Source organism: Myotis myotis, unplaced genomic scaffold (assembly GCF_014108235.1).
Source record: "Myotis myotis isolate mMyoMyo1 unplaced genomic scaffold, mMyoMyo1.p scaffold_m19_p_49, whole genome shotgun sequence".
In the NCBI taxonomy this organism is placed as follows: Eukaryota; Metazoa; Chordata; class Mammalia; order Chiroptera; family Vespertilionidae; genus Myotis; species Myotis myotis.
This window is the reverse complement of record NW_023416356.1, coordinates 143,080-200,860: the sequence shown is the minus strand read 5'-3', so window position 1 is coordinate 200,860 and position 57,781 is coordinate 143,080. Positions and strand designations below refer to the sequence as shown.

The following is a 57,781-nucleotide window of genomic DNA, read 5'->3' as shown; positions in this document are numbered from 1 at the left end:
GTGGCAGCCGGGGGCTTGCTGTGCAGGCTGGGTGGGGAGGCTGGACGTGACGGGAGGGCTGATGCAGCGGGCTCGGATGCCCAGGGGCTGTGGACGGCTCGTCGGGGCCCCGCCCGGCGCCAGGCGGGACGGACACCCGGTCAGCGACGGACAGGGTTTGCTGTGTGGCGGCATCTCCCACCGGCACCTGTGGGCGTCTCCATGATCTGGTGCAGCCTCCTCTCCCTGCCTAGGAAGTGTGTAGGATTTTAAAAAAATGAGAACGTTCTGGACTTTGCTGCTTTTACAAAAGAAGAGTCCCTCCCTCAGCCTCTCTCACTGCAGCTGCTGTTGGGAATTTTCCCAGGGACCTTGGTCAGAGCCTGGGCCAGCCGCCAGGCAGGAAGTGCCTGTACAGAGGGCGGTGCTGCCGGCCGGGTCCCAGGGTGGCCGGGAGTCTTCCTGGTCTTGGGCAGGTTTGCCAGCCCACACAGGCCCTGTGAAAAGCACACTCAGAGGGTCTGTGTTCTAGTTACAGCCTGTGCTGCGCAGACCCAGAGGCATTGGTGTTGTTTGCAAATGATTTTTGAAAATTGCATTTCTTCCAAGCTTCACACAGGATGTGGATTGAAAATATGGCTGAGTTGGGGTTAGCATTGAATTTTCATTGATAAAATCATAGTGTTCCATTATTATGACACTAGAGGCCTGGTGTACAAATGTGCACTCGGGTGGGGGGGGAGTGGGGGGTGTCCCTCAGCCCGGCCTACGCCCTCTCGCAGTCCAGGAGCCCTCGGGGGGTGTCTGACAGTGGGCTTAGGCCCACGGGGAGCGGGCCTAAGCCAGCAGTCGGACATCCTTCGTGCTGCTGCGGAGGCGGGAGAGGCCCCGCCACTGCTGCTCCGTTCACTAGCCTTGAGTCTGGCTTCTGGCCGAGCGGCGCTCCCACAGAGCACACTGACCACCGGGGGGCAGCTCCTGCATTGAGTGTCTGCCCCCTGGTGGTCGGTGCACGTCATAGCAACCAGTTGTTCTTGTCGATTTGCATATTAGCCTTTTATTATATAGGACTAGAGGCCCGGTGCACAAAAATCTGCACTCGGGTGGGTCTCTCAGTCCGGCCTGTGCCCTCTCGCAGTCTGGGGCCCCTCAGGGGCCCCTTCCCCTGGCTGCTGGCACCAGTTTTCCTCTGGCGCCCGGAACCCAGGCCTTCGCTCTTCGCCGGGAGGGGCCGGTGTGGCGGGCGAGGGGCTTAGCTCCTTGCTGCTGGCTGCACGCGGGCCCGGGGGGCGTGGCGGAGGCCGACGCGGCGGGCTTCCCTCTTTGCTCTTCTCTCGCCACGCTGGCCTTCGTTCGCTGCTCCTGCCCGGGGCCAGCCGGCTTCGCTCCATTGCTTGGCGCCTACGTATGCAATTAACCGCCATCTTTCTTGGCGATTAACCGCCATCTTTCTTGGTAGTTAATTTGCATATCGCCCTGATTAGCCAATGGGAAGCATAGTGAAGGTACGGTCAATTACCCTTTTTGTCTTTTATTAGATAGGACTAGAAGCCCGATGCACGAAAATTTGTGCAAGAGTAGGCCTTCCTTCCCCCAGCTGCCGGCACCGGCTTCCCTTCGGCAGGCACCCAAGACCCGGGCTGGCTTCCCTCTGGCCCCGACTTCATCAGGAAGGATGTCCGGAAGACGTCCAGTCTAATTAGCATATTACCCTTCTATTATCATAGATGTTTAAAATGAATGATGCCCTTAGTCATGTGGTAATGGTGCCACCTTCTGGTTGTGTCATCGCTAAATTTAAAGCAATTGGGCCATGCATCAACCTATGAGCCAGGAGGTCAGGGTTCGATTCCCAGCCAGGGCACATGCCCAGGTTCCGGGTCGATCCTGGCAGGGGTTGAGTGGGGGGAGTGTGTGCAGGAGGCAGCCTACCAATGATCTCATCATTGATGTTTCTATCTTTCCCTCTCCCTCTCTGAAATCAACAAAAATATTTTTAAAGAAATAAAAATTTAAAAAAAGCAATTGTGGAGTCTTTCACTTTATTTTGCTCATAGAAGATTGGAGAAGATATGCAAATGACTTCTTTAAGTTCTTTTTTGAGATAATTGTACTCAATTCAATAGTTATGAGGAAACCTCAGAGCTCGTGTTTGCCCTGTAGTCCGTTTTCCCAAGGATAACACTGAGAAACGAGTAAAATAGAACCAGCACATTGACACGGATCCGGTCAGGATCCCAGGCATCCGTCAGCACGAGGGTCCCCAGTGCTGCCCTCCTGTGGGCCCCCCACTGCCCGTTCCACAGCCTTGGAAATAAACGGAGTCACTTGCCCCAAGTCTCATGATGTTTAAAATCCTACCTGTTTTATACCAAAGCTGGGCGCTGGTTCCATCCTGGTATTACCACCTCAGCAGAAGTCCTGCAATCGACCCTTTGTTTACATGCATTTTCTCCAGATTACTAAACGAGCTGAATTTTCATTCAGTCTGCTTTCGTTTTCCAGAACAGTGTTTGTATTTCAAAGGGATAGATTTCTGTACATATATTAAATTTAACACATTGTTTGCAGGTAGTTTTTATCACGCGCTAACAGGTGGCGCGGGCCATTTTTGCTAATTTTTTGCGTAAATGGCAACGTTCAGTAAGATTACGATAACTTTAGTTTACGTATTTATACGTTACCCACATTCTACCGCTAGTCTATAAAAAACGTATTCATACGTGTCCCGCGCTCTACTACCAGTCAACGCTACCAGTCAACGTAAAACGTATAAATACGTTTCCTGCATACAATGTGTTAATATTTGAGGAGCAGTAATAGCCAGTGTGATCACAACCTCCCTGAGAGACTGTAGGCTCCGACATGTGACGTTATGTAAGCCAAGGCTGCCAGCCCAAGGACAGAATTAAAACAGCCTCATGGTGCCTGAGTCTTGCCCTGGAACTGACTGTGGAGACCGTTCTTGTTGCCTGGTGTCCGGGTCGAAATCTGCACCTTCAGATTACAGTGCGCAGCACACAGGAAACCTAAGATGATGAAGACCCGACCAGAATTTGCAGAGATGCAAAGTGCAACACGTTCCTGGCCAGTGTGATTCGATGGTTGAGTGTCAACCTATGAACCAGGAGATCACGGTTCGATTCCTGGTCAGGGCACATGCCTGGGTTGCGGGCTCGATCCCCAGTGTGGGTGTGCAGGAGGCAGCTGATCCATGATTCCATCATTGATGTTTCTATCTCTCCTTCTCCCTTCCTCTCTGAAAGCAATCTATATATATAAAAGCCTAAGTTACTGTTATGCCCGAACAACCGGTCACAATGACGCACACTGACCACCAGGGGGCTCAATGCAGGAGGTGCCCCCTGGTGGTCAGTGTGCTCCCATAGCCAACCTCCCACCCCCATTGGCCCCAATTGGGACTGGGCGAGACGGGCCCCCATCGACCCAGATCGCTGGCCAGGCCGAGGGACCCCACCTGTGCATGAATTCGTGCACTGGGCCTCTGATAAAAATACATTAAAAAAAAAAAGTGCAACACGTGATAAAATCAAGCCTGGGAAACTACAGTGGCCTGGAAATGACGTGGAGACGGCGAGGTCCGAGGGCCCAGGAGGGAGGGAGGGCGAGGCTGGGAAGCGCTGCCGGAGACTTGTGAGCAAACACCACGACATGACAATACGTTTGTAGAATGTTCCTTTAGAATTTGAAGGGTCCAAATTGTCCCAGGAATTTTTAAATTGTTCCCTTAAGGTGCATTGCTTCCCTCTCTTCCAAGCTGACTTTCACACGGTCACTGGTTTTCCTGCAGGTGTGGGGGGCGGGGACTCGCCAGGACTTCACAGTGCGTGGAGTCTGCTCCCCGAGGGCCTGATTTACGATTCTTTCTTTAAATCCTCCCCCGAGGATAGCTCCCCACTGGTTTTAGAGAGAGTGGAAGAGAGAGGGAAACACAGAAACACCATGTGAGAGAAACATCGATCGGTTGCCTCCTGCACGCACCCTGACCAGGGCCCGGGCGGGGAGGAGCCCGCAACCGAGGAACCGGGACCCTTTGTCCAGCGCTCTGTCTGCAGAGCCACACCGGCCAGGGCTACTGTTCTTTCCAAACGGGTCCTCTGGTCCAGGGGCGGCCATTCCTCTGTGACCTTCCCACGCACCCTGCTTGTGGCCTGGGTCCCCGTGGCACTCACCTGGTTCGCAGGGCGGGGAGAGAGTGGGATGTGGAGCCGCGTGAGGAGGGACGGACGAGGAGGAGGGTGAGGAGACGCCTCACCTGCAGCTCCTCCTCAAGGAGGCCGACGGAGAGGCGGCCGTGGTTTTGGGGATGAGGAGCCACTGGTGTCCTCGTAGGAGCAGGTGGGGTGGACTGGTGGGGCAAACAGCTGTCTCTAAAATATATATATTTGTATTGACTTCAAAGAGAGAGGAAAGGAGAGGGAGAGAGAAACATCCATGATGAGAGAGAATCATAGATCGGGCCCTCCTGCACGTCCCCTACTGGGGATGGAGCCTGCTACGCGGGCCTGTGTCCTGAACGGAATCCAACGGTGACCTGGTTCCTAGGTGGACGCTCACCACTGAGCCACCCGGGCCAGCACTCCAGGGGTCAGCAGCGGCGGTGGGAGCAGAGAAGGGGCAGTGGCCGCAGCAGAAGCAACATCTCCGAAGGCGGAAGGCGGGGCATTTGGTGCAGGGATGACCCACCCGTCCAGGACTGGGGATGCGGGAGGTGGGGGGGTGCTGGAACCACCAGCACCTGCAGAGGGCGTGGCCTTGGGCCTGAGTGGGGGTGTCTGCGTGGGTGCCCGTGGGGGGCCGTCGCGGAGGGTGCGGTGGGGTGGGGGTCACAGCAGTGGGGATGGCCCCCGCCTCGGTCCCAGCAGAGGACACGGCCCTGAGCCGTGCGTGGGGGGACGGTGCTGAGCCTGCTGGGAAGAGGGGGGTGCGGAGGAGCAAGGGATGCGGGTCAGCCCCGCAGCAGGAGGCCCCGGCGTCCCGGGAGGGGGACCTGGTCCCGGGGGGCGCTGCTGTGGGGAGCAGGGCAGGCGCGCAGGTGAGCCGCCCGGGCGCAGGTGCCGGTCCCGGGAACACGGCATCTGTGGGAACTGTCCCCGCCCCGGACGACTCATCCGGCGAATCGGGCTCATTTACTTTCTAATATTTAACTGTCGTGCGGTTTCTGGGAAAAATGACGGCTGCTTTTTACGTTGCTGCTGGGTGTTTGCTGTCATTTTATTGGGGTTCCTGCATCAAGGGGGCAGGCCTGTACTTTCGGTTCTGGGGGTTCGCGTCTTCGTCGCTCTTGTGGTTTCGTTCCAGCTTCGCCGAAGGAGGCTGGACGGTTTTCTTCAGCTTTTGGAAAGGAATCGGAATTATGCTCCCGCCTGGTCACGTGGCCACTCCTGCCCAGGCAGCCACAGCCTGTGTTCAGCTGATGGAGATAAAGTACAAACCATTCACACCTGTAAAGTGTGTGCGTTTATTTGAGCCAAACGGTGGGCCATGGCCGCCCCCGGGAAGCAGGATCCAGGGACGGGGACAGTGATTGCCCCGAGGATGCAGCTTTTCACACGTCACAGTCCGAGGAGGAGACAGAAGGGGGCACAGGAAACCCATCGCTGGTAGACGCGGAGGCGCAGAAAGCCCAGGGGCCGCTGGGATTGGGTGAGTGACATGCTGGGCACGTGCTTCCTTACACAGGTGGGCGCAGCACAGCTCACCGTCCAGGTAACACGACAAGAACAGGAGGGAACGAACGTGTGGGCTCCCTCCTGCCACTTGCTGTGCCCGAGGGGTCGGGAGAAGGGCCATTCCCCGTGACCCCGGCCCTCCGCAGGGCTTACCTTAGATGCAAAAGACAACACTCAGGACAGGTAGACGCCGATCGCTGTCCGGGACACCGGCCTGGGACGTGACTACCCCCCGAGCTCCTAGTTAATGAAGCTCTTATTCCGCACCATCCTCCGCGGCCCCCTGAGGGCTCTGGGTTGGCAGGGCTACGCAGGCCTCCCCTGAGCTCCCAGGTCAGCGTGTGGCCCCTTTTCGTCCACCGTCTTCCGAGTCTTTTAAGAACCGGAATTCGGGGCGCAGCGTGCGGTGTCTTAGCAAGAACCTGGGATCCAGCGCTGCCGTGACCGTGACTCCTGCTCCGTCCAGGGCCGCTCGGCGCTGGGTCAGGCTTCCCGCCGCCCTGCCCTCCTCCCCTGCGCCTCCTGCCCCAAGCCGGCCGGTCCCCTTCGCCTTCCCGCTCCGCCCCGTTCCGTTCCCTGAAGAAGCTGCTCTCTCCGAGGGGCTACCTTCCCCCCCCGCCCCCCCCCCGCTTCCCCCCAACACAGCCCGACGCCCCAGCTCTCTCCCTGCCCGGCCTCTCGCCAGCTCCGTGGACTGGAGCTCAGTGTGAGCTTCGGCTCCCTCGCCGGCCCTTTAAGGAGCAACACCTTCAAGATGCGGGAAAGGTTAGGCAGGGCAGCAGCCCAGTCTACTCTCCTGGATTCCGGAGGCGTAAACGAGCGGGAAGCCACGTGAGACCCGGGGGTGGGAGGGGGACGGCCACTCCTGCGTGGGGCACAGTGTGGCAGCCGCTGCTGTGGGCGGCCGAGGCCACGCTCTTGGCCTGCGTGGTCAGCGTGGACGGAACGGGGCCACACACCACGCCTGACCAGCCCCGAGGAGGCTGCCGGCCCTGGCGGCCTTGCAAACTCAGAGGCGGACACGTGGGGCGGTCGGTCCAGCATCGTTTGTGACGGGAAGTGCATCATGGTGGGGAGTTGTGGCCGAGGTCGGCATCTTTTTTGTTTTAGTTTTTGTTAAGTAGTTCTTTTTTAAAAAATATATTTTTATTGACTTTGGAGAGGAATGGAAAGGGAGAGGGAGAGGCATCAAAGATGAGAGAGAATCATGGATCGGCTGCCTCGTGCCCGCCCCGCGCTGGGAATCGAGCCCTCCACCTGGGCACGTACCCTGATGGGGAATCGAACCCGGGATCCTTCAGTCCACAGGCCGGCGCTCTATCTACTGAGCAACACCAGCCAGGGCTTGATAGTCTTCTAGGTCAGTGGTTCTCAACCTTCTGGCCCTTTAAAGACAGCTCCTCATGTTGTGACCCAACCATAGAATTAATTTCATTGCTACTTCATCACTGTCATGTGGCTACTGTGATGAATCGTCATGTAAATATCTGACATGCAGGATGGTCTTAGGCGACCCCTGTGAAAGGGTTGTTCGACCGCCAAAGGGTCGCGACCCACAGGTTGAGAACCGCTGTTCTCGATGGACAGGCACGTATGGGGGATGTGGGGGGTGGGGGGTGGGGGGGCCCGGAGAGGTTCCCACTCCGCATAAACAATTTCAGCTGAGGCCCGACCGTGCTGCAGGCCAGTGAGTCCTGTGGCCGCCGCTGTCTGGCCGGGAGGGCGTGTCCCCTTTTCCAGCAAGGGCCCTCCTGGCATTAATGGTCAGGTTTTGTCACGTGGCTGGTGCTGCAAGGGACACGGAGTGCCCGGGGCCTGTCCTGCAGCAGTGACTGCGGAGAAAGGAGAACTGCTGAGTGGCCTGTGTTCCCTTGGAAGCGAGAACGCGGCTCACTGTGGGGGCAGGGAGCCCCCCCACCCCCCCGCATCCTTTTGGGAATTCCTGGCCTCCGGGGACTCAGAGGTCACGGCCCAGCCCCGCCTCCGGGAAGCCCCCTGACTCCCCAGTGCCTGGTCTCTGGCTCCCGGGGAAAAGTTCTTTTTATCTCTTGTCGATATTGTCACAATTTCTGAGAACGTTTCTATTCCGCCCTGTTTCTCCGTCTCCCTGCAAATTATTTTCACATGAAAAGCATCAGGTAGTGAGCCCCTGAGTGGACTCTGTTCAGGGAGGAGGCATTCAAACCTGGGAAGAATTTTGTGAGTTTATTTGAGCCGAACGGTGGACAACTGCGGGAAGCAGGATCTCAGTGTAAGCAGTGGTCCGGGGAACGCGGGTTTTCCCCTTTTAACCTTTACATCTAAAGGGGAGACGCCAGGGGGTTAACGAAACCCACTGGTGACAGCTGAGGGAGGCGGGAGAAAGAGAAGGGGGGAAGCTCTGAGATGGGGGGAAAGGGAAAACGCGGACGCAGCTTCTTTACTCCGGTGGGTGCCGATGGCTAGCAGTCAGCAGTGAGCACGGGAACTGAACCACGAGGGCGTCTGTGCCTCCGCCCTGGCGCCATTTGTGCCCTGAGGGTCCAGAGAAGGAAGCACAGGTGACCGTTTCACAGGCGTTATCTCAGACGCAGACACAGGCTCAGTGCGGGCGACACTGACCTTGCCAGGGAGGACACCGGCCGCGGACGTGACTCTCCACCACAGACGGCCCTTTAATGAGAGGTTTTCCTGTCGGGCCCTCTTTGCAGCCACTTTAGGTCTCCGCTTTGCAAGGCCTCACGTAGGCCTCCCCTGAGTCAGTCCGGTGAGCACGTGGCCCCTTTGCCCTCAAGCCCTGAGGCAGTTTTCCAACCCCAGCTCCCTCCGTGGTTCCCTCCGTGGTCCCCCCGTGGCCTCAGGCCCTGGGACCGGGTCCTGGCGCTGCAGCTTCCCCGCCGTGGCCTTGGGTCCCCGAGCCCGGGGAGGGGCTGACTCGAACCCGCTCGGGCCCGGCTTCCCTTGTCCTGGGATTTGTGCTGACACCGCAGTTGGCCTGGGTCCATCTTGTCCTTAAGCTGCGGGTGGAACAGGCATTAGCTGCTGCCGCAGACGCGTCGCTGGGGCCCGGCCAGCGTTTCCCCAGCAGGAGCAAGGCCGCATCCAGTTCCCCACCGCGGCCAAGGGCTGCCCGCGGACCAGCGGCTCTGCAGTGCTCATCGCTGCTCACGTCTTGACCCTTGACCGTGACCTTTCCTCCTTTCTTGTGACTCAGCCTGGCCCCACCCGGCACCCTGACTCAGCCACCTCCCTCTCCCCTGCACTTAGGGGTCCAGACTCAGGGCCACAGTTCTAATCAGCACCCGGTCATCTGGGGAGGAGCTTGGGGCCTGTGGGTCACAGAGACAGTTTCAGTCTGAGATAACGCCCAGGCCTCCGGGGGTTCAGCCCCAGGCCCAGAACCACCTCGAAGCCAGCCAGCCCCGCCCAGCGTGACCCCTGCTGGTGCTGGCTCTGGACCGGAGGCCCCGTCAGCTACTGCAGCCCTGGCGCCCAGCCATCGCCCTGGGCGGCAGAGACCACACCCTACCCCTCTCCTCCGGGAGAGCGCCTGGCGCCCTGGACCAATTTCAGGGAAGAGAGGAAATAAAAATCAAGATAAACGTGGATGAACCTGAAAGCTGTGCCTGCTCCAGCTGCAAGGTCCTACCTGGACCAAGAGGCGGCCGGTGCCCGGTGCCCGCCGTGGGGCTGGGGGGGGGGGGCACAGAGGGCCAGTCAGGCTCCGGGCTCCAGGCCACACCCAGCCCCTGGGCCGGCAACCCGACCGGAGTTCATCGGAACAGACGGCTGGCTGAAGGGCTGGGAGTTGCAGATGGAATTCCCAGCAGCCGGGTCTGGGTCTCTGAGGAGTCACCCTGGCCGGGGAATCACAGGCGTGTAAACACATCCACATGACGTCACGGCAAGGCAGCGGCCGCCAGTGGGCTCAGCCTGGGCTCTGGGGTCCCTGGAACCCTGGCACCGCCTAGGGGTTTGTTCGTTTGTTTTGTTAATTGAGATGTAATTCAGACACCATGCAATTCACTGTGGAAATGCACACACCTGCGCCCACCACCACAACCAATTTCAGACATTTCATCACCTTAGAAAGAGCCCTACCCTGTAGCGACTGCCTCTGCCCTCACCCCCGCCCTAAGCAGCCACCAGTCTCCTCCCTCTCTCTCTCTCCCTCTCCATCTTTCTCTCTCTCTCTCTCCCTCCCCTTTCCCTCTCCATCTCTCCCTCTCCATCTCTCTCTACTACCAGATCTCTCCTCTCTCGCTCTCTACTATAGCCACCCTCCACTCTCTCCTCTCCCCTCTCCTATCTCTCCCCATCTCCCTCTCTTCTTCTCTCTCTCTCTCCTCCTTCTCCTTCCTCTCTCTCTCCCCCACTCCATCTCTCTCCCTCTCCATCTCTCTCTCTCTCCCCTCTCCATCTCTCTCTCTCCATCTCTCTCCATCTCTCTCTCTCTCTCTCTCTCTCTCTCTCTCTCTCTCTCTCCCTCCCCCCCCCCCCCTTTCCCTGGCCCAGACATTTCATGTGAATGGCGTCATGGGTCTGGGTCTTTGTGCCTGGCTTCTTCCTCTGAGGTTGATGTTTCCGAGGTCGCCACGCTGGGGCACTACCAGCACGTCACCCGTTTTCCCGGCTGAGTAACCGTCCGCTGCACAGATAGGGCACGGCCGCTGGACGTGGGGGCACTGCCGCCTGGCGGGGGGTGGGGGGGATACTGCTGTGAGCATCTGAGCACGGTTCTGTGTGGTCACGTGGTTTGGCATCTCGCGGGCATGTGCCGAGGCGCGGACTGCGGGGTCACATGGGGACTGTATTTGAGGACTGGCCAGACGGTTGTTCAAGTGGCCGCACCGTGTTCCGTCCTCCCCATCCTGTCGCCTCTGCTTCTCCCTGGTCTGCGGCTCCGGCCAGAGACCTGGTGTGAAGTGCTGTCTCCTTGTGGTCCTGCTTTGTTGACGACGGATCACGTGGCCCCGGGGGCCTCCTCCGCTCCTCTGAGTTTTTGATTCGTCGATAGGGTATTTTTTTCCTTTAAAAAATACTAATTATTAAAAATGTTTTAATTGATTATTTTTTAGAGAGAGAGGGAGTGAGGGAGCGAGAAACTGATCAGTTGCCTCCCGTACACGCCCCAACCGGGAATCGGACTGGCGACACTTTGGTGCAAGGACAGCGCTCAACCAATGAGCCACGCTGGCCAGGCCTAATTTTTCCTTTTAAAAAGTTTTTTGCTTTTAACTTTGAAATCAGTTTAGGTTTAGAGAAAAGTTGCGCAGCCAGTACCAAATTCTCATTACGCTTAACCCCGTTTCCCTACATCCGAACCACACCTGCTTCATCACTCGCAGCCTCGGGAACATTCAAGAATGAAAGGAAACGCGGAGGACGTGGACCTCTAAATTCTTCAGCATCTTCTTTAAACAACACCACCCGCCCACGCTCTCACGCAGCCGCAGTGAAGTGACCCAATCAGAACACCGGCGCCGACCGGGTTCTGTCATTTACGGAGCCGAGTCCAGTTCGCCCAACGTCTGGGTGTCAGCGGTTCACAGAGCTCACGGGCGGGCGAGGCTCATGGACAGCAGGGGAGGCAGTGACCGGGAGAGGATGCCCGTCCTGAGGCCATCGGCTTTGGGAGCAGAGCTCTCGGGTGTCCCAGCCCCGGGCACCTCGGTGGGACTTAGAAAAGACTCTTCCCCCCACCTGAGCCGATGGCAGCCGCTGGGCCAGGGGACAGCACCCGCATCACTGGTCACGCCCCTGCCCCAGCGCGGCACCGTCTCCATCCGGACGGCTGTGGCCGAGGAGGGACCGGCAGGGTCTGACCACGTCCCTGCCCTGATGAACACGGCGTCCCTCCATGCTCAGTGAGGCGAACAGTGGGGTCTCTGTCCCACCCACGGGCCCCAGCTCCCACCCGTCCCCAGACTTTGCCCTGGGGGTTTCTGCAGACGCCCGGGAGCCTGGCCTCTCCCCCAGGCACCACCCAGAGTGTGAGCAGAGAAGGGACAGGACCCGTCGGGACACGCTTAGTCCTTGTTACCAGAGGGGTGTCCAGGCCAGCGGTCAGCAGCACCTGAGCCGCGTGAGGGCTGTGAGCGCTCAGGCCTCACTCAGCCCAGCTGCACAGAAACAGGGTGGAGCCCAGCCGCGTGGCTCAGTGGTGAGCGCTGACCTATGAACCAGGAGGTCAGGGTTCATTCCAGGTCAGGGCACATGCCGGTTCCCGGCTGGATCCCCAGTAGGGGGTGTGCAGGAGGCAGCCGATCCCCGATTCTCTCTCATCATTGATGTTTCTCTCTCCCTCCCCCTTCCTCTCTGAAATCCATACAAATCTATTAAAACAAGCAGCACTATTTCTAGGTGCGGAGATGTTAGGGCAGAAAGATCGACCACAGGCCCCGGCCAGGTTCCGACCGATTTCCTGTTCTTCATGGGACTCCGGCGCCTGGAGCTTGGCCCACCTGTCCCATGCGGCCTGGGGGCGGCCCCGTTTGGGGACCCTCCTCCAAGGTCACCTCTGCCCCCCCAGTGACTCCCGTCTGTCCCCAAAGATGCACCAGATACTCAAGTAGAAGAGCAAAGGCGAGCCATTTTATTTAAAAACAACAGCGTTTATAAATCATCTCGAGGGTGAAGACTCACCAGCCCAGCCCTCTGCCCCCCTGTCCCCCCCGCCCCCCCAGCGTCTCCCACCTCCTTCCTGTCGATTCTGCTGGAGGAGGAATCGGACGCACGTGATGAAACTCTAATCGCTCCTCCAGGCTGTCACTCAGTTAACGGAGGGCCGGTGAGCTCCCTGCCAGGCCCGCGGCGCCGCCCTCCGTACGGTGCTCGGGCCGGTCGCTGGGCGCGCCGGGCAGCTCCAGAGGGTGCTCGCCCGCCTCCGAGCCGCCGGCCCAGCCCCGCGCCCCAGCCCCGGCCCCCGCGCCCAGCCCCGCGCCCCAGCCGCGCCGCCACCTCCCGCCCCGCCGCGCCCCGCCCCGCGGCAGGCGGTCCCGCTGGGCCTTTTGCGGGAACCTCCCGAGGCTCCGCGCGGGGCTCAGGGTGCGCTTTGCAGAGTCTCCTTCTAGTTTCCGGCGAGTCGCGGTGGGCGACCCGCAAAGGAGAGTAACTGGGGCCCGCAGACCCGGAGACGGGCCCCGGGAGCGGCCCGCCCCCCCGCATCCACCCCCCCCCCCCGGCGGGCGGTCCCGTCCAGCCCCCGCCCCCGGCCGGCCCCCCGCCCCCCCGCCCCGGGCGCCCTGCCCGTCCCCAGGCGGCTCCTCGCCGCGCACCAGTGGGCCGGGCCGCGCACTCGCACCGCCGTCCCTCGCGTCCGCAGGCGCCGCTCTCAGCCTCTCCCGCCGCCGTCGGAGCCGGAGCCGGAGCCGGAGCCGGAGCCGCCATGCAGCCCGCGCGCGCCCCGCTGCTCCCGCCGCTGCTGCTGCTGCTCGCGGCGCCCGTCTGGGCGCAGCTGCCCCGGGCCGCCCGCTCGCCGGCCGCCCCCGCCGGGTGCCCCGAGCGCTGCGAGCCCGCGCGCTGCCCGCGGCTGCCGGGACCCTGCGAGGCCGGCCGCGTCCGCGACGCCTGCGGCTGCTGCGAGGTGTGCGGCGCGCCCGAGGGCGCCGAGTGCGGCCCGCAGGAGGGCCCGTGCGGCGAGGGGCTGCAGTGCGTGGTGCCCTTCGGGGTGCCCGCCTCGGCCACGGTGCGGCGGCGCGCGCAGCCCGGCCTCTGCGTGTGCGCCAGCGCCGAGCCCGTGTGCGGCAGCGACGCCAACACCTACGCCAACCTGTGCCGCCTGCGCGCCGCCAGCCGCCGCGCCGAGAGCCTGCAGCGGCCGCCGGTCATCGTCCTGCAGCGCGGCGCCTGCGGCCCAGGTACCGCCGCCCGCCCGCCCCTCCCAGCCCCGCGGACCGACGGGCACCCCAGGGGCAGGGCGCGCGGCGGGCGAACAGGGCCCCCTCGCGGGGGGCAGGGCAGGGCGCCCCCCTCCGCCGAACCGGCTGTGGGTTCCGCGCTCGGTCGGAGTCCGGGTGCCAGGGTCCCGCCTGGAGGGCGGCTGTGGGTGCCCCGGGGGAGGCACGCAGCACCGGGCAGGAAGGGGGATCCGACAGGAGAGGGGCCTGGGGCGGGGAGGTGGGCTCGTTTCTGGCGCTTCTCCCTTCGACTTCTCTGCCCGCCCCCCCACCCCCCATGCGTTCCACGTTCACTTCATCGCGGCGCCCAGGTCTCCCCCGGTGCTGCCCGAGCTGCCTGCCCGCCGGCCTCCCGGCTTCTGGGCCAGGAAATGGGAAGGGGAGGCGAGGTGCGGGGTGGAGAGGAGAGTGTCCTGTTCACACATCTTTCTGTCAACAAGCAGCTCCTGGGGGTGGGGGGCCAAGGGCAGAGAATCTCCCTCTCTCCCTGTGTCTCTCTCTCTCTCTCTCTCTCTCTCTCTCTCTCTCTCTCTCTCTCTCTACCTTCCAGAGCGAGGCTTCCCTCCAGACAGAGACCATGTGGAAAACAATGGGAGTTCAGCTGTGCCAGTGCAGCCTGGTCAGGGCAGCCCTGTCCCGCTGCAGCCACAGGCTGCCTCCTCGCGGGCAGTGCAGGCCGGGGGCCAGGGGCCGCAGGGCTCGGCGGGAATGTAACTGACTGGGCAGCCCGCGGAGAGGAAGGTCCAGCTGTGCAGGAGGACCGGGAGGGCCTCTTCCCCTGAGGGCCGGTGCCCACCCTCAGCGCAGGGACCTGCAGGGACCGATGGCAGGAAACGCACGCCTGGGGTGCCCACCCCGTGCCCGTCCTTGTGCCGGGGTGTCGCGCGTGGGCCCTCAGGTGGCCCCCGGCCTCAGGAGGAGGCGTCTGTGAGGTGCCCCACGAGGACTGAGGTTGAACTCCTTGCCCGAGGCCACCAGCTGGATTGGAACCCAGACAGCCTTCCGCAGGGGGCGCCCGCCAGCGCTCAGCCCAGAGCTGGGAGGGCGTCGGGCCGGATGGAGGAAGTTTGCAGAAGGCTGGGAGTGCATCCCAGCTGGGCAGGCAGCAGCCCGAGCAGAACCCAGCTTAGGGTGGCGCAGGACCGGGGCATTGAGGAGGCGGCGGGAGGGACCCAGGCGGCGGGCGCAGAGCCCCGGGCGGAGAGGTCGGGCTGCGCTGTGTATGCGGATGTTCTGGAACCAGAGCCGCTCTCAGGAAGCCTGGCAGGGGACGCGCCTGGCAGGGGACGCGACGCACACCCGGGCGCGGGGTTGAGCTGCTGTGGCATCTGGGTGGGAGGCGGTGACTTAGAAAGCCCATGGCCTGTTTTTGTCAGCGCTGCCCAGCCGTGCCTGCTCGCGGTCTCGCTGCGCCCGGTCTGAGTAACTGGCCCTTCGGGCACCTGGCTGATGGCCAGGGAGGTGGAGTCCTTTAGCCGCTCAGGCCTGGCAGTGCCACAGTCGGCGTGTGGGGGAGGCAGGCCCTCTCCCGCTGGCCTGAGGCCGCAGCAGGCTCCCGGGGGCAGGCGAGTGGCCTGGAGGAGGGGGTGTGCCTGTGTTCACCCTCCCGCTTCCTGAGAATGTGTGGGGAGCTCTGCACGCAGTGTGCCCGGCACCCTGTGCGTCCGTCCGTCTGCCTGGCTCAGAGGAGGCACCTGTGCATGGATGACCAACGAAGGAAGGAAGGAATGAATGAGTGAAGGAAGGAATGAAGGAAGGAATGAATTGAATGAATGAGGAAACAGGTGCCTGAGAGACACAGCCATCCAGTCTTTACCTATTGAAAGGCTCAGCTTATCACCCGTGTGCGGCTAACACGCTAACACGCGGCCCTCGGCCTCCCGGAGGTGACCCCGAGGGCAGGAGCCCGAGCCAAGGGTTCATTCAGTGTGGCGGTCATTGCCGGCACCGAGGGGAGGCGAGCTGGCCGCTGCTGTGGCTCTGGCTTGGCCGGAGGGTGTGTGTGTGTGTGTGTGTGTGTGTGTGTGTGTGAGGCTGGGGAGGCCTCTGGAGGAGGAGCCACTGGACAGAGGCCTGGGGTGGGAGGAGCCGGACGGGGATGAGGACGGAGTCTCCAAGACACGAGGGGCCCAGGGTTTCCGGGATCCGGAGGGGGTGTCGGGAGCAGGGGGTGAGGACAGGGAGGCGGGGCCTGCCACAGGGAGGTGCCTGGGCTGGCGGCAGCGTTCGGGAGGCGTGCGGGGCCTCTGGGTGGTGGACTGTGTCACCCTTCAAAAGAGAGCATCTGCCTGGCCAGCGTGGCTCGGGCTGAGCGGCCACTATAAGCCAGGAGGTCACGGTGGGTTCCTGGTCAGGGCACAGCCCGGGTTGTGGTCTCCATCCCCAGTGGGGGGCGTGCAGGAGGCAGCCGATGCGAGTCTCTCTCATCACTGAAGTTTCTCTCTCCTTTCTTCTCTGAAATCAATACAAATACATAAAAAAATAACTGCCTTCAGGGAGCGATCGTGGGGGCCATGAGCTCACTGGTTGGACGCGACGGCAGGCCTGTGGGCCGGACTCTGTGCCAGCCGCCAGCCGGAGCTGTGGGATCTGGTCGCAGTTCGTGCCTGGGACCGAGACATCAGACTTCCCAGGAGCTTTATTCTCAGTGAATGAATGGCTGTGGCCGGGCTCGATTCGAAGAAGGAATTGGACGGCAGGGCTGAGGGTTCCTGGGAAGGCCGCTGGGCGGGGCCGTCGGCTGGTGTGGCTCTGGCACTGGCACGTCCTGGCTCTCACCTGCTCAGGTGACTGGTCGCCGACCTCTCAGGCCTTGGCAGGGCAGCGGGGTGAGGGGGTGAGGCCGGGCTGGCTGCTTTAAAAGCTCATTTCCTTTTTAAAACGATGGATGGGTAAAGCCAAGGCTGTCATTCAATGCATGTGGCCTCGGGCTTCGTTCAGCGTGTGGTGGCTGCTGGGGCCCCTGGGGGAGCACAGCGGTGACGTGCCAGCTCCGTGAGCCGGGGCCTCGCTGCCGCCCCCTCGCTGCCGCCCGGGGTCCAGGAGCGAGGTCCCTCCTGAGTCCTTACATGTCTCCTTCCCTGCCGCTTGGAAGGGAGAAAGGAAAAGGGGAGAGAAACAGATGTGCAGCCATTTCAATTGCTTTTTAAAAGAGTATATAGTTTTAAATAAGTTTTTATTGATTTCAGAGAGAGGAAGGGAGCGAGAGAAACATCAAGGATGAGAGAGAACCACGGACCGGCTGCCTCCTGCACGCCCCCTACAGGGGATGAAGCCGGCAACCCGGGCCTGTGCCCTGACTGGGAATTGCACCGTGACCTCCTGGTTCATAGGTCCACGCTCAGCCACGGTGCCACGCCGGCCGGGCTGTGACTTGTCTTGAATGAAGACCGGAGTCTGGGCTGCCTCGGCTTCCCCTGCCGTCCGTGAGGCCCAGGAGACGGAGCGGGAGCCCCGAGACCGTGGGAACCGGGCCTGCTGGGTGTCCCCGCCTTGGACAGTCCTCCCGAGGAGAGAGCTGTCACGCCCCAGGGAAGAGACACAGCGTGGGCGGCCCCAGATGCTGGAGGAGGTCAGATTCCTGGACAAGTTGTCAAATAAGCATATTTTGTGCGAAGACTTCCCCGCGCTCTGGCAGCGGCTGGCCCTCACCCGGAGGCGGTCACGTCCCCCCGCATGCTGGTCCCGGAGGGCGCGCAGCTGTGGCTGGAACCCTGAGCATTTCCAAGTGTGAAGAGTGAGTCAGCGCCTTGTGCAACGCTGAGTCCTCGGGGGCTGTTGTAACGGGTTGTGCAATCGGGTCTGGAGGAGGCAGCCGGCCTGTGTGCTGAGCTGGTCTTTCCCAGGGTTTGGCGCGACCCGCCCGCGAGCCCCGTCAGGTGGCCCCAGGACGGTTCCAGCGATCGTCCAGCCGCTGTCGGCTCGCGCCGGGGCTGGGGCAGCCCTCTCTTCGGGGCCAGCATTCCGAGTGGCAGGCGCCGTGCGGTGGGGCGGGGGGACGGGCGGGCTCTGCCGGTCAAGGCTGCCCTGGCAGGTGGCTGCCAGCTGGGCACGGAGGGTGGAGGGTCAGCGTTCGGCAGCTGCAGGCCTTTCCCTGACACAGGCTCCGCTGGCCGGAGGCCTGAGGGCACAGGGCTCAGGGTTCAGGGCTCCAGGACAGCCTTGCACAGAACGGGCGGAAGAGCTGCCTCTCTGGGTGCTTCTGGGAGGCGTGCCTGGTGCTGACTGTGTCATGGGCCTGTCTTGTTCTTTTTTTTTTTTTTTTTTTTTAAATATATTTTTATTGAATTTTTAGAGAGAGAGGAAGGGAGAGGGATGGAGAGATAGAAACATCAATTGACCACCTCCTGCACGCCCCCTGGTGGGGATGAGCCTGCAACCTGGGCCCGTGCCCTGACCAGGAATGGAGCCCTGACCTCCTGGCTCCTAGGTCGACGCTCAGCCCCTGAGCCCCGCTGGCCGGGCTGCCTCGTTCTCTCCCATCGCCCTCCTGGATGGGGGGGGGGGGGGGGGGCGTCTCCCGTTTTCCAGCTGAGGAAGCAGATGAAGCTCTGAGAAGTGACACTGCCCCAGGCCCCAGGAGGAGGAGGCAGAGCCGGACGGAGCCCGTGGTCTCGGGCTTGCACGCTTCTGGAGGCTTCTTTGACTCCAGGGCCACCTGGAGGCTGTGGTTCAACCCCCGCTGTTGGGGCTTCCCAGCCGTCAGTCACTGCCTCCTGGTTCCGCCCCTGGTGGCCCGAGGGCAGCCTGCCTCTGGTTTCTGGTCGGAAGTTGGGGACTTTCTGGTCCAGACGCTGTGTTGGGTGGACTGTGGCTTCTCAGTGGCTTCCCAGTGCCCTCGGGCCAACTGTGTCCTCACCATGTCCTGCCCGCGGGGCCTGTCCGTCCCAGGAAGGGGTGTTGAGGTCCCGGAGGGAGGGCTGGCTTCACCGCAGGTCATGCCCCTCTACCTTCTCGCCCCTTGGCCCCCAGCCCCAGGCTGCCCCCCTCCACCAGCGGCCTGTGGGGGTGACCGAGGACGGTGGGGGGCCACGTCCAAACCCCTTCGTAATGGAGCCCTCGCTCCCGCCGCCCGGGCCTCGCGGACGGGAGGGCGCGGCAGGAAGAGAAGCGCCAGGGGCTGGGAGGCCAGATGCCTATCAGGAGGAAAGTGAGCCGCGTGTTTGCGACCTGAGCAGCCAGCCGGCTCCCTGAGGACAGCCCCAGCCACACGCCCGGCCTGCAGGAGCCTCGGTTCCGTGTGGCGGAACCGAGTGGAAACTTTTCCTGACACACGAAGTAGGTCAGCTCAGCGTGGCCGTGCACGCAGGCCTGTTTCCCTTGTGGCCGAGGAGACGGAGAGGAGAGGCTCCGCTCGGGCCCCTGGAAGCGCAGCCCCGGGGAGTGGAGGCCGCAGGCGCGGGGCCTGTGCCTGCGGGCAGCCGGCCGCCAGCTGGTTGCTCATGGGGGGGGATGGCGGCCTCAGCCTCGGGCCAGCCTCTGCCTCTGGCCCTCGCACCTGCCGGCTGTTCCCGCACCTTCAGTCTGTTCCCGCACCTGCCGGGCCCCGGCCCGGCCCCACGAACGTCACAGGCTCGGGCACATGGGGGAGGGGGAGTCATAGCCTGGGGTCTGGCGTAGGGCGAGCTTTTCCCACTCCGAGCCTCGAGCATTGGGGAGGCCATCCCGGGAGGAGGGGCCTGGACGTCCAGGTGCGCGGGCTGGGCCTCCAGGCGCGGCCCCTCCTCCTCGGCTCCTGAAGAGGAGAGAAATGGGCCCGGAACCCCCCACTGTTACTATTTCTGCGCAGAAAGCGGCGGGGACAGTCGTCCCGTTCAATGTGGGGCCTTAGAAATCATGACAGTCGGTCCTCGAGACTCCAGTTTATTTGAACGAGACTCTGTCCCAGGGCCTTGGGCACTTTGACACGGAAGCTGCGTCTTTCCTGTCTCCTTCCAGGTGATGCCTCTCCTTCCTGTGCTTTTCTCTGCAGCTGCAGGGATCCAGCTGGCAGGCCCCTCCGTGCCAGGCCCTCCGTGCCCAGACCCCTCTGTGCCCAGGCCCCTCTGTGCCCAGGCCCCTCCGTGCCAGGCCCTCCGTGCCCAGACCCCTCCGTGCCCAGACCCCTCTGTGCCCAGGCCCCTCTGTGCCCAGGCCTCTCCGTGCCAGGCCCTCTGTGCCCAGGCCCCTCTGTGCCAGGCCCTCTGCCCAGGCCCCTCCGTGCCCAGGCCCCTCTGTGCCAGGCCCTCTGTGCCCAGGCTCCTCTGTGCCCAGGCCCCTCCGTGCCCATGGAAGATGGGTGCCTGCCTCCCTGCCTGCGGGCACTCTGCCCTGGAGGCTGCCCTGGGCCCTGGGCTCGGCCAGCTGCCAGCAGCGTCTCCATCAGCTTCTGACCAAGAGCGATCTTCTCAGCACGTAACTGCACCTGGTTTTCAGTGTTTGTTTGTGTTTAATCCTCACCTGAGGCTGTGTTTCCATTGAGTTTTAGAGAGAGCGGAAGAGAGGGAGAGACAGAGAGAAATATCGATGTGAGAGAAACTTCGATGGGTTGCTGCAGCCGAGGTACCTGCCTTTGATCAGAATCGAACCCGGGACCCTTCGGTCTGCAGGCCGATGCTCTATCCACTGAGCCAAAATGGCTAGAGCTGTGTTTTATTTTTGTTTTGTTTTTAATATGTTTTTAAAATTGATTTTAGAGAGAAAGGGAGGGAGAGGGAGGAAGAGAGAGAAATATCAATGTGAGAGAGAAACATCGATTGGCTGCCTCCCATACCCACTCCAACCAGGGATCAAACCCACAGCTGGGTACGTGCCCTGACCTGGAATCAAAACGGTGACCTTTCGGTGCATTAGACGCTGCCCATCCAACCAAGCCAGACCGGCCTGGGCTGCACTCTGTGTTTTAGATCCAGTGAGTCAGGACTGCAGGCAGGGCCGGCATGATGGGGGTGCAACCCTGGTGTGGCCCCCGGGCCCCCATGTGACCCTCTGCTGGGACCGTCCTGGAATTCCTCATTGATTTTGGAACAAGGGGCCCAGCTCCTGCTGTGCGCTGGGCCCTGTGAACTGGGACAGGGCATTGCAGTGCCTCGGGTTCGGGCCGTCTGCTCTGCAGGCTGATTTGAATTTTGGGAACATGCAGTTCCCGCTGAATAAAGGAGGATTCATCTCTCTCCCCTCGAACACTGCGTCCTGTTTTCCGAATCCGCTCTCCCCATCCGCTCCGGCGAGAAACTGGGTTGCACGATTGTTTTGCCGTGAGCGAGGGGTGGCTTGTTAATGGGAGTCCTGGCCCTGTGCTCCCAGGCCCGGACGTGGGGAGCTGCCCCCTCCACCACGTGGGCTGCGGGGGCTGGAGGCTGGGCCACGACTTGGAAGGGAGGCCCTGGACGCCAAGCAGAGCGCCGGCTGGGCAGATGGACACTCGGGGTCCCCCCTCTGCTCTGAGCTCTGTGCTTCTCCTCCGAGCTGTTTTCCCGTCTCTGCAGACGGGTGAGACCCGCCTGGGTTCGCGGGAATCCGGAGAGGGAAGGCTTGTTTGGTGCCCAGCGTTGTGCTGACGCACAGTTGTCGGCGTGGCCAGGCGGGAAGAGCAGGCCTGTGTGTGCGAGGCGGGCGGAGAGGCCTGGGGAGGGGGTTTCGGGGAGTGGAGGGCAAGCAGGGAGCCCTGGGATAGACGTGGGGAGTCAGAGCCACGTGACTTCAGGCCAGAGCACTGCCTAGCAGCCCCCTTGACCCAGTAAGGAGGCCTCAGCACGTCACAGGTGCTTGTGTCCTTACGACCTCGTTCCTGGTAGCCATTCGCAGGAAAATTGTCTGAGGCATTTATTTCACTTCATTTAATAACCTCGGTTACTTAAGGATGGGACGTGCTCGCCTGCTGGTGCCACCCGGCCTCTCGGATCTCGGAATCGGATCAGACGCCGCCACCCCATTCCCATGTCCGTGTTGGTTGTGTATTTGCTTGCAGCACAGAGACCACCGGAAACCCAGGTTCACGGAGATACGGTCTCGTCAAAAGGACTGTCCTCAGGCCTGACTTCGAAAGGGAGTGAACGGCCGAGACCCAGTCCTCAAGGCGTCCAGGATACCCAGTGTCACCGTCTCTCCCCAGGAAACTCGAAATACCCTGTCCGCTTGCTGTGGTACCCCGGGGTGCCTCGGCACACAGTTTGAGAACCAAGGCATTAGGCCCCTGAAGATGTGCTTCTCTCTACTTCGTGCCTCATGCCTCATCTTCATCTTCTTCATCTTCACGGGACACGTTTGCTGACGGTGAAAGAGACACACGTGGTGACGTGTTTAAAGCCGCGTCCGATCTTGTGCTGAATCCCCGGTCCCCGGTCCCCGCCTTGCGATGCTCGTTTTCACTGTCACAGCGTTTCCTCGATGTGATTCGTCCGTCAGGCACTCAGCTCCGTGCCCAGCTCTTCTCAGGAAGCACTTAGTCATGGAGGTGTCTGCGATTCTAACTCTGACAATAATGTTTTAATAAAACAACAACTATATTTTTATTGATTTCAGAGAGGAAGGGAGAGGGAGAGAGAGAAACATCAATGATGAGAGAGAATCACGGTTCGGCTGCCCCCTGCACCCCCCACACGGGGACGGAGCCCGCAACCCGGGCCTGTGCCCTGACTGGGAATCGAACCCTGACCTCCTGGTTCACAGGTAGACGCTCAACCCCGGAGCCAGGCCGCCCGGGCTCTGACAATAATTATGGAAACGTGTCAACACTGTGCGTACCTGTGCATGTGAGCGTGTGTGTGTACGCGCAGGCATGTGTGCGTGTGTGTGCATGTGTGTGCACGCGTGTGTCTGTGCATGTGTGTGCGTGTGTGCACACGCGCATGTGTGTGCCTGTGCGTGTGTGCACACGCATGTGTGTGTGCGTGCGCGTGCGTGTGTGTGTGTGTCCCTGTGAGGACGCCGTTGAAAGCTGTTGGGAGGTTCTCTCTCTGAAGTTGCAGGGGGAGGGTCCAGGGAGGCGACGTGTGGGGCTGGTGCTGGACTCGCCGATTCTAAGGAGGAAAAGGGAGCCGTTCATCGCTGGCTGGAATCCGCCAACGGACCAACTCGTTCCGCGAGGGAAGTGCTGGCACGAAGGGCGGTGGTTGTGTCTGCCGCCGGCAGCGATGGGTATTTACTGGTGGGCGGGCAGCGCGGTCTCTGGAAGCCGTGACCCACGCCCCCACGCGTCCGGGCTTTGCAGACCTCTTTCCGTTCCGACGACCCGCGTCGCCTGCCCCCAGCTGTCTCCTCCTGAGAGCTGTTTCGGGCGCCCTCGCTTCTCTCTCTCACGTGCGGCTTGCAGACGGCGACTCGCTGTCCAGAAACCCCGCGGAGCCGTCACGGGCGCCTGTGGGTCAAGGTTGGCGTTCTTCCCCTCAGCTGACCCTCTGGGAGGAGGTCGACTGGCAGTGGGGGTCAGCGGGGTCGCCAGGGTGTCCGAAGGCCACGGGGCCACGGCCGCTCCCTCCAGTGGGTGGGCCGCCTCGGAGGCCCCGGAGCAGGGCCACGCTGCCCAGCTGCCCTGAGGGACACTCCAGGCCTCACCCCGCGCTGCACGAGGAGACGGCCCGCTGGTGCCCTCCGGGAGCAGTGAGCTGCTGTGCCTTATGCTCAGTTGCCTCCGATCTGCTTACCTTTCCCGTTGTCCTGGGTCCTCCGCGTGACGGCCGTGAGGTCCCGGGTTGCTTTCTTTATTTTTCCTTTTTACGTGTGTTTTTATTGATGTCAGAGAGGAAGGGAGAGGGAGAGAGAGAGAGAAACACCAGCGATGAGAGAGAACCATGGATCGGCTGCCTCCTGCACGCCCCACGGGGGATCCAGCCGCAACCCCGGCCTGTGCCCCGACCGGGAATCGAACTGTGACCTCCTGGTTCCTAGGTCGACGCTCACCACTGAGCAACGTGGCCGGGCTGGGGCTGCTTTCCTTCTAAGCTGCGCCACAGAGGCCTGTCTGCTGGGCTTTTCGCGGTGGCGCATGCGCTCACGGCCGCTTCTCTCTGTTTACTCATCTGCAGAATTTGGGGAGTCCTGGCCCCATCTCAGAGGCCGCCCGCTCTTACCGGCTGAAGCAGGTCTGGGTCAGGGAGAGGGAGGGGTTACTTCGCTCTCGGGATGTTGGAGCTGGAACAGACCGTGACGCTCATGCCGGAGGCAGCTGGCCCATTTTACAGACGGAACACCGGAGGCCACGGCCGACCGAGGATGGAACCGGGGCCTCCCAGGTCCAGGCCACTGCCCTCCCTGCTCCCTGTGCTGCTGCCCCGGGAGCCACTCCCCCTAGTTCGTGTGAGAAAGCGGCCAGTTCTCCTTTTAGCTGGAAAAACCCGGGTTTTTTGCACTTGCGCCCTCACTGGAAAGAGGAAGCGAGTTAGCGGTCCTCAGCGCAGGGTTCCAGTGACCTGCCTTCTCCGAGGGCTCAGGGCCTTCCCGGGGCGCCGGTCTGGTTGGGGGGAGACCCGCCTGGCCCCTCCCAGGAGGCGGAACCGGGGACACCCAGAGGCCTGCTCACAGCTGCGATGGGCCGGGGCTGGGCCTGGGCCCGGGTTGGGGAGGAATCCCCTGGTGTGTGTCTCCCGCTGGAGGACTCGGGGAGACGCACCCCTCAGCCACAGCCACCGGGACGGGGAGGGCGGCAGGTCCGAGGGGCCCGGAGCTGGTGCTCCGCAGGGGGTGCTTGATGCCCCGTTGTCGGCTCTCGCTGTGAAGGGCGCTCCGTGTCCTCGGGGACGTCATCTGGGCGCCCTGGCTTCCCTGAGTGTAGCCGGGACCACCGCCTGCCTGCCCAGCCCCCAGGAGGAGGGCACGGGACCGAGGGACGGGAGGGGCTGAGACGGAGCCGTGAGGGCGGCCGCGGAGCCTGCGCGTGCGTGTGTCCTGCTGGACGTGCAGGTGTTTTCTGCACCCGAGAAGGTCACGCTCTGTAGGGGAGCGGCTCCGCCCCAGGCAAAGGGCCCAGAGCCCGCGGCCGGGAAGCGCATTCCTGCCGTAGGTAAAGGGCTCAATGCCCGCGGCCGGGAGGCGGATTCCTGCCCCAGGTAAAGGGCTCAATGCCCGCGGCCGGGCCCTCGGCTCATCGGGCCTCTCACCAGCATGAAGCCCGATAGAGGCTCGGTCCCGGGAGGCCCCGAGCCGGGGCTGAGCTGGGTTCCCAGGCAGCGTGTTTACGTGTCTTCCCTCTGCGCTGTCCCCAGGGCAGGAAGACCCCAACAGTTTGCGCCATAAATACAACTTCATCGCCGACGTGGTGGAGAAGATCGCCCCCGCCGTCGTCCACATCGAGCTGTTCCGCAAGTAAGAGCCCCGTTCCCGCGGCCCAAGCGCCCCCCTCCCCGTCCACCCCGGACCCCGGACCTGCCGCCTTCACGGGGTGCAGGGCTGGTCCCGCCAGTTCCAGGGCCTGAGTCACTGAACGGACTCCCGGGGCAGAGAGCGGCTCTCCCTGGAGACGCTTTCCTGCCTGACTGTTCACGTCACATCCCTGGCCCTCTGGACGGTTTAGGAAACGCTGCTCTGAAGAGACTCCGCGGGTATTTTCTAAGTGGAATTGTTTTTGTTTGGTTAATCCTCACCCACGGATTCTCAGAGAGAGAGTGGGAGAGGGAGGGAAAGAGAGAAACATCCATGTGCGAGAAACACACCCACTGGATGCCTCCTGCACGCGCCCTGGCCAGGGTCCGGCCGGGGCGGAGCCTGCAACCGAGGTACGTGCCCTTGACCAGAATCGAAGCCAGGACCCTTCAGTCCGCTGACGCTCTACCTACTGAGCCACACCGGCCAGGGCGAGTGGCATTGTTTCGTTGCAGGTAAAAGTCGGCCTCACGTCCAGACTTCTGCCTCCCTCCCTTCCTTCCTTTTTAATCCTCTCCTGAGGGTGTTTTTCTCATTGATTTTTAGAGAGAGTGGCAGGAAGGGAGGCAGGAGGGAGAGAGGAACATGGAGACACTGATGGGAAGAGACACACGGAATGGTCGCCTCCCGCGCACATGCACCCCGACTGGGGCTGGGAGGAGCCTGCAACCAGGCCCAGGAGTCGGACCTGCGGCCCTTGGTGCTCGGGCGACCAGGACGCACGGTTCTAAGGCTCCGCGGCCCCAGATGCGCAGTGACAGCTGCTGGCCGCGAGCTGCCGGGAGCCCCCTCGTGCGGGTGTGAGGGAGGCGTCGCGGTGTCTCTGGCTGACGGGGCGCCTTCTGGGTTCCAGGCTCCCCTTTTCCAAGAGGGAGGTGCCGGTGGCCAGCGGCTCCGGGTTCATCGTGTCCGAGGATGGGCTGATCGTGACCAACGCCCACGTGGTGACCAACAAGCACCGGGTCAAGGTGGAGCTGAAGGACGGCGCCACCTACGAGGCCAAGATCAAGGACGTGGACGAGAAGGCGGACATCGCGCTCATCAAGGTCGACCACGAGGTCAGTCTCCCTGCAGGGCCCGGGCCGGCGGCCCCGCGTCACGCCTGGAGAGGCCAGGGGCTGCCAAGCTCCCTGTGAGAGCTGCGAAGCTGGGCGGAGCTGTCAGATCGGGGCCACGGGAGGGTGTGGGGGATGCTGAGTGCAGCGCTAGGGCAGGGTGTGTGTGCGCGTGTGTGTGCGTGTGTGTGCGTGTGTGTGCGTGCGTGCGTGTGTGCTCGTGGAGGCTTCTGCAATAAGCAGGCGATAAGATCAGAGAGGCTTGGGTTTGTTTTTAAAATGCATATGTGTGCATATTTTTATTGATTGCAGAGAGGAAAGGAGGGGGAGAGAAACATCCATGATGAGAGAGAACCATGGATCGGCTGCCTCCTGCACGCCCCACACTGGGGATCGAGCCCGCAACCTGGGCATGTGCCCTGACCGGGAATCGAACCCTGACCTCCTGGCTCATAGGTCGACGCTCAACCCCTGAGCCATGCTGGCCGGGCGGGTCCGCTGGATTTTAAACAGCCCGCAGGAAGGCTGGGTGCCCCGTGTGGGGGACACCACTGTTAGGAAGGGGCCCCAGAGGTGGGAGTCTCACTGGCCAGAGTAGCGCACCCAGACTTGCGGCTCCACCGAGCCCGTGGGGGCCAGCAGCCGGGGGCTCCCCGCAGCAGGGTGCGGCCTGGGTGCGGCCCCCACTGAGCAGCTCCCGTTGGGGACACGTGGGTGGGGACCACGTCCCTGCTCCCTCCGGCTGGGGGTAGTCTCTCAGATTTGGAGCCAAGCGGGTGTTTGCAGGTGGCATCCCTGGCCTGTCCAGGCAGGTCGAGATCCGACAGACCAGCTTTGCAGGGCGATGGGACCTGCTCCTGCCCCTAGTCCCGCTCATCCTGCCCCCCTGCCCTCCTCCTGCCCCTCGGCCCCCCTCCTGCCCCCCTCCCCCTCCTGCCCCCTGTCCCTCCTCCTGCCCCCCTGCCCCCCTTCTGCCCCCCGACCCCCCTTCTGCCCCCAGCCTCCCTCCTGCCCCCTGTCCCTCCTCCTGCCCCCCTCCCCCTCCTGCCCCCTGTCCCTCCTCCTTCCCCCCTGCCCCCTTCTGTCCCCCTGACCCCCCTCCTGCCCCCTCCCCTCCTGCCCCCTGTCCCTCCTCCTGCCCCTCGGCCCCCCTCCTGCCTCCCTCCCCCTCCTGCTCCCAGCCTCCCTCCGCCAGCTGAGATGTGCAGTCACATGCTCTCCCACTGAGCTGTACCCCGCGCCCCTGTGTGAGATGTTCCCAGCCCAGGGAAAGGGGCCTGAAGCTGAAATGAGGCTTTTGCAGTGGATTCAGAGACGCAAGGGCATTTAACTGCAGGCGCTTCCCAGGACGGGCTGCGTTTGTGCCTGTAGGAGCTGGAGCGGGAGAAGGCAGACGTGTCTCCTTCCCTCGGTCCATGGTCCGTCTGTCCGTCCGTGCTGTGAGGGTGGCTGGTTTATTAGGGGGTGCGGTCACCGTGGCGAGTGCGCTGTTTAAAGCGAGCAGCCAAGATGGGTGGCAGCACAGCCGGGCAGGGAGACACAGAGCAGGCAGGACGGAACCAGCAGCCCCTGGGCCGAGGGTGGCACTGGGTTCCAAACAGCCCAGCCTCCAGGGCCCTTTGCTGATGACCCGGGACGAGACAGTGCCTCCCACAGGCCCAGCTCCGAGCCGTGGGCTCCTCACCTGGGCCGTCCCTCCCTCCCTGTGACTGAGGGGTGTTCTCGCCATGTTTGGGGGACGGAAATGACCTCGGACATGGCTGTCATTGCCACGTGTCCTTAGCATCCTTCCCGCCAGCCTTGCCCTCGGGGCTGGCTTCTCCCCACCCCCACCCGCCAGCCCCCATGCCCCGCAGACCAAGCAGACCCTCCCCTGGGGCTGCAGCTGGCTGTCCCCTGGCACCCAGACCCCACGCTGTCCAGGCCCCCCTCTCTGGGAGCCGGTTTGCCTGTGTCTCCTTCCACTCTTGGGGCTCCCCTCCCATCTCTCCCCGCCCCACCCCCCCTCCGCCCTTGGCCTGAGGTGGCCAGAGGCATTCTGGGCTTGCGACCAAATAACTCCTCTCCGGCTTCTCCCTGCTGAGTGCCGAGCCCTGAGAACTAACCGCTGGGAGAGGCTCCCGGGCCCCAGAGTCAGAGGAGGAGGGTCCCCCGCAGGCTCCCCTCTGTCCTGGGGTCTCTGAGCCCCTTTCCTGGGAGGGGCCGCGCCAGCTCCCGAGTGGGGATGCGGCCGGGGAGGGAAGGACGGGGATGCAAGCACTTTAATAGGAAGCAGCTGGAGGGCAAACCAGTTCAGCTCAGAGCAAAGTGTTTCCACATGTGCTCAGCGCCCCACGTGTGTGCGGAGTTTACATTCGCGTCCAAGGGCAGGAGAGAGAGAGAGAGAGAGAAGGGGGGGAGATTAAAGAGAGGCATTTGCTTTAGGCCGGAGGCCGGGCAGGAAGTCGGGGGATGTACTAAGAGGATGAGGAGGAGCCACAGTGGCTGAGCCTCGACCTCTGAACCAGGTCACCGTGCGATTCCGGTCAGAGCACAGGCCCGGGCTGCGGGCTCCCTCCCCGGTGGGGCGTGCAGGAGGCAGCCCATCAATGACTCTCTCATCATGGATGCTCTTGTCTCTCCCTCTCCCTTCCTCTCTGAAATCAATAAAAATACATTATTTTAAAAAGAGAAGAGGGGAAAGTGTGACAGCGTGCTGATGAGCAGACACACAGGAGAAGGCCCCCCCCGCACCCCCACCCGGATGACGGCAGGGTCAGAGGGTGTGTCTGCCACACACATCCCGTTCTCACCCAGAGAGCTTAGCTCCTGCAGGGCCCTGCGGTCTGGCTGGAGGTGCCCTCCTCTGCCCCTCCCCCTCTGCTTAGCCACCCCTCCCCCGCCTCCCACCCCCAGGCCCCTCTGGGGACAGGCACCCCTCACTGTCTGTTATCCCGCCTCCTCTCACCCTGTTGGTGCTGACTTAGCTATTTGCTGCCTCAAGCTCATCTCCCGCTCAAGCCAGGGACACACCTGTCGGGGGGGTAGGCGGCTGAGTGTGCAGCGCCTGGGCGCCCAGGGGAGAGCCGGCCGCTCGGGAGGGAGCGGGTGCAGGCGGGGGCACCGGGCTCCTGTGGATTCTCAGATGGGGTGAAGGTGTCCCAGCCGGCTCTCTGCTCGGGGCTGCCTGGGTGTGGATAGCACCTGGCTGTGCCGTGGGTAGTGAGGCCCTGGGGGGGGGGGGGCGGTTCCCTGGGCGCCCATCCCTGCCACCAGCAGCCTGTGGAGGCTGTGGGGGTTTCTCCCCTCACCCCAGGCCCCAGTCAGTCCTTGGTCACCTTTTGGGCCAGATGCCACCTCCAGACCTGCTTGAAGTGGCAGAGGAGGGGGAGCTGGGGGCCAGGCTGTGTTCACTGTGGGGGGGCGGGGGCGGGCCCTTCACCTGCAGGTGCAGGCCTGGGCACAGGGGCTCCGCTCCTGTGTGTGGGAATCTGCCCTGAGTTCTCCGGGGGGGGTGTGGGGGGGAGGCCCCCCGACGTCGGAGCAGGGAGTGGCATGACTCACAGGGCCTCCCGCCAGCGCCCGGGCAGCCTGCGCGTCAGAAGGCGCTGACTAAGCCGCAGCTGGGCCTCAGGGACTCAGATAACAACTGGGGGAGGGGTCTGCCTCCCACCCTCCTGCAGCCCCGGGCCTGGGCGTGGCCTGCGGGGCCTGGGCACAGCCCCCCTCCCTGTGGTTCTCCCGGCCTGCGGCCTGCGGGGCGTCCCCTCCCTGGGTGCTGGCTCACACGGCCTCCCTCTCGCTCTCCCTGACCGCCCGGGGCTGCCCTGCGGGTGGGTTGGCTAAAGATGCCCCACGCCCCACGCTGTTCCATCTCCGCATTGATCTCCATGTCCTCAGGGCTGGGACCACCTTTCCTCAGGCAAGGCCAGCGCGATGGCGGGGAGGGGACCTCTGTCCAGGGAGGACGGCCCCTCCCGGTGCCAGGCCTTTGGAATGTGCGCCGTCTCCGCTCCCAGCCACCGGACCGGGCCCTCCCTTGTGTGTGCTCTGGCTCCTGGTCAAGAACTTAGTTGATTGAAGGAAATTCTTTGGCTGCGCTTTTCTCTTAATATGGTCTTGCCTCTTCCCCATGGCACGCGCTCCCCAGGGCCCTGGACTAACGCTGTTATTAAAGGTTCTGGCGAAGTGGTGGCCAGGTCTCGGGTCCGGGTCCGAGTTGGTAGGTGGCCCTGGGGCGTGTCTCCCGGCCTCACGGAGGGGCGGGCGTTGGTGCCACGTGACAGCCTGGTGAGTGAGCAACAGAGTGTCAGAGCCCCGTGAGCATTTGCAGCCCTTACCCGGCCCTCTGTCTGTTTTTGTAAATAAAGTTTTATTGAAACACAGGCGTACAGCAGAGTTGAGTTGCAAGGGTGGAGACCCGTGGCCGGTGACTCCCGGGGGACTGTGCTACTTTGCTGCAGCCGCTGCTTTTGTTTTGTTGGTGAAGCAGGGAGCGAGGCCTGAATCTACCCATTTCTGTCAAAACGTGAATTCAAAGATGTTTTGCAAATTATTATCCAATTTTAAATCCTAGCCCTGCCCGGTTTGGCTCAGCCCGTGGACTGAAGGGTCCTGGGTTTGATTAAGGTCAAGGGCACATACCTCAGTCGGGGCACGTGCGGGAGGCAACCAGTTGTGTCTCTCTCCCTTCGATGTTTCTCTCTCTCTGTCTCTCCCACTCCCTTCCACCCTCTCTCAAGTGAGGATTACCCCCGCCCCCCCAAAAAAACCACCCTGATGCTCCTCTGAGGTTGGCCTTTGGTTCTTTCACTCACGGATTCTCTCAGGGTGGATTGAGCGTCTGTTTCGGCCAAACGCTGGGTGACGTGCTGGGGCCAAGCCGTGAGCTGGCGGCCTGTGGGAAACGGGCGCATCGGCACAAACGCGGTGACGGGTGCGAAGGAGGAACGAACGGAGGGGAGGCCGAGGCCGGGGCAGGAGGGCCGCGCGGGGCTGAGGGGGCGGCGCGGGCGGAGGCAGAGAGAACAGATGGAGGCGGCAAGGGGCAGAGGGCACGCGGGCGGCTGGGCTGGCCTGTTCCGTGCAGCCCGGAGGCCTGGGCCGTGGGCCAGGTGCACACGGGAGTCTGAGAGCCCTGGACACAGGCCAGGGTCCCGCCTCGCTGGCTCCTGGGCACTGTCCGCACCCCGTCGGCTTTGGGCCTTTGGGGTTCCTGCTCATGCTCGGCAAAGCTCTGGTCTCCTGGGCACCAGCCTCCTGGGCTCCGCTCTCCTGGGCTCCGGCCTCCTGGGCTCCGGCCTCCTGGGTCTGGAAGTGCAAAGTGCTTGCGAGGGGCCACTTGCCTCGTTCTCCGCAGGGAGAGTCAGGCCCCCAAAGCTGTGGCCACGGAGAACAGGCTTCTGGTGAACTGAGGGCTGATTATTCCAAGAAAAGTGCTAGTTACCCAGTGACCTTTGTTAATTAAGGCGCCAGGACCTGAGAACGAGAACACGTGACTCACAGTGTTTTCCTCTTTGCCTCGGCTACCAGGCGGCTCGGAGAAGCCATTGGCGCTGGGTAATGTCCTCTGTGTCCCCACTTTTTAAAAATATGTTTTTTATTTTTTAATTGATTTTTAGAGAGAGAGGGAGAGAGAGAAAGAAACATTGATGGGAGAGTAGAACATTGAGTGCCTCCTGCACGCCCCCTGCCGGGATCCAGCCCGCAACCTGGGGATGGAGCCGGACGGAGCCGGACGGAGCCGGACGGAGCCGGCAGCCTTTTGGTGCCCAGATAACTGAGCCACACTGGCCAGGGCTCTGTGTCCCCGCTTTGTCACGAATAAATAGTCATTCACTTCTTTACTATGCCCCGTCATTGACCACCTGGACTTCTTATCTGGCCGAGGTTACATATATTCACGATTAAAAACATAAACGTGAAAGGAATGATGGAGCCTGGCAGCTCCTTTGCCTGTGGCGCGAGCTCTGTGTGGCCACAGTGGACGCCCAGCGGCGGCTGCGTGTTGAGCGCTGAGCCGAGTAAGACCACAGCCCTCCCCGGGGGCCTGGGCACTGTCCCCTGTCCCCTGTTCCCCGTGCTCCCTGAGCCCTGAACCCCACCTTCCCGACGTCAGGGAACCAGGCTGCACCCAGAGTCAGTGGCGCTGACCCAAGCACCTGGCTCGGCCGACCCCGACCTTTGGGCAAACCCCACTCTTAAGATCCGGATGGATCTTCTGAGACCTGGTTTGTTCATTCTTCTATTTCGTCACTTTCCCATTCATTGATTTTTAAATTATTATTTAATATTTTTATTGATTTCAGAGACAAAGGGAGAGGAAGAGAGAGATAGAAACATCCATGATGAGAGAGAATCATTGAAGGGCTGCCTCCTGCAAGCCCCCCACTGGGGATGGAGCCCGCAACCCGGGCCTGTGCCCTGACTGGGATCGAACCCTGACCTCCTGGTTCCTAGGTCGACGCTCAGCCGCTGAGCCTCGCCGGCCGGGCTGATTTTTTTAAAAAAATAAATATTTACTGGCCAAGCGCTGTTGTGGCAGTGACAGCCAAGATGAAGTCAGCAGGTCCAGTGGGGGTCGCGGGGGCTGACGCGGGGGAGACAGCCGCACGCGCTGCCGACAGCGGTGGCCTCCTTGGGCCGCCGGTGTAAACACTCCCTGGCCACCGGCTCCGGCGTCCAGTGGTTGACATTTTGTGGTCGGAGCAACATTAGAAACGCTGACGTGTCCTGCGTGGCTCCCAGGAGGCTGAGCAGGTGCTGCCCACGGCCAGGCGGTTCTTCCCTTTTTCATTTGCTCTTTCTCTCTTTTGTGTTTGGGTAACCGCCTCTGTTCTTTCTTTTTTAAAAAAATAGACCTTTTTATTGACTTCAGAGAGGAGGGAGAGGGAGAGAGAGACATAAAACATCAGTGATGAGGGAGAACCATTGACCAGCTGCCTCCCGCACGCCCCACACTGGGGATGGAGCCTGCAACCCGGGCCTGTGCCCTGACCCGGAATGGAACCGTGACCTCCTGGTTCAACCACTGAGCCACACCGGCCGGGCAAAAGCTTGTATGGTAGTCCCTGTATTGGCACCTGGTGTGTGCTTTAGGAACCAGGCATCCATGTTTTCATTGGGCCCTGAGCCCCGTCAGTCATGTGGCTGGTCCCGCCCCAGTGGCTCAGCTCCAGGTGATCTCGCTTCACCCGCCCCGCCCCCCCACGTGCTTGGCTTCCCCGCCTCGGGGGCTCACTCCCCTCCCGGCTGGACCGCCCGCTCCCCCACGCGTCTCAGGTGCGCCTGTCCGCTCTTCGGGGCACTGCTTCCTGCTGGGTGTGGGCGAGGGCTGTTGTCCCCACTGCGTATTTTTTCTAGAAAATGAAAGGTTCGCCTAAGTGTTCCCAGAAGGCGCTGACTCACTGGGGTGGGGGGGCACCGCCGCCTCCGCCTTTGAAGCCGCCTGGCACCCGGCTGCCCGGAAGCGGCCCTGGACGGTGCGGCCGCTGCGGTGCGGCTCCTGCAGACTCAGCAGCACGACATGGCTGTCGGCAGCGCCTTCTCCTTTTCAACGACGGGGAGGAAGCAGGGGGCTGCCTCATTCGGTTACAAAAAAGGTGCCGGTGTTTCTCCAGTTTCACTGGCTCTTGTCTCCCCGCGTCAGGGAAGGGGTCGCGGCGAGAGGAGCGCTGGGCTGTTAGGCGGGAGGCGCTGCCCTCAGGCCCCTGGGCCGCGTCCAGCTGAGCTGGCACTGGGAGCGGCGGCCCCGCTGCGAGTCGTAGGAAGGATTGACATGGATGCTGGCGCCGGGTTTGATCCGACAGCCCCACGGCTGTCTGCTAAGAGGGCTGTTTGGAAATGAACCAGGTCTCCTGGAAGGAACCCTAATTGTCAGGCCAGGTGCCCGTGGATGGCACCAGCTCGCTCCCTTCTGTTGGAAGTGCTGGGCCCGGGACCCAGCGCAGTCCGAGTGCCCAAGGTCACGGGGCGAGCTAATACAGGACCAGGGTCAAGTCCAGATGTGCTGCTATCCCGGGCAGTGTGCTCCCCGATGTGAAGAGGCTGGGGTGTCAGTGTGTGTGTGAGTGCATGCCTCTGTGTGTGCGTGTGTGCCTGTGTGCCTCTGTGAGAGCGTGCACACATCTGTGTGTGTGCATATTCCTCTGTGTGTATGTTTGCACGCCTCTGTATGCTTGTGTGCATGTGCCTTTTGTGTGCATGTGTGTGCCTCTGCATGTGTGTGCACGCCTGTGTTCATGTGTGAGTGTGCACACATATATGTGCGCATATGTGCCTCTGTGTGCATGTGCGTGTGTGCATGCGTGCCTCTGTGTGCGCGTGCATGCCTCTGTGTGCGCGTGCGTGCCTCTGCGTGGGCATGCTTCTGTGTGCGTGCGTGCCTGTGTGTGCCTACTTTGTCTGTTTTCATCTGCACCCCCCTTGCCTGTTTTGGGGAGCAGCCGGAAGCAGCCTCAGCCGGGCCATTGCTCAGCTCAGCCTCTTCCCCGGGAGATTCCGCAGCTGTGATTCACCCAGCGGCACCCCCACCCGCAGAGCCCGCAGCAGGTGGTGCGCCCAGGCCTGCCCCACACTCCCCTGCCCGGGCTTGTCCCACCCCTGCAGGAGCCGCCTGGCCCTGGAGGAGCCGAACTGGCTCCCTCTGCCTGGCCTCTCGTCTGAGTTTTCCTCGCGTCCCCATTGCCCTGGTGGCGGCACCTCTGCCCCGTCACCTGTCCCTGTGGACGGTCGGGCACCGAGTGGCTGTCTCGCTGGCCAGCTGTGTGAGCACTGGGCCGTGGGCAGCATGGGCTGGGACGGAACACCTGACACCTCGTAGGTGCAGAGCATTCTGGTCCCGGGGACGCCACCGCCGAGCTGGGGGACCCCCAGTCCCCGGTGAGGGGCCCAGGCACGATGCTCAGCCCTCTGTCCCCGAGGGGCTGGCTGTAAGGGCCGAGGGAATGTCAGAGCCCCAGGCAGGGGTCACGCAGGGCCGGGTTCCCTGTGGCTCTGCACGGACGGGCCCCTGGCGTCTTGCTGAGCTGGCGGAGGTGTGGAGGCCGCGGCTTTCCTCTGACGCAGACTTCCCCTCTTGCCCCTGCTCCCCACCCCCCGCCCCCCAAAACCTGCGTGAGCGAGCAGACTCACCGGAGCCCTTTCTGAACAGTTGGGTACCCCAGCGGGCAGAGCCCTGAGCTGGTTCTAGGTTCCCTCCCGTGAACCCCATTCCTAGGGAGGCTGCTCCCAAGCCGGCGAAGGCGTCACGGGGCCACACTCCCCTCACCAATGGGGGCCGAGGGCAGCCGTACGCCCGGGCTGCCAGTGGCCACAGGAGGCAAGTGCTGGGCCCTCGGGGCCTCTGCTCTCTCTCTCTCTCTCTCTCTCTCTTTTTTTTTTAAATATATCTTTATTGGTTTCAGAGAGGAAGGGAGAGGGAGAGAGTCAGAAACATCCACGATGAGAGATTGATGTTAGAGAGGACCGTTAATCGGCTGCCTCCTCACGCCCCCCCTGGGGATGGAGCCTGCAGCCCGGGCCTGCGCCCGACCGGGAATCAAACTGTGACCTCCTGGTTCCCAGGTCGATGCTCAGCCCCTGAGCCCCGCCGGCCGGGCTGGGACTTTGTCTCTTCACTGCGGGGCCGGAGGCTGTGTGGCTCTCCACTCATCGGACAGGAAGCTTGGAGGGCACGGGTGGCCTTCGTCCATCTCCTGCTCACTGTGCCGGGCCCTTTGGAGATGCCCCGTGAAGGGGGTGGAGAAAGTTCTCTCTTGTTGGCAGTGTCCCTGGGAACTGGGCCGCCGGCCGGCCGGCTGCCATCAGAGCCCTAATACAGCAGGCACCAGCCTCTTCCCCGGCCACACATAGCACCCAGCCTGCAGGTAGGTTAACGCCTGCATGGGGAGTCCGGAGCCCACACCCAGGGCCCAGCACCCTCCCGGCTCCTTCGCCATCAACCCACTGGCAGTGGGCTGGCCCTCAGGTCTAGGGATTAGTGCTTTCTTTTTTTGAATATATTTTTATTGACTTCAGGGAGGAAGGGAGAGGGAGAGAGAGAAACATCCATGATGGGAGAGAATCATGAACTGGCTGCCTCCTGCACGCCCCACACTGGGGTTGGAGCCTGCAACCCAGGCCTGTGCCCGACCGGGAATCGCACCCTGACCTCCTGGTTCCTAGGTCGACGCTCAGCCCCTGTCCACGCCGGCTGGGCGGGTCGTGTTTTTCACTCACTCTCGTTGGTTGGGTTGTGGGGATGCCGTTGAGCATTCGTGAGCGTGCGGACTGCGGGCGGCAGGCACGTCAGCGTCCGGCCTCCTGGCTTCCCCCTCACGAGCTGGGCGTGACTTTGGGGATGGGGATGTCCCGGGTCCGAGAAGGACTTGGGCTGAGCTTGAGCGGCCGGCTCTCTGGGTGCGGCCGAGGGCTCCATCTCTGACCCTGAGCCTCGGAGCTCACCCGCCTCCCTGCCTTGTGCAGGGATCGCGTCTTCATCCCCGTAGTGGCTGGGGCAGCTGAGTGAGGCACAGGCCACGGGCCTCATTCTCCCCCTCCCCCTGCTCTCCTTCTGCCAAGCTCGGGGAGGGGGGGTGCGGGGGAAGGGGTAGGGTAGGCTGTCTGCCTTGGAGAGGCTCTGGCAAGATGGGGAGATGGGGAGATGGCGAGATGGCGAGATGTGGGAAGGGCTGGCCTGTGGCTGGGCCGTCTCAGGAGATCAGATCGCGTCTGTAGCTGGGAGCCTTGGGGTGCTTTGATGTGGGGGCGCGGGAATCAGCCCGGGGACACAGCGCAGGGTTTGACTGGTATGAGCAGGGGGTGTTTCCTGCCTGCAGGTCAAGGCGGGCGTGGCTTTGCGCTTCCCGCCGTATCTGCGTTTCATCTCCCCGAGTCCCCCGTGGAGCGTCTGTCTAGACGGCTGTGGAATCAGATGCTCACTGACTGTGCGGGCATTTGGCCAGCAAATGTATGGCCGCCGAGCAGACAGGCCGGAGGGGAGGGGAGGTGCAGAATGGGCTGCACTCGGGTCTGGAGCAGACGGGAGCCTGATGCCGTGGGGCCAGCCGGTCCCCAAAACTGGCCTCAGGCGCCTTGAGGTCCTGGAGAGCCGTGCACCCGCCACCTCTCGGCCCAGTCACTCCGTGCAGAGCTTCCCGCCTGCGGTGAGAGCAGGAGAGCAGGTCTCAGCTGGGAAGCCCCTCCTGCGAGCCTCAGTGTTCACGTCTGTAAAATGGGGGGAAACAGGCTCTCAGGCCCCAGGTGGTCATGGAAGTGCTTTGTCATCTGAGTTCAGGCTTCATGTCAGACCCGCCCCCTGTTGTGTATCTATTTGCTTTTTCTGATGTTGGTCCTTCATAGTCTGTGAAATGTGTGTGAGCAAAGCTTGCACAGGTGGGAATCAGCGCTGCCCACGGGCCTGGCTGTGCCCTGTGCCCTCAGTGCTGCCCACAGGCCCGGCTGTGCCCTGTGCCCTCAGTGCTGCCCTCAGTCCTGCTCATGGGCCTGGCTGTGCCCTGTGCCCTCAGTGCTGCCCTCAGCCCTGCTCATGGGCCCGGCTGTGCCCTGTGCCCTCAGCGCTGCCCACAGGCCCGGCTGTGCCCTGTGCCCTCAGTGCTGCCCTCAGCGCTGCCCACAGGCCTGGCTGTGCCCTGTGCCCTGTGTGTCCCCCTCTGTTCAGGGAGGACGGGTCTTGGGGGTCTGTGGGCTGGATGGCCGATGTTCCCTGTCCAAGCCGCGTGGCCGCCCGCATGTGGATGACCTCACTGCACGGCACACGCTTGTCCTCGGCGAGTCCCCTGAGCAGCACGCAGGCCCCTGGGCCCCCCTCTGTGCCCTCACTGCGTCTGCACCCCCCTCCCTCCGTGTCTGCCTCCTTCCCCGTCTCTGGGCCTGAGCTCAGACTGAGCAGAGCTGTCTGCAGGCCCCTCTGCCTCCTACACACCCCGAGACCCGGGAGCCCGGGAGGGGGTTTGGGAGGGGGTGGCACGTCACCTTCCGATGGGACCCCAGCCTGTGGCTGAGCGGAGTGGCCCAGCCCACCTTTCTGTAGCTCAGCCTGATGGCGTGCACTGATCGCGTGCACTGAGTTGGTGAGAAGCAACTGTTATCGTGGGCGGCCGGGCGGGCCCAGCCTCCCCCCTGCTCACCCCTCAGGCCCAGCCTCCCCCCTGCTCACCCCTCAGGCCCAGCCCTGAGGCTGTCCCAGGCCCCGAGGGGGCAGGAGTGTCCCCGTGGGCCTCCCATCACCGACCGGCTCCCGCCCGCCGCACTGCGACGGCGGATGAGGTCACTCCTGGCAGGGCTGGCTGGCGAGGGCCCAGGGCAAACAGGCGGGCTGAGCTGGCGGCTGTGCCTGGCGCGGAGGAGCTGAGCTGGGGAGCGCGGCTGCAGCCTGCCCCTCCCGGCAGCGCCGTGCACTCTGGCCTCAGGCGACCCCGCCCGGCTTCTCCCGTGCACGGTACGGTGGCCCGCGCTGGCCCGGAGTTCAGCTGGTGAGGTTCCCCTGCTCGGTCTGCCAGACCCAGGACTCACAACAATACCCGCGTGAGGCTTCCCTGGCCCAGCGCGATGCTCAAAACGAGCCAGGCCCTCTCCAAAGAGCTGCTCAGCCTGAGGCCACAGGAGCTTCAGACGGACCGGGGAGGTGGGCGTGCGGCACGGGCCCATTGGCCAGATGAGAACACTGAGTCCACGGTGGTTGTGAGCTCAGGCCAGGATCTCACAGGGCTGGGGATCGAGCTGCCATCGAGGTACATGCCCTTGACCAGAATCAAAACCAGGCCCTTCAGTCCCCAGGTGGACGCTCTATCCACTGAACAACACCGGCCAGGGCTCAGTATTAGGTCTTCGGTCCTCCCTCCCCCATTCCTCTCCTCTCTGACCTGCTGGCCCAGCGCCTCCCCGGGCATCGCCCTCCTTGCTGAGGTGGGAGGTCTTGGTGAGGTGCTGTGTGTGGAGGGAGAGGGTCTGGGGCCAGGCCACAGCCCAGGGGTCCATCCTCCTCTGTCTCACGCCATCCAGTGTCCAGAGCCTCACTTTCTCCGTCTGTTCAATGGGCCCATCAGCCGGTGTCTGCTCCGTCCCGGCGGAGGACATGCTGAATCAGAGCTGGTTGCCCCAGCCCACCCTCTGGACCCCCTCGCTTCTTCCTTTCTGGGGTGGACAGATGTGAGGACCCGGATGGTGACTCGCACGCATGCAGCCGGGCTGGGCGTGGCTTCCTGGGCCCATGTGGTTTGGGGCCGCTGCTCGCTTGCACTCAGAGGACAGAGGCCCTGGGGGTGGGGGGCTGGGAGGTGGGGGCCCAGGGCCCCCTCATGGGAGTCGGGCTCTCTTTAGCCGATGCCCTGAGCTGCCTTCACTCTGTCCGTGTGGAGCTGTTGGGGCTCCGGCTGTGCCGCTTTCACGGGCATCCGGATCGGCTGTGCTCAGCCTGCCCGGCCAGGAGCAGAGCTGGTCAGGGGCCTTTCCCGACCAGGAGAGAGCCCCCCCTTGTCTTGGCATCCGGGGGTCCTGGCCGCCCCGCCCGCCCCCGCCCCTCACCAGGAGGCAGGCGCTTCGCACAGGAGGCGCCAAACCGGGTCAGTGCACCCGGCCCTCGCTGCTCGCCTGCCGGCCGGAGGGTGTGCCTGTGGGCAGCTCCAGCCTGGCCCTCCCCGGGGTGTGCTCTCGGGGGACCCCAGGCAGTGTGGCCCCTCATCTGGAGCGCGTCTCCCTCCGTCCCCTGGTCCCAGGGTTTCCGAGCGGGTCCGCGCTGAGCGCTCCGAGATGGGCCGAGACCCCAGGTGCCGCCAGCGACCCTGCCAGGTGCTCCCTGGCCTCGGCGCCTCGGCGCTCCCCACAGCGGCAGCACGGGGAGGATCGGAGGGCCGTGTTGGGGGGGGACGGGGGGGGGGACGGGGGGGGGTACCGTGAGGGGGGCGGGCGGGGGGAGGGAAGGCCGGGCCGGGGGGACGGGCTGAGCCGGTGTGCAGGCCGGAGGTGGGAGGCCCCCGCGACCGCACGCAGCACCACGCCCGCCGCCGTGTGTTCCAGGGGAAGCTGCCGGTGCTGCTGCTGGGCCGCTCCTCGGAGCTGCGGCCGGGCGAGTTCGTGGTCGCCATCGGGAGCCCGTTCTCCCTGCAGAACACGGTCACCACCGGCATCGTCAGCACCACGCAGCGCGGCGGCAAGGAGCTGGGGCTGCGCAACTCGGACATGGACTACATCCAGACGGACGCCATCATCAACGTGAGCCGGCGGCGGGCCCTGCGGGGCTCGGGGGTCAGGCTTGGGAACCAGGGTGCGCTCTGAGCCCCAAGGTGCCCTGCGAGGGTTTTCCGGGAGCGGGAGGCTCGGCCCTTAGCCACCCGCAGGGACTGCTGGGAAGGAGACTTCATTTATTTTTATTTTTTAAAATATATTTTTATTGATGTCAGAGCGGAAGGGAGAGGGAGAGAGAGAAGCATCACTGATGAGAGAATCACAGATCGGCTGCCTCCTGCACGCCCCCCACTGGGTACCGAGTCCACAACCCCAGCCTGTGCCCTGACCGGGAATCGAACCCCGATCTCCTGGCTCATAGGTTGACGCTCAACCCCTGAGCCACGCCGGCCGGGCTGCAGGGAGGGGACTTTAGATCGGCCAAGCTCTGTAGCCAGAGGTCCCCCTCCCCCCCCTGGCATAGACCCTGCAGTGCCCGGGTGGGGGGGCTCGCTGTGCCGCAGGGCGCACCTGAGCGGTACCCCTGCCCTAGTCGGCGTCTGATGCGGCCGGGGCTGCTCCTCACTCTCACCTGTGGAATCTTTTCTAAATCACATTCCCACCTCCTGTGTCTCCCCGAAGGGCTGACGCTTGTAGAAGCCACGTCCCCCCACACCTGTGTGTGAATAGGGAGCCCCCACATCTGTGTGTGAATAGGGAACCCCCACATCTGTGTGTGAATAGGGAGCCCCCACATCTGTGTGTGAATAAGGAGCCCCCACATCTGTGTGTGAATAGGGAGCCCCCACATCTGCGTGTGAATAAGGAGCCCCCACATCTGTGTGTGAATAGGGAACCCCCACACCTGTGTGTGAATAGGGAACCCCCACATCTGTGTGTGAATAAGGAGCCCACACATCTGTGTGTGAATAAGGAGCCCCCACATCTGTGTGTGAATAGGGAACCCCCACATCTGTGTGTGAATAGGGAGCCCCCACATCTGTGTGTGAATAGGGAACCCCCACATCTGTGTGTGAATAGGGAGCCCCCACATCTGTGTGTGAATAGGGAGCCCCCACATCTGTGTGTGAATAAGGAGCCCCCACATCTGTGTGTGAATAGGGAACCCCCACATCTGTGTGTGAATAAGGAGCCCCCACATCTGTGTGTGAATAGGGAACCCCCACATCTGTGTGTGAATAGGGAGCCCCCACATCTGTGTGTGAATAAGGAGCCCCCACATCTGTGTGTGAATAGGGAACCCCCACATCTGTGTGTGAATAGGGAGCCCCCACATCTGTGTGTGAATAGGGAACCCCCACACCTGTGTGTGAATAGGGAGCCCCCACATCTGTGTGTGAATAGGGAGCCCCCACATCTGTGTGTGAATAGGGAGCCCCCACATCTGTGTGTGAATAAGGAGCCCCCACATCTGTGTGTGAATAGGGAACCCCCACATCTGTGTGTGAATAAGGAGCCCCCACATCTGTGTGTGAATAGGGAACCCCCACATCTGTGTGTGAATAAGGAACGCAGCCTTTCCGGCCTGGCGGCCTCTCGGGCTCATTCCCAAGCTCCCTCCCGCTCTGCACGGAGCAGTGGGAATAGACTCGCCGGGCGGGGTTCAGGGGTCCCACAGCCGGGGCTGTGCAGGCTGAGACCCTGGAGGGAAGGTTGTGTGGGTGTTGTAGGGAGTTCAGAGTCAGCCTCTGAGCTTCGAGGGAAACAATCCCGATTATGGCGAATCTAAAACTCCCCGGATATGGTTCAGGCCCCTCTTTCCCAGCAGAACACCAGGGCGACAGGCACAGGCGACAGCAGCCGCACTCAGGCGCCTGCGGGCAGGGAGGGAGGGGGGCCTCGGGGACGCTCTGACCCTCCTGTGTTTGCTTGCAGTACGGGAACTCGGGCGGCCCCCTGGTGAACCTGGTAAGGCCTTCGGTTTCCAGCGTTGTGGTTTGCGCTTTCTTTCCCAACACGATCCTGCCCCGTTCACTGCTCACCCCTCATTCACCGCTCACTTCCCCCTCCAGGGGTCACCACTCACCCCTCATTCACCGCTCACTTCCCCCTCAAGGGGTCACCCCTCACCCCTCACTCACAGGAGTCACTGCTCACCCCTCACTCCAGGGGTCACCCCTCACCCCACATTCACCGCTCACCCCTCATTCACCGCTCACCCCTCCAGGGGTCACCCCTCACTCCAGGGGTCACCGCTCACCCCTCACTCCAGGGGTCACCCCTCACTCCAGGGGTCACTGCTCACTCCTCACTCCAGGGGTCACCCCTCATCCCTCACTCACAGGCGAGGCCCGGGGCTGGGGGCTGACCTCTCCGACTGCGGGAAGAGGCAAGGAGGGGTGTGTGTGTGCTCTGGGCCGGCTCCCCATTCCAGCCCGAGGTGAACAGCCCCTAAGGATGGTGCGGGAACAGTGGTCGTCCGGCCTGAGGGGTCCCGTTACCCCAGGACCCAGCCCACTCCCCACAAGCGGCGTTGGCTCCACGGCCGCTCACCTGGCATCAGAGCGCCCTGTGACGGCCTCTCCCATGACCGGAAGTGAGGCCATGGTGCCCCTCACCCCCCGCCCCCGTCAGCCCCAAGGCTGCTGCCTGAGCTGCATTTTCTGGAAATGGGGGGCCAGCCCACCCTCCCGCCAGCGGGCACCTGAGGGGACTGGCCACGGAGAAGAGGGGTGTGGATGCACTTGGCGCTCCGAGGGTTATGTGTCCTGAAACTGCACCGGGGGCGGTTTTCACGCCGGTGGTCCCCGAGGGGGGCCGAGGGTGCAGGTCCCCTTGCTGAGCGAGACTCTGCTGCCCGATGACGCCTGCCCCCACCCCTAGGGCCCGGAGCCCCTCCTGCCAGCCCCCCCGGGAGCGTCTTCAGGGGAACCTGGGGGCAGGGGGCCATGTCTGTCTTGCCTTTCAGGATGGTGAAGTGATTGGCATCAACACCCTGAAGGTGACGGCCGGCATCGCCTTTGCGATCCCATCGGACAAGATTAAAAAGTTCCTCACGGAGTCCCACGACCGACAGGCCAAAGGTGACGCGAGCAGACGGCCGGGGTGGGGGGCAAGGTGCAGGCCTGAGGCGCTGCTCCCCGGGACCCAGCAGGGATGGGACCCTGAGGACCCCAAGGACCCCAGCCCTGTTACTCAGGACGGGACGGGGCGCGTGTCCTGAGCCCCGGGATTCGATCGCAGAGATTTGTGGTCGCGGCCCAAGGCCCATGAGCGTCCGTGAGGGTGACAGGTGCCGGCCGGATCCCAGGGGACCCCCCACCCCATGCAGCTCCTCACTCACCTGTGTCCTGTGAGGCCTTGGCCCTGCCGGTGGGATTTAGTCCCATTTCTGCCGAGATTAGGGGTGTCATTCATCCACAAATGTCAGGGGGCCCAACGGCTCGGGCCCAGCAGGGGGTTCCTGAAGGTGTGATGTTCACCTTCCACCTGGCCGGGGAGGCGGACAGAAAACAAACCAACCATGTGATTCCTATGGCAACAGGGCTTCCCGGAAAATGAGGCAGGAGCCGGCCAGGGGGTGAGGGGAGGGGCAGCGGGGAGGCCACGAGGCCGAAACGTCCCCTAAGCGAGTCCGGCAGACGGGGGGGGGGGGGGGGGGGGAGGGCTGATCGAGCCGTCACCTGGGCTGACGCGCTGCCCCCCGCTGTCCCCAGGCAAAGCCGTCACCAAGAAGAAGTACATCGGCATCCGGATGCTCTCGCTCACGTCCAGGTGGGTCCCGGGAGGTGTGTGTCTTGCTTGTAAGGACGGAGCCTCAGACGTGCTCGCCGGCGCCCCCGCAGGAGGGGCTCACGCTGCCGAGGAGACCCCGCCTCTGGTGGGACCTGTGTCGCCTGAGGAGAGAGGAGGGGCCGTTCTCCTGGGCCCCTCGTTTTATTTTTATTTTTTAAAAATGTTTTTATTGATGTCAGAGAGGAAGGGAGAGGGAGAGAGAGACATCAGTGATGAGAGAGAATCACGGATCGGCTGCCTCCTGCACGCCCCCCACGGGGGATGGAGCCCGCAACCCGGGCCTGTGCCCCGACCGGGAATCGCACCCCGACCTCCTGGTTCCTAGGTCGACGCTCAGCCACCGAGCCAGGGCGGCCGGGTGACCCCTCCTTTCACCTTTCAGTTTGTTTCTGTGTCTGAGCGGGTCCTTCCTTCTGGAAAGTTCCGCCTTGTTTTGCAGGCAGCCTGGATGGCGGGCGCCGGTCACTCCCACAGGCCGGGCCGCCACCCACATTCCATTCTGGGAGGGCCCAGGTGCCCTCCACCCGGCGCCCTGCCGCCAGCTGCCCGTGGCTGTGGCTCTGGAATGCGGGCAGCCCTCGCCCGAGGCCTGTTTTCCCGGAGCCGGGGGAGGTCGGGGCACGTGGCCGCCAGGCCCATGACAGGCTGGGGTTTGCCGGGGTGACAAGGTCTGACGTCATCGTGTGCGTCCCCGTGACCAGGGGTGTGGCTGACGCTGGGTCAACGCTTCTGAGCGCCAATATGTTCCTGCTGGAACTGGCTCACAGTCGTGGGTTGTGCGCCCGCGTTGTAGGTTAGATGCGTGTTACCGAGGCCGGTCCCTTCTCAGCCACGACGAACGGTGCACCCGTCGGGCCTCGCCCGCGGGGAGCAGGCGTGAGCCGGCCGCCTCCGGGGTTCTGGCCGGGCTCTGCTGCTTCCCGCCGGCGTGTGGCTTTGGGACGAGCTGGCCTCGGTTTCCTGCTGTCGGCGTGAGGCAGCCGCAGGCACCGGGCGAGGGGTGAGGGCCGAGTGACTCAGTGGGCATCGAGGCTGGGACGTGGGCGGCACTGATCTGGCTGCGGTGACGCCAGCCACCGCGTGTCTCCTGCCCGCGCTGTGCCAGGCACGGCCTCGTGCCGCAGCCAGAGGACCCCACCTGCCTCCCGACCACCGTGTCCGAGGGGCAAGGCATCGTCCCTGTTTCACATTTGAGCAAAGTGAGGCCCAGATCACACAGTGAGCAAGTGGCAGGGCGAGGCTCCCAGCCAGCCGACCGCTTACCATGCTGACTCCTCCAGTGGCAGCTGCTGCCAGTTCATGACTCAAATCAGTGGAGCCCAGCCGGGTGGCTCAGTGCTTGAGTGTCGACCTAGGAACCAGGAGGTCACGGTTTGATTCCGGTCAGGGGCACAGGCCCGGGTGGTGGGCTTGATCCCCAGAAGGGGGTGTGCAGGAGGCGGCCGGTCCATGAGTCTCCCTCATCATTGATGTTTCTCTCTCTCCCTCTCCCTTCCTCTCTGACATCAGTAATAAGAAAAGAAAATAAATAAATAAAGTAAATATGATTGACGGACTGATGAAACCTCTCTTGCTGTTTGTTACCCAGTAAATCTTTGCGTCTCATAGACGGGCGGCTGGAAGCAGAGCCAGCACTCCCGGGGTTTTATGTTAGAATCGGGGACGGAGGAGGAGTCTGGGGCGGAGGTTTTGGGGGGCTGCGGGGAGGGGAGCGGTGTCGCTCGCTTATGAGATCCCTCTCCCCCCCCTCCCCCCCCCCAGCAGCAAGGCCAAGGAGCTGAGGGACCACCACCGAGACTTCCCGGACGTGCTCTCGGGGGCGTACATCATCGAAGTCATTCCCGACACGCCAGCGGAAGCGTGAGTCCGAGCGTTCTCCCTTTCCCTGACTTCCTGCGGTTCCGGGGCCCTGTCAGCTCAGGCGACTGTGAGGGTCCCCAACAGGATGGGGGCCGTCCCTGGTCTGTCCTGCTGGTCGGGCCGTCCGACCTGGAGCAGCTCAGGACTCCACCGCGAAAGGGGCATCCTGCTGCCAGGAGCCCTGGCCTCACGCCGGCGTCGGGTGGAGAGGGCTGTCCACTCGCTAGGAGCCTCCTGGGCGGGCGGGGGGTCCCGAGGCCCCGGGCAGGGGTCCCACTGAGGAAACCGCTCAGCCAGCAGCCGGCGGGTGTCACCTCACCGCCCGGGGCCCAGAGGGAGGTGCGGACGGGCCAGCGCACTGCCTGGGGCCTGGTGGGCCGCCTGCGTCTGGGCCACCCGTAGGCTAACAATCGGTTTTGCGTTTTTAAATGTTGGAAAACATTTGTAAGGAGACTAGTAGCTGAAAAGATGCATGAAAAGGTCGTGCCATTCAAACGTCAGCGTCCGCGTGAGGATTGCTGGGACGCGGCCGGGCCTACGAGAGGGAATGGGGGCTGTGGCGGCGTCTGGGCGGACAGAGAGCTGGGGCTGTGCTGTGCGGCGGGAGCGCGGGACCCTCACGCTGTCCCCGTGTTGCAGCGGCGGCCTCAAGGAGCAGGACGTCATCATCAGCATCAACGGGCAGCCCGTGGCCTCCGCCAGCGACGTCAGCGACGTCATCCGCAAGGAGAGCACCCTCAACATGGTCGTCCGCAGGGGCAACGAGGACGTCATGCTCACCGTGGTCCCCGAGGAGATCGACCCGTAGCCAGCGGGAGCGGGAGCGGCGCGTGCTCCTCACAGACCCTCCGCGCCCGACCGGTGCCTGGGCCGGGCCGGGGCCGCCCTGCTGCTGGCTCGGCCGGGACGCGGGCGGCCGACGCCTCCTGGGTGTTTGCAGGCCACACCGATGCCCGCGTGGGACCCGCCTCCCGCCCATGTGCACGCCACGCCCTTCCTCTTGCCGCTTGGGCCGTGCCTGCTTCGAGTGTCAACGGGGTCGCCTCTCTACCTGCTCAGCATCCTGGTGCCAGGAAGGCCGTCGATGGTCCGCGTGGATGAGAGGGCGGCCCGGGAGCCGCACGTGCATGCTGTCCTCCATGCTGTCCTCCCAGTCAGCACCCGGAGGAGGGCGCGGCCGGGACCGCGGGCGGGTGGCCGTGGCTTCAGGAGAACTCGCCTCCCGGGACCCCGGGACCAGGCGAGTGACCGACGCAGCTATTAAAGTTCTTCTTCATGCTCTGCGCCCTGGCGTGCGTCTCTTCCTTCCCTCCCGGCCGCCGGCGGAGTGTCGGGAGGTGATGGTCCTGCCGGGGGCTCCTCCTGAAACCGCACCGTGCACACGGGGTCGCCCGGAATCGTAGCGGGGTGTCCAAGTCCCCACGGGCTTGCTGGGCACAAACCTCTGCCTCGGCCGCCCTGGCCCGTGGGATCGGACGTGAGGACGGCTGCGCTCGCATCGGGGCTTTTCAAGCTACAAAGAGCCCGTCGGCCTCCCACGCCAGCCACCGGCCAGCGGAGGGTTCCGGGGCCTGGTCTGAGCCAGGCGGGGCTCAGCGCGGGCGGATGCGGCGCGGGCCCACCCGGCCCTCGCTCCGAGCTCAGTCAGGAAGCCAGCTCTCTTTCTTTTTTTTGGGGGGGGTTAATCCTCACCCGAGGATATTTTTCCATTGCTTTTCAGACAGTGGAAAGGAGAGGGTGGGAGGGAGAATCATCGATGTGAGAGAGACATCCACTGGTTGCCTCCTGCACGTGCCCAGGTTTGTGCCCTGGACCCAGAACCGAACCCGCGACTGTTGAGGGCACAGGCCAGGGCTCCCGCTGCCGAGCCCCACGGCCAGGGCCAGGCCAGGTGCCCCTTTGAAAGGGAGACACTTAGGAGACAGGACTCGACCCCGAACGACCCTGCCCACGTCCCAGGACGACAGGGTGACGCCGATTCTAGTTGTCCTGGGCTCTGGACTAGAAAGCAGACCATCAGCCTGGGGGTGCAGAGCAGGGCTCCCCCCAAAGCGCCCTTGAGGGGGCCCAGCCTCGGCAGCTCCAGGCACCTCTGTCTCCAGGGGAGGCTGCAGGAGCTCGGGAAGCTGGGCCCAGGAAGCCTATTGCAAAGCTTGAGCTTGACCCACCGGCGTGGCTTAGGGGCTGAGCGTCGGCCTGCGAGCCAGGGGGTCAGGGTTCAGTGCCTGGTCAGGGCACAGGCCCGGGTTGTGGGCTCCATCCCCAGTAGGGGGTGTGCAGGAGGCAGCCGATCCATGATTCTCTCTCATCATTGATGTTTCTCTCTCCCTTTCTCTCTGGAATCAATAAAATATATTAAAAAACAAAACCAGGAAACATTTGAGCTTGGAAGTGAGCCCAGGCCCGAGCCCCCGTGGCAGCCACACCAGGGGGCCGGGTCCACCCAGAGCAGAGGGAACCGGCTCCCGGAGAGTCAGGGTCAGAGGGGCTCGGGCCAAGAGCTCAGGTCCCTCGGAGCCGGGAGGCTCGGGCCCAGGCCCAACCGAAAGGAGGGAGGACGATTAGGCAGCAGCCTCATCAGTGCTGACCCGAGGCAGCTGGGCGGCTCATCCTTGCGCTGCGCTCAGCTGACCGGAGAGCCGGAAGGAGCCGGAAGTCCTCCTGGCGTGGGGTTGGCCTCCCCTCCCTCCGTGAAAGGGGGTGACTCAGAGGGGCCTGTGGCGCCAGGCTGCACCCACAGCTGTTTTACCCGTGGCTGCTCCCCGGGTGGTCCCGGCCGGGAGGATGGGGGGGAGGCTACACGGGGGGGGGCAGGGGGGAGGATGCACGAGGGGGGGGGCAGCCAGCCGGCCGAGCCTGTCTTCCTCGGCCTGTCATGGCTCCCGAGGCTGCAGATGGTTGGTCTGGAAGGAGTCGGCCCGCGGGCGACTGACCTGGGTTCCTGTAAACACTCGGCAACATCCGGCGTCCAGGGATCTTGGGCCAGAGATGTGCCTGCGAGTGTGGTGACGTCCAAGCCTCAGACGCGGCAGCTCTGCACCCTGGTGGGCGCGTGATGCGTTTGGTTACGTGGCTGCGCTGACCTGCGGGGCCCTGGGCCTTGTGGGGGCTGCACGGGGATGGTGCACCCACACTCATCCTCGCGGCTTTCACGGGACCTCCCGGGACATGTGTACCTTCTCCCCCTCCCCCCATATGCCCTGCCCCTCCCCCTCCTCGCCCTCCTCCCCCTTCACCTCTCCCTCCTCCTCCCTCCCTCCTCCCCCTTCCCCTCCCCCTCCTCCCCCTCCTCCCCCTCCTCCTCCTTTAGGAGCATGGCTTAGGAGCAGGATGGACTTGAGTCCAACTCTGCTGCCTGCCTGTTGCTGGCTGTGCGGCCTTTCCCACCTGTAACGGGATAATCACAGCACTGCCCCTCCCCCACCCCCCGCGGCTGCTGGGGATTGAAGGGGTCAATACGGGGCACCTGGTGAGCAATAAACACCCAGCATCGTCGACGTTACACGAAGGTCCTGGAGCCTCAGCTTCCCCTTGTTAGAACGGGGATCACAGTGATGTCCCCTCGCCTGGCGTTGGAGGGTTAGCCGTGACGGCGCGGCCACCAGGCCAACAGCCGAGGTTGCCATGAGCCTGCCCCCGTGCTGGGCTCTGAGGACAGTCCAGCGGCTGCATCTGCCGGGAGCCGCCAGGTGCAGACGGCCGTTCCGTTCAGATCCGCGAAGGTGGGTGCCAGGTTTATCCTCTGACGCGTGAAGTAACCGACGCCAGAAACATGCATCTTGCTCCCGCCACAGGCTCCTGCGTGGGGGCGGCTGCCACCCTCAGGAGGTCTGAGCCGTGGGCGTGGCACTCTGATGGCCTGGGCGTGCTGGGCCCACGTGGGCAAGTGCCACTGCGGCCAGGGCCCTCCTGAGGTTGGGGGTGGGGGACCCGAGGGGACTGGGCTGGGGAGGCGAAGGGGCCGGCCCAGGTTCCAGGCTCCTGTGACGTGTGACAGGTGAGGCAGACGCGGCGTCAGGTGGCTTGTGCAGTTGGGCAGGTAGGCTCCACTGTGGCCGCAGAGCGGTCAGCGGGCAGGACTGCCCAGGGCCCTGGGGAGCAGGCTGGGGGACCCCACTCCGCCATTTGGGTGGTGTGCTTGACAGGCAGGCTGGAGCTGAGGGTCTCCTCCTTCCCCACAGCGTCTCCCCTCCACATGGCATCTCCCCCCCACCTGGCGTCTCCCCCCCACCTGGTGTCTCCCCTCCATTTGGCGTCTCCCCTCCATGTGGCGTCTCCCCCCCACCTGGCGTCTGGCCCTCTGCCGCTAGCATCTGAGAGGACAGCGGGGTGCGGGCTCCGAGAGCGATGCCTGCTTTGAAACAAGTGTTGTTGGTCCTGGCTGGTGTGCTCAGTGGATAGAGTGTCGGCCCCTGGGCTGCAGGGCCCCGGGTTTGATTCGGGTCAAGGGCACGCCCCTCGGGTGCAGTCTGACCCGGCCCTGGTGGGGGCGAGTGCAGGAGGCGACCCCCCATGTGCCTCTCACACTGATGCTCCTCTCTGCGTCTCCCCTCCCTTCACTCCCTAAACGTCAGGGGAGCGTCCTCGGTGAGGAGCCGGACAGAACCAAACGGGAAGCAGCACGTGCTGCTGGTCGTGTCTGAGGCCCCTGTTGTGTGTCACAGGGAGTCCTGCCAGGCGGGAGGCCGTTCCCTAGAGTCGCATGTTGGAGGCCACACCGGAAGGCCGGCTGGGCCTGGTTCTGTGGGAGCTGGGCCTCTAGCCCCCTCTGCCCCGTGTCTGGCCCAGCTGGGCCGGCTCCCGTGGTCCGTGCCGGCTCCCACTGGACATGGCCCCGGGGCTCCCATCCCGTGGGTGGGGTGGCCTTCCTGCCCCCGGGCAGCTGCTGTATCAGGACCACAGAGAGCGAGGGCGGGGAGCCCTGGGAATGCAGTGGCGTCACAAGAAGAGCCGTTCAGATTCTTTTCTTAAAAGTCTTTATTGATGTCAGAGAGGAAGGGAGAGGGAGGGACAAACATCAATGAGAGAATCCTGGACCGGGTGCCTCCTGCACGCCCTACCCTGGGGGCCGAGCCTGCAACCCGGGCTGTGCCCTGACCGGGAGCAAACCGTGACCTCCTGGCTCCTGGGCCGAAGCTCCAGCACCGAGCCCCCGGCCGGCAGCACCGCGGGCTCTAAGGCCGACGCTGTCCGGAAAGAGGCGGTGATGATGGGCGTTTCTCCGGCCACAGAACGTGCATCACGAGGGAGGAGCCCTGATGGGCCCGGGCTCTGGGTGGTGGTGACGTGTCGGGGGCATCGTGTGATGAGTGTGCGCGCTGCAGGGGTGCTGATGGGAGGCTGCGTGGAGAGGCCTGGGGTGTCTGGGAATTCAGCTTTCTGCTCAGATTTGCTGTGAACTTAAAACTGCACTCAAAACGAAAGTCTATTAATTAACATTAAAAAACCCCCCAAAAACTTCTGAGCAAAGGAGACTCACAAACACGCCGAGAGCCCCAGGCAGCACCTGTCGGACCAGGAAAGGACTCCGGGGGCTGCTCCCTCAATGGCCTCCTTCTGCCGCTCTGGCCCGGCCTGCGGACCGGGGGCAGGTGTCCTGGGAGCAGGGAGTGGGGAGCGGGGAGCGGGATCTAGAGAAGGACTTTCCAAGGGAGAGACGCCCCGTGGGCCCTGGTGTGCAGAGTCCCCCCCCAACAACAGCAACCCAGGCACAGCTGCTGGGAGGGTGGCAGCCGCCCCTGGAGGCTCCGTGTGGCTCCGCCCTGCTTCCTGCGACCCGCCCGCTGCTTCCTGAGCCGCCCCTCCAACGGACAGAAATGCACGTTCTCATGGAAGGAAATCTGTTCTTTTTAAATACATTTTTATTGATTTCAGAGAGGACGGGTGGGGAGAGAGAGACAGAGAGACATCCATGAGAGAGAATCACTGATCGGCTGCTCCTGCAGGCCCCACACTGGGGATGGAGCCCGCAACCCGGACCTGTGCCCTGACCGGGAATTGAACTCTGACCTCCTGGTTCATAGGTTGATACCCAACCACTGAGCCCCCGGGCCGGGCGAAATCTGTTCCTGAGTCACAGGCCCGGGCGCTGCGCGGTGGGCTGGGCGGGGGTGTGGGGGGGGGGCTCTGTGCGGCCCTCCAGGGACCACCTCGGGGGGCGGGGCAGTGCCCTGTCCTGGTGACAACCCTCAGGCCCCAACAGGATCGAGGGGCTGCCTCTCCTCATCGATCCCCGCCTCCTCCCTCCGGGGCTTGCCCTTTGCAGGCTCCTCCCGTCCAGGTGCACCTGCCGGCTCAGGGTCTCCTCCCTCGGGGTGCCCCTCCCCCGCCCCCCACGTGGCTGGGCTGAGCCCTCCCCTCCGGGTCATTCCTAACCTCCTCCCCACCCCGGGCCTTGCTGGGCTGGGGGAGCAGAGCTCCAGGGAACCCTGTGGCCAGGAGGAGGGGGAGGCGTGGCCACTAGGGGGTGAGCGGAACTCAGGCAACGCCAGGCAGGTGCCAGGGTCCTGGATGTGAGAGGACAGACAGGGGAGAGCTGAGAGAGGGCAAGGGGCAGCTTCCTCCTCCTCCACCATGGGCAGGAGGACCACCACCAGGAGAGGGGCCTGGCCAAGCCTCCCCCCCTCCCTCCCCCATTCCCTCCCCCCATTCCCTCCCCCCTTTCCTCCCCCTTTCCTCCCCCCTTTCCTCCCCCTTTCCTCCCCCCATTCCCTTCCCCATTCCCTCCCCATTCCCTCCCCCATTCCCTCCCCCCATTCCCTTCCCCATTCCCTCCCCCATTCCCCCCTTTCCTCCCCCCATTCCCTTCCCCATTCCCTCCCCCATTCCCTCCCCCCATTCCCCCCTTTCCTCCCCCCATTCCCTCCCCCATTCCCTCCCCCCATTCTCTCCCCATTCCCTCCCCCAATTCCCTCCCCCATTCCCCTTTTTTCCTCCCCCCATTCCCTTCCCCATTCCCTCCCCCCATTCCCTCCCCCATTCCCTCCCCCAATTCCCTTCCCCATTCCTTCCCCCCTTTCCTCCCCCATTCCCTGATGATCGGGAGGCGTGGTGCCCTGGGTGCTGGGCCACTGTCTGGCTGGACCTGCTGCGTGTTTGCTAACAACACGGGACACACAACACAGGACACACAACATGGGACACACAACACAGGACACACAACACGGGACACACAACACGGGACACACGGCCTGGGGTCCCTTCCCTATGATTCCTGACCCCACAGGCCACCCTGAGCGGAGCCCGGACCTGCGTGCCGCGCCCTCGTCCCCCAGCAGGGAAATCCGGGACCCCCCCCCCCAAGCCCCGACTCCCTCGCCACCAGCTGCTTTCTCAGGCTCCACGGGGGTCACGCGTTCAGGGGCACGGAGCGAGCGCCTCGGGCCGGGGCCTCCGGAGCCTTGAAATGTGAGTCCGAGACGGGCCAGGCGCCCTCCGGGTGGCAGCTCCGGCTCCAGGTTAAAGGGGCTCCGTTTGTGTCTGTTTACAGCCCTTTGGGGCTGGACTTGGGGGGCCTTTGGGATGGAAAAGGGGGGCCCAGCTCCGGAGAATCCTGGTCTCGGAGGAGGAGGAGGAGGAGAAGGAGGAGGAGGAGGCTGAGCCGCCGAGTCCAAGAGGAGAGGAGCTGGCCTTTTCCGGGGCGCACCCAGGGGAGGGGTGTCAGGCCCAGGGCAGCCGAGGGAGGGGGACGGGGTGTGGAGGGGACGGGAGCCGCTGAAGAGACTTCAGGGCTGTGCTCGGCCCAGAGGAGCCAACGGAGGCGGCCAGGCCCCGTGAGCCCAGCGCGCCCAGTGGGCGGAGAAAGCGGGGGTTACGGAATCGGGGGGCTGTGCGGAGGGCCTGGAGGTGGCATGGGAGTGGGGGGCTTTAGATTTACACCTGGAGACCTGGGCGACGGTCCAGCTGGAGGAGGCGCCCAGGCCCTGACACCTGGTTCCTCAGCCCTGGAAGGTGCCCCTCTGCTCTCCAGTCCTTCCCAGCTCCCCTGTCCCCTCCCAGCTCCCCTTTCCCCTCCCAGCTCCCCTGTCCCCTCCCAGCTCCCGTGTCCCCTCCCAGCTCCCGTGTCCTCTCTGAGGTGCATCCAAGGACCCTGGGCGTCCATCCGGAACTTTCTGCTTTTTTTTTTTAAAAAAAGTTTTTATATCAGAGAGGAAGGGAGAGAGAGAGAGAGAAACATCACTGATGAGAGAGAATCACGGATCGGCTGCCTCCTGCACGTCCCGCACTGAGGATGGAGCCCACATCCCGGGCCTGTGCCCCGACCAGAATGGAACCGTGACCTCCTGGTTCCTAGGTTGATGCTCAGCCCCTGAGCCACGCGGGCGGCCCCTCCGTGACTTCTGATTCCCGTGGTCTCCTCCCTGCGGCCGGGTCTGCACGCAGAGGGAGGGCAGCTGCCGGTGCCCCGGGTCGGCCCCACAGGGAGCTGAGGGCGCTGCACGCAGAGGGACGGTCGCCAAGCTCCAGAGCCAGCCGCCCACCATCCGCCTCTCACCCACATCGGCCAGACCCATTGTTCTCACCACCGGCCCGAAAGCCCCCCGGGAGGAAACCAGAGGCGGGAGGGGCCGGCCCTGGGCGAGGACCCGGGGCAGCAGGGGCACAGCCAAGGCCCCGCCTGCCGCCCTGGTGCGGGGTTGCCTTGGAAACAGCTTCCTGATGGCAGCCAAGGGCATTTCCTTTGGCTTGACCGCAGCCCCCTTCCCTCTCCGGTCTGGATGGATATAACCCGGCGATTTGGCGGGAGACCTGCCGCTGGCTGTGGAGCTGGGCCTCCTGGGAAGGCGGGCGGCCGCCTTCCTGACACTCAGGAGAACGCGGTTCCCGGGCGGCCTCCCTGCTGTGGCCTCTGACCCGGAGGGCACCTGAGGTGGCCGTCTTCGCTGATGTTCCCAAGTCCTCGTCCGTCTGTCTGTCTGTCTGTCTGTCTGCTGCACATTAGTCACATGCACGCTCCCCATGCGCCAGGCACTTTCTTTATTTCTTTTTTAAAAAATATATATATCTTGTATTGATTTTTTACAGAGAGAAAGGGAGAGGGATAGAGAGTTAGAAACATCGATGAGAGAGAAACATCAATCAGCTGCCTCCTGCACACCCCCCATGGGGATGTGCCCGCAACCCAGGTACATGCCCTTGACCGGAATCAAACCTGGGACCCTTGAGTCCGCAGGCTGATGCTCTATCCGCTGAGCCAAACCAGCCAGGGCCAGAAACTTTTTCAAAATAACCCATTAACCTCCCAAGATTTCACCTGTGTGCATTGGCTTCACCCCCATAGCCAACGATCATCTTCCCAGGTTAGACTGACAGTTCCCTATAGTCCAGCACATCGCCCTTCTGGTGAAACAAACAGGCCTCTGCTTCGCAGTTGAATGTGCTCAACAATGTCTGGTTCTTCCTTTGCTCTTTTCCTTTCAATAACTTGTTAACTATAATAACATTGATACAGAAGGAGCTAATGTTTGCCACTACCAACTGTATATGCCCGCAACCAAGGTACATGCCCTTGACTGGAATCGAACCTGGGACCCTTCAGTCCACAGGCCGACGCTCTATCCACTGAGCCAAACCGGTTAGGGCTCTTTATTTATTTTTTAAGAAATACATGTTTTTATTGATTTCAGAGAGGAAGTGAGAGATAGAAAGATCAACAATGAGGCCCAGGGCGCGAGGTTCTGGAACAGGAGGGGCCTGGGAAAGGGCTCTAATCAGACGTTCTCCCCGTGGCTTCCAGCCCCTTATCCTGCCTTTGAATTCCTCACTGAGCAAACGGGGCACCTTCCCAAGGTCACAGCACCTTTATCTCTGGCCCTCACCCTGGAAAGATCGTGGAGGAGGGGCTGGAACTGTTAGCCTAACCCCAGGTGTCCCTCCACCAGGTGTGGCTCAGCCCAGGGCATCGCCATGGGGAGGGGATGGCCCTGCACCCAGGCAGGGCAGCGACCTGCCTCGACCACCTGCCTCAGAATTACCTGAGCGCCTGGCAGGGTTCCCAACTCCTCCCAGACCCCCTGATTCTGTGACCTAAGATTTGAGAACATCTGCGACTTTTCTATTTATTGCAACAGAAGTTGCTCAAAACATGAACAGTCTTAGCGGCTTCATGAGCTGAATGAGCAGGAAATGTGGGTCCTTAGAACACGGGGTTGGACCAACCGCTTCTCGAGATTTTCAGATTTCGGTGGAGGACAGAACGGTCTGGGTAAACGGTAGCTCATAATTGCCCCCTATTAACAATGATCAGGGGCAGCGGCGGGAGGTTTATGGCGTCTCCAGCAAAGGCCGGCTTTGCTAAGTGGAAATTTATTATCCCACCCGTTCCGCACGTCTCAGCGGGTCGGGGAGCCCCTGATAGTGCGGGCGTGGCCCCAGGAGCAGCTAGTGGACTTTGTCTGGGAGCTTTTGGGAATCAGAATCACCCCCCAATAAAGCCACTGGGGGGGGGGGGCGCGGTTTCCGGCCATCCACGCGTGTGCTCGCCCAAATGCCAGCGTCAGGGTGACTGATGGCAGTGGAGAATGCGCACTAACCTCCTGGTGACCGCTCGGGGCGGTCGGTTCCCGGCACGGCTGGGGCCGTGGGAAATCCCGTTAGAGGTTCACCAGGTGAAGACGCACTCAGTGATGTGCCAGGGGCTTGGACGGGCTGCAGGCTCATTTCCTACAAAGGCAACCGGCTCGGTCAGCAGGTGTGGGCGGCTCCCGGGAGGTGGGGTTCGAGGAGCACCCCCTCCCCCGGCTTGTGGCTGCAGGTGTGAGCTGCTCACGATAAGGTCGGCAGGTAGCTGGACCTCCCGAGAGCGCAGAGCCCTGCGGAGTGGAGCCCGACGGGAATGACACTAGACGTTCACGGTTATGATGACGTTGACTGCACCTCTTGGAAGACCAAGCGTGTAAAACGTAACGGGAGAGCGCACGCATGTCCAGCGAAGGGTTTGCAGCAGGAGCTGGGGGCTCTGGGGGGAGGAGGCCAGCGCTCCTCCTCGGCTCATGGTGGCTCCTGCCTCCTCTCGGGGGGAATGGCGCGGGCAGGACAAGGTGTCCGCTCGCACAGACGCGCCCCGGTGAGCAGAAAGGCGGCAGGAGCAACGGGTGGAGAGAGAAGCCGGAGGGAGGCGGGAGGAACGATGCGAAATGAGAGGACAGTGGTCCTTCGCAGTCCAGGGCCGTGGCCCCTGTAGCGGGTGGGAACCGGGTCCTGCCGAGGGCACGCGGGTGTTTGTCGCGTCTTCCTCGGGCCGCACGACAGGAGCTTGAGCATCCGCTGCTCTGTTTGGCCAGACCTTTCATGAACTCACCCGATGCCTTTATTGCACTCACACCGCCCGCGGGCCGGGCGTCCCCGCCCCTGAGTGAGGACAAGGAACCGTGAAGTATGTCAGGGGCAGGAGGTGGGTTCTTGCAACACGTGAGCCGCGAGGTGGCGCCGTCTAAAATATAACGTTCCCAGTACATTTCGGAAAAATCCTGAGTGACAGCCTCCCCTTACTACCCGGCTTCCACCCGCATCGCCGTCATCCCCGTGTGTGTCTAGGCGCACGTGCACACGCGGTCCTTAGGGCAGAGGGTGCGTCCAGCAGGTGCGGGTGCAGACTTCGCTCTGCAGGTGGGAGGGAAGCGGAGGGAGCCCTGCCCGCCGGCGGGCACAGAGCGAGGCGGTGTTTTCCCTCCTTATTTGGGGCCGAGTTGAACCACCTTCGTCCTCAGGACTCGGTGCTTTCTCTCCCACCCGAGCGGGTGCCTCAGCGCCGGTCCTGGAAGATCGCGCCATCGGGGCAGCTGGAGGCACATGCTCACCTGGACGCGGAGGGGAAGGTGGCGTCCTGGTGAGTCCCTTCTTGTCCCAAACCCGCAGCTATTACACACCCGTGTCTGTGGTGAACACGGCGTCCGGCAGGCCCGGTTGGACGCCCTCACCGAGGGCCGCTGAGGGCACACCCTCGGGTCTCGAGTGCTCATCCCCAAGCTCCCGGTGACGGGTGAGGATCCTGGCCACTCAGGACTCCCCCGAGGCAAAGAAACACAGTGCAGCCGCCTGGAGTCTGTGCAGGCGCCTCCCGGGAGGGTCCCCGCCCCGTGCA

The 57,781-nt window shown here is 63.2% G+C and overlaps 1 protein-coding gene across 2 annotated transcripts; it reads left to right on the top strand.

Moving 5' to 3' along the window:
* The first annotated feature begins 12,929 nt into the window (after window positions 1-12,929).
* HTRA1 (HtrA serine peptidase 1) lies at window positions 12,930-46,983 on the top strand. 2 transcript variants are annotated; one of them, XM_036307662.1, is made up of 9 exons: window positions 12,930-13,510; window positions 24,730-24,829; window positions 25,740-25,944; window positions 39,937-40,131; window positions 41,980-42,012; window positions 43,013-43,127; window positions 43,761-43,818; window positions 45,601-45,699; window positions 46,339-46,983. In XM_036307662.1, exons 1-9 carry the CDS (start codon window positions 13,039-13,041, stop codon window positions 46,505-46,507), a joined length of 1,446 nt encoding a protein of 481 aa, XP_036163555.1. In that variant the 5' UTR covers window positions 12,930-13,038; the 3' UTR covers window positions 46,508-46,983. The 2 variants fall into 2 exon arrangements, with proteins under 2 accessions (XP_036163555.1, XP_036163557.1); XM_036307664.1 differs by having other exon boundaries at window positions 12,933-13,510; window positions 45,604-45,699.
* The last annotated feature ends 10,798 nt before the right edge of the window (window positions 46,984-57,781 follow it).

Bases quoted from the DNA above. Each gene is read 5' to 3' on its own strand.
- HTRA1 (XM_036307662.1), top strand. From the start codon at position 13,039: ATGCAGCCCGCGCGCGCCCCGCTGCTCCCGCCGCTGCTGCTGCTGCTC. The intron at 25,945-39,936 runs GTCAGTCTCCCT...CGTGTGTTCCAG, and splicing joins TCATCAAGGTCGACCACGAG to GGGAAGCTGCCGGTGCTGCT. The intron at 45,700-46,338 runs GTGAGTCCGAGC...CCCGTGTTGCAG, and splicing joins CCCGACACGCCAGCGGAAGC to CGGCGGCCTCAAGGAGCAGG.